Source organism: Agelaius phoeniceus, chromosome 3 (genome assembly GCF_051311805.1).
Source record: "Agelaius phoeniceus isolate bAgePho1 chromosome 3, bAgePho1.hap1, whole genome shotgun sequence".
NCBI lineage: Eukaryota > Metazoa > Chordata > Aves > Passeriformes > Icteridae > Agelaius > Agelaius phoeniceus.
Genome location: NC_135267.1, coordinates 25,116,044 through 25,188,132, shown reverse-complemented (window position 1 = coordinate 25,188,132; position 72,089 = coordinate 25,116,044). Strand labels below are relative to the sequence as shown.

The following is a 72,089-nucleotide window of genomic DNA, read 5'->3' as shown; positions in this document are numbered from 1 at the left end:
ATAAAAGATGAGCCTTTTTTATGCACTCTAGGCCCTGTATTACAGTTTATAATTGGGAAAAATTGAAGAAGCACTTGGTAAAGAAAACAGTCCAGACTAGACTCCAGAACAGACACTTTTTTCCTTCGGTGTTTCTAACTCAATCTTTTAATTTTCAACTCTTTCAGAGCTAATTATATACTAATGCTACCAGCTTTAAGTTACAAATCTAAATCACTAGCACTACAAGGATGACTGACAAATGTGTTCTGGAATGAGTTTTGTGCTTTTCCTTCCTCAAATTCATACACATTTGTCAATGGGAGACAGAAGGGGAAAAAAGCAAGCCAAAGTACATTGTGTCACTGAGGATTATCTTTCATGGAGACAAGAGCTACTCATATGCAGAGTAAGCTTTGGTGATACATATATATTTATATACAGCTAGCTAATAATAGCTCTTGATTTTGGCTTTAATGAAAGGCATTAATTTTAAACTTTCCTTACTAGCATTAGTAAAAATCAGCCCCAGTGAAGCGTTGTTGCTGCTCTGGAAATCAATTGCTCAAAACCTCTTGTTCCTCTTCAGGCTCAAACCCATTGTACATCAGTGTGTAACAGCTCACTGTAAAGTTATGGATAAAGTGATGGATAAATATGGCACATGAAGTGTTGCAGGTCAGATTATTTGTTCTAACCTCAGTTACATGATATGAAAGTGGTGTGCATTTTTTCTGGTGTAAATTTCCATTATCTGTTTCAAAATTAATCAAGGATGTGACCATCATCTGATGTAAATGGCTCAGATGCCTTTCTGTATTCCTAAAACCATACTAATTTTCACATCCTTACAGAGTTCTGCCAGCAAGGACTGTCATTTTCTAGTTGCAGGGGTCCCTAATTCATTCCTCAGCACTAGCCAAACCCAGCTTTCCCCTCCTTGTCCTTCCTCTCTTGACAATTCATTTTAATACATATTTTTGAAACACAATAATCTTATTTTGGATTCTGAGCACAGTAAGATTTGACTCTTTTGTTTTCAGGTACTTTCGTATTGTTCACTTTAGCACTGAGTAGTGAGAATTAGACTGGCAAAGTAGTAATTTTATGTCATCTTGCCAGAAATTACTTGTTCATGAACAGCAGCTCTGCAATCTGAAAACAGCAGTACACAGCATGCTGTGCAGTGGCTGCTTAAAACACTTACCGGGTGCTCAGTGCAAGCCATGTTTAAACCAAACAAATCTGTGCCAAAATTTAGAGTGTGGGAGATTAGGAGTCTTACTTTATTTTGACAATCCTTTGGCATTCTATTTTTTTCTGCTGACTGCAGTTTATACACAGATGTTCTGGGGGGGAAAAAAACACAGAGAAAAGGTACACAGGCAGTGACAATTCACTGTCTCTTCCGATACAAAAACCAGGTGGTAGCAGATGAAAATAGCAGGTGGTAAATAGCAGATCCAGAATGAATAGAAGCCCTCTTTAAATTTGGCTGAAGCTGTCTGACATAATCACAAGTTTGGAGGGAAGACTGACAGACAGACTGCATAAAAATAAATATGAAAAAAAGACACAGTTCTCCCTTGAGAAACAAAGCATGCATTTAAAAGAAAACAGCAGTTTCCCTGGCCCAGGCAGGGCATGCCTGTCTGGCAGGGAGAATTTATGCACAGCCATTGCCCCCTGAGGAGGCCAAGGATGCTCAGACCAGTGAGGAAGATGAGTCCCATCCAAAACTTTACTGCCTCTGCCTGTGGACTCTCTGTGGGCAGAGACCTGGCCAGGGTGGTGTCCCTGAGCCAGTTTATTATTTGCAGAGGGTGTGCTTGGAGCTGGGCTGGAGCAAAGAGCAGTGTGAGAGCACCCAGGTGCAGCTGGAAAATCAGATGCCGTGGTTTTTCCGCAGGGAGTCCGTGTGACAGATGTGCTGACACCAACATGTTTTGTGTGACAGAAGGATGTGAAGAGGCCCACGCTTGGTTAAAGAAAAATAGGGGGAGTCTGTGCATTTTTTGTGATCTCAAAGTTGCTAATAAGCAGGCAAACACTTATTGTGTCTCAGCATAGCTTAGCAGGGTGCACTCCTCAAGAAAATTAGAGGCCTTGACATTCCCCTTCCCAGGTCTGCACACCCACGGGCTGCTAATTACTGACAGGCTGCAAAAGGGCTGGCAAAGAGAACACCTTCAAACTCAGACAGGCACTTCCCACTACTGCCAGCACAGAAATCATCAAGACTCAGGCTGCCCTGTGCTGTAAAGCTTTCCTGCAAGCTTATGCTGAATTTGTTCAATTTTTCCTGGATTTACAGCATTAACTCTTAGATGGTTTAGGACAAATTGTTATACATGGCTCAGTTGCTCAGTTACTCCGTGGACAATTATTGAAAGATGCTGGAAACTTTTTCATGCTTGTTGGAAATGACATTGATGGGGAACTTCACAGTTTCAACAGAAAGCTTTGGAAACACCTCTTCTACCACAGCTTGTTGTGGTACAATAAATAGTAAAGAATCTGAAAATATCAAAAGGGAAATAAAAAATACCAGCAGCCAGCAGCTCAAGTGTTGCCATGCTAATACTTGTAAATTGTAAATAAATAAAATGATGGCTCTCATTTTAGCTAATCACTGTGCTAGTGATGCCAAATTAGCCTAATAAATTGCCAGCAAAACAACTCAAAGCACCCATGCAATGATGCTTTTGTCTCTTCCTCCCAGGCTTTTCACTTGCACAAATTTATTAAATCAAGACATAAAGCATGCATAATAATTCTTGGAAGTCAATTGCTAATTTGCATAGAAAAATCAAACCAATAAATGTATTTTGTATGTGATGCAGGGTTAAGATAGGGCTGCAGTGTGATATTGGATTGGATAGGTTGTATAATGCAAAATTTAAGGACAGAATGATTGAAGGAGCTGCATGGACAATTGAGCCTATGAGTTAGGCTCAAGATGGGCTCAATGAGGCTGTAAGGCAGCTGAAGTATTAGGACTATGCCACAAGACTAATTTCTGTGAATACATGTGGGGGTTTAGGAGCCTAAAAAACCCAAGGTAACAGAAGTAAGTTACAGAGCACTGTTAAGGTTGGGGAGCCAAGCAAAGAGAATTTAGGATTTGCCAAGACTAAGGTCATTGGTGTACAATACATCCCATGGCAGTCCCTCAGGATGTGTTCCTACACCAGTTTTCTATAGGATCCTTATCAGACAGACCATTTTAATCCTGAACAGGAGCCACAGACACAGACAGAGAAACCCTTCAGCCCTTGCTCTGCTGCAGGAGGAGGATGGAGGATACCACTGTGGCCAGACCTTGCTGGATGCTCACCAGTGCCCTTGTCCCATCCTTCCTGCTGTTGCCCAGAACTGCCAAGGGAGGCAAACAACCTCACTCCTCAGTGGCTATCAGCAGCTGAGTGCTCCTCTCCAGGTGCCTGGGATCTGATTTACAGAAGTACCAAGCACTTTGGAAGACAAGCTAAATCAGGCAGAGCTGCACCATGTGAACCAAGGGCAATTCTGCTGCTGATTTCAGCAGGGTAAAACTCAGATCAATTCCTCCATTTCCTTCCAAACCTGCATTTGAGCAGGAACCACAGAGGAATAAGGGAAGAATGAAAAATGGGCACTGAAAAATACGCGTGCAATCCTCTCTCTCCATACAAAGCCATCCTACCTAGCCAGGAGATGGAACCATCTGAGAATGTCTCAATAGAGAGCCATGAGCAAAAAATCAAGGTGGTGTGATTAATTTACCTTAATTTAGGTGTTTAAAAGACTGATGTCTGAGCCACTGTATAATCCCTTAATAATAGAGAGAAATATGTATCTCTGATACTCTAAGCCAAGTGTTGTCTAAGAGACTTGTTGCCTGACATGCTCCTCTCTGTTGACTACAGTGGGACACTCTAGGCCATTTTTGGGCTAGCATCTACTTTGACACAGCAGAAGAACAAAGCAGATGGTGCTGATGTCCCCAGTGTCCACTCCATGTCCAAATGGGGTTTGGTTTGGACTGGATTTATTCTGGCTCCCCTAGATCAGCTATCCTACCTAGGCCAGCTATTCCATCACCAGCAATTTCAAAATTGCTTGAAGGATTCATTTAGATCACTGTGCCTTTCTAGAGATAGAAGGACATTTGATGCACACCTGGAACAGAGGTTTTGGTTCCATTTTCTCTAAAAGGAATTCAGCTAAGCAGAACAACTTCTCCAAGAACTGAACTGGCAACAGACATAAAGATGAGATTTGCTTTAGAACTGCATTATTGCACAGATCCTAAATACTGATGTATATGCATCATACCAACTCAGATATTTAATTTTCAGATAAGTGAATACCAGGCTTAGTGACACAGATAATAAAACCCAATCATATTATTTTAACAAAATCAATCAAAACTATTTACATAGCTTCAATTATCACAGATCCTTTTGAAATGCTGTTTGTTCAACAGATCATGAAATTTGCAGAGAAAAAAATGAAAACACAGAAATGGTATTTTTTCATTAGAAATTAAACAACTACAGGCTATCATTATAGAGTAACTTTTCCTACAAACACAAAAAGCAAACTCCTAATTCAGAGAGTTATAAATAACAGCATCTTAAGCACGATTGGAAAGAAAGGCTCTTGACTGAATGCAGAGAACATTCAAATAGAGATTCAGGGCAATTTCTCTTTCTGCTTTCTGAGATGTAGTGGGAATATGCACAAATTAGTGTGACAGTGAAGTCTATTTCTTCGTATTCACTGCAAATTCTCTGGGGAAATTCTGGCTCTGATCACAAAAGTCCCATTCATCATACTTATCAGGGCATAGATTTGTTCCTAAGCTTCCCTTTCTAAGAATTAATGTCTTTCCAACAGATTCCTTAAAACATTGCAGGACCAGCATCCTTTGAGCAGAAATAACTACAGATTCCTTGCTTAAGCTTTTCAAAATGTCCATTAGTACAGAATATTTAACATCTTACACAGTTGCTCTTACTCACTTGCATGAGTGAGAACATGCAGAGCTTTTCCATTCTCATCAGAGATATCAAAAACATACAAGTTCTCAGATGCTTGGTCTGGTCACTTGGGCTATGCATTCCTGTGCTGAATCTTGTAGGGAAGGTGAATAGTGTATTGTAAAGCCAGAGGAAGGGAAAAATACATTTATGAGTGAAATTTATACTCAAGAAAATACAAATATTTTCCTGAAAATTTTGTTTTCTCTTTATTTGCAGTTACTCCAAGTGATAATAAATTATTAATAAAATGATAGACCACTGCATGGAGACAAGCATGACTTTTTCCTCTAACCACCAAATCACTAATGTAAGCAAAAACAAAAATATTTTTAAATTGCCCACTGTAATGTTGAATTGCAGATAATACAGACTTCTCAGATGTTTGGCCCAGTCACTTCAGTTATGGATTCCTGGGCTAAAGCTTGTAGGGAAGATGACTGTAAAGCCAGAGTAAGTGAAAAAGACATTTATTTATGAGTAGAAAGGAAACCCAAGTAGTGGACTACACAAAGGGCTCAAGTGGCACTGTAGAAGGCAGCTAAGCCTCCAGTGGAAGAAGGAGAGCCCTGGCCAAGCTGGGAAAGGCAGTGGTCGGGGGTTCTGTGACTTAGGACCATTTGCTTTGCTTTGAACCTGGCCCCTTGGTCAGATGTGTCTCGTGACCATCACTGCCACTAATCTGAGTAGATTACTGGCCATGGCCAGTGTTGCCTTCCAGGCCTCAGAGTTCTGCCTGCAGAAGAGGTCTCTGTCCCAGAAACCTTCTTCCCAACAAAGCAGGGCTTAGCTGTCATAGCCAGGCAGGCAATCAAAGGTGACTTGGAAGAACCAGGGTGAGTCATGCTGTTCTGAGGAATCTGATTAATTTTATAGCCCTGAGAGAAGTTCATGCATCGAACAAGCCCCAGCTGTCACATTTTCTCACCTATTTCTGCTCTGAAACAATGGTATTATTCCAACTCAGTTGCAGAGTGTGAATGTAAAGCCTGAAGTGCTGAATTCATCTTTGTGACTTTAATGAGACTATCCGGTGTTTTCCTATTGCATTTTATTTTTCTGTTTTTCTTTAATTCTTTTGTCCTTGGGACTTCAAGATGTCTCTGAGCATTCTCCTAAAAACAATCTCTAAGCAAACCCTGAGGAATATTTCTGTCTGTCTTCCCAGCCATGCAGGCAGCAGACATCTTCACTCAAACCCTGAGCATTTGGAAGATTTCCCAATGCTTCCACTGAGGTGTATGACACCGTCATTGTCCACTCACTGTGGTTAACACAGGCTCAGGTTCCTGCGGTATTTTGACAGTTCTTTTTTTTTGCATACAGAATTTTTCATGAGCTTATGCCTTGGAGTGACTACCTAGAACAGAGGCTAGACAAGACTGAGAGAATAAAGTGGGTATTGATTAAAGGCCTTCAAAAGGTACACCTTGGGTAGTCAAAAGCTTCAAGTGGCTACACCCAAGATGGACAATGGTCACAAGTTTTTCAGACAATTCTGAGTCTGGTTCATTTACATACCAATTACAGCTCCAAGTAATAAAGTCACATACCCCCAGTTTGCTCCTCCTCAACTCCCTTTTGTTTATACTTTTGGGGCCTGGGGCAGTAGGGTGTCCTTGAGTTACAGGCCTAGAGGGATTGTTTTGTCTGCATAAAATGGGAGAACAGTAGCTGACAAGCTATGGAGTTTTAGAATTATACCCTAAAGCAGTACAGAATTTGAAAAATATAAAAGCTAAAATCCTAAAGCATCAGAGCCAATCCATGGTTTAGAACTTCTTGGAATGACAAATAGAGGGGAAATTTTGTAAATCCTGGTGAATTCAATGTTTTGGTTTAGAGTGTGATTCAATAAACTGCTCTGAACAGGAGTGGAGAAGTGAAATATAGCACAGAGGGAAGAAGTCAGGTAATGTGAAGAAGATCAGGAAAACCTCAAGATGCCACTGGCCAACAAGCCAGTGAAGCTAGAGACCCTAGCACAACTTCCTTAAATTCCCAGCTAGATCAGTTGGTCTAAGAAAAGGTGATTACCTCTCCCTCCAGATATTTCTGTGGTTATTTGGAAAATAATAGTTCTAGTCCTTATTAAAATATCTCTTAAAGTCTTTGAAAATCATGTTAAAACAAGAATCATGAAGACTAACCTCTTCTGTGACATAAAAGATCTTTCAGAGCTATTTTATTTTAAAATAATATGGATGTGTTCTGCCATGTCCAAAGCTTTTCACAAGCCTTTTTTTTCAAAGCATAAAACACTTCAGACCCATGTTGCCACTTTTAAATGTGAGCACTTTTAAATGTGACCCTTTTCCCTCCTGTTCCCCCAGTGATGACTGCCTCTCTCCACCACACCAGCACAAGGACACTGCTGACCCCAGAACAACTGTGCAAAGAAGCAGGACTGCACAGTTAGTTAATTGAGGGAGTCCCTTAGGGTGTGGCTGGCTTTTAAAGGCAGGAGCTGAGTTATCCATGCCACCACTTTCCTAGCCTGCATAACTTGAAATTAGCCAGAAGAATTAAACTGCTGGTTGAGAAATCAACATCCATTTATGTATTTCTTGCCACTCTTTGCTTAAAGCATCTCAAACACTCAAGACACTTCATACCTTATCCATACTGCAAAGGTTTAGCTCACTGACTCCTAATGCATGTTTGAAGTACATCTTATATTTGAGGAATGATATATGCTTCTGAAAATCAGACAAGACTTGAGTCCAGCTACCATTTCCAGACAAAGAAATTGAGTACTGGAAGGTGCAGCAGTGGGCCAGGACAGAGGGAGGACAGCTTGGAGCAGAGTGGGACGTGTACCTGAAGCCACGAGAGACAAAAGTGAAACAGGGAAACCTTGAAGTGGAAGTGCTCATTTACAGCAATGAACCAGGGCTGGCATGGGCCAAGTTCTTAATTGCACTTGCACCATCTGCCATGGTTCAGCCCCAGCCAGCAGCCAAGCCCCCCTCAGCCACCCAGCCATCCCCACACCTGCAGGAACAGGGAGAGAACCAGAAGGGTAAAAGGTAGAAAACTCACAAGTTGAGACAAGCACAGTTTAATAGGGAAAGCAACAGGCACTGACTCAAGCAAAGCAAAGCAAGGAATGAATTCCCTCCTTCCCATGGGCAGGTGGGTGTTCAGCCATCCCCAGGAGAGCAGGGCTCCATCACACCTCACAGTGACTTGGGAAGACAAATGGCATCACTCCAAATGTTCACTTCCTCCTTCTTCCTCCTGCTTCATGCCTTGAGCATGATGTTCCATGGTCTCAAATGTCCCTTTGGTCAGTTTGGGTCACCTGTCTGGGCTGTGTCTCCTCCCAGGCTCCCAAGCACCCCCAGCCCCCTCCCCAGCCTGGCAGCATGAAAAGCAGAAAAGGCCGTGGCTCAGTGTAAGCCCTGCCCAGCAATTACAAAAACATCTCTCTATTATCAACCCTGTGTTCAGGACAAATCCAAAACACAGCCCTGTACCAGCCACTGTGGAGAAAGCTGTCTCCACGCCAGTGAAAACGAGCACATCATGCAGCTGAGGTCTCTGCACTCCCGACAAAATAACCCTTGCTCAATGTAGCCCAGCATCTCATGGCTGTGAGGACCAGAGTCTATCTTTTGAGATTTTTTTCCTTTGCATAAATCACCACATTTACTGATGCAAAGGTTCAGGAGCCAAGTCAAACAAAGCACAGAAGCATGTGAAATGTTATTTATGCATTGGTTTAAGCAGCGGCCTTGCATTTTGCATTATACCAGCCGATTTCTTTGCCACCGTGGAGAGGCGAGGTTTGTCCTTTATCTTTGTGCTTCAGCTCTCTGCACATTATTCTTCAGCAAACATTTAAATTCACCATAAATCTACAGGAAATCTTTTTCCCTGTCAGTAGACTTCTTTTCTTTGTTGCTGCTTACTCTCCCTCCATGCAATCATTTACTCAGCTTCCAAATTCCCTTCCAGTGTTCCCAGACTCAATTTGAAACTATTGCAGGAGACAGCAAAAATTAGCTTAGAGAAATAATTTTTTCTGCCAGCTGTCATTCCAGCATTTCCTCCCATCAATTCTCCAGCCTACCTTATTTCTTTTCTTCCTAATAGAATTTTCTGCATTATGATCCCTAAATTGCTCATATTCTTGTTTAGGCTTTAGGGTTCCACTTGCAAGCAACAACAGTTTATGTTTTCTGCTTCTGGCATTTCTGACAGATTAATCACTGTGCAAATGCACTGCTAGAGTAACTCCATGGAAGTCAGTGAGACTCTCCCAATTCTTGGTAGCAGCCCCTTTGCCCTGATATTTCTAATGATTCATTGACAGTAAACCTATTTTTATATAATCCACATTTTAAATTATATACAACCTTCTTATTTATTACAACTATTTAAAATCCTGGGTTCTTCAATTTGGACAGCAACAATAAGCAATTTTACAGCCCAGAGAAATTAATAACACTAGCCACTGAGCTCTGTTGTCAGGCCAGAGACTTCCTGATCTCAACTGATTGCTTGGCACAGTCTCCATATCCATTATTTAACTGGAAATAATATTTTTTTGCTCAGTATGATGGGGTTCTCTGAAATAATTCAATTGGAAGGAAAGTTACCTTGTCAGAAAGTCATCATCTTAACAGTTTTAAAGCAAATTTGTGAGATAAGAAATATTGGTTAGGAAGAAAGAATGTTTGAAGGAGTAATATTTCTTTGGAATAAGTCTGAGACTTGGACTCTGAAAGTGAAAGATTATCAACTGTGCCTATCCCAGGACAGATTGGTAGGTAAATTGCACTAACTTTCATTGGGGTTAAACATGACCACGTATCTGCTTCCAAAACAATGAGAAAAGTTTAGCTTAATCGACTCTGTTTCTAAGGAGTGTTTAATTTTTTGTTTAGCCATTTCTATACAAATAAATGTTTTTATAAACATCAGGAGACACAAATGATTTATTACTGATTGCATTACATGGATATTACCACTATAAAACTTAGTCTACATACCGATTAATATTTCAATTTTTTCTTCCCATCCTAAGCAAATGCCTGCTTTGTGGCAAAACAAAATTAGTGACCCAAATGGAGCCTAGATTACCTTTATCTCAGTGATAATGGGTATTGTTTAGCAGGAGATTCTTTCAAGTATTCACTAATGTCATTCTATAGTATAGTCCTTCATATAACTTACAAGATTAGCAAAACAGCTCTACAGTCACTAGTTAAGAGATAAAAATTTAGTATAACGCTGATATTTACTGAAATCTGTCAGCTCAACCAATCCTGAAGAAAAAAGTGAGCCACTAACAACCTGTGGCAATTCATCACATAACACTGGCACTGACATTGCAGTAATATCTGCTCCAGAATGCTCCAGAATGCTCTAATATTTGCACCCAGAAACTACTACAGTATCTACAGAAATGTGGTATGACTTTTGTAAAAGCCAAGTACTGACTTTTTAATATAGTTATTTATTATAAGACTGAACACATAAGCTCAGAAGCTAAGAACATCAGCATATCTTGCTTTACATGCCCAGCTCCAAGCATGGACATTTGCCAGGCACAGGAGAGGACTTCCCACCTGGATGGATGGCAGTACTTGTGCTGCAGAACAGGCACACACAGTCCACTCAAATTCCCTTTCTCTGGTGAGAACCACCTGCAGACCATGCATACTGAGATCAATGTAAAATTTAAGATAGTCTTGCTGGGATGAGCTTCAGCCTTTTTTTGGGAATTGTTTTGGATTATTAGTCTTCTCAATAATCTGGAGGATATGACCACATCTGGAATAGAAAGACTTTCAAATGCTATTCCTGATTTACCATTGAATGGTAAATCATGAATCAGTCTTGAATCAGTCTTGATAAATTCTATAAATTATAGAATACACAAAGTATTCGTTTGAAAAACAGCACTTTCCTTTTATATAGTGTCTCAGGGTTTGATACCCACTGATGTCTTGTACTAAATGCCTCTGTTTGTCAACATGGGGGTCCAATGTTTTGCTGGTGGGAACCAGAGAGCATTTTCCAGGCTGGACTTCCCAAATTACAAGAAGGCAGGAGTGGCAGGGCAGCTCATAAAGCCAGTCACAGAGGACACTGCTGTCTTACCTCCAGCCTGTCTGCTCCATCCCCCTTGAAGATGGTACTAGCTCCTCAAAGTTTTCAGGCCAGACAAACCCCAGCACAGCTGGATCCCCCAGGCCCCCAGCACACAGAACTCCTTCAGGGAAGTAGGGACATGGTGTGGAATTGAAACCTGCAGCTTGGTGGCTGCTGAGGAACAATCCTAATCAAGGATTAGGATTGCCAAGGACATAGTGCCTGAGTACAAGAGGAGGGAGGAAGGGTAGAATAAGCAAATACTTTACATCCTTCATAGCCAAAGACAGAAAAATGAAATTCTAATTATTGTGTTCTAACAGATGCTCATTTGCAAGAGTGAAATGGAAGGCCATTCCTACTTCCAAAATACTCATTCCTCCAGAAAAATACCTGATGATTTGGAGTAATTTAACATCTACTAAAACAACTGCTTGTGCAATATAAACAGTTTGTAAGTACTTGCTACTTTTTTGAAATATTACTCATCTTGCCCAATACAATGACTGATTTCACATTTGAATTCTACAGTAAAATTCATTCAGTAATGAAGAAAGACAACAAAAAAAAGAAAAAAAAAGAAAAAAAAAAAAGAAAATGCTTGGGGCCAGTTTCTGCTCTAAGTCAACATTGCTGCCTCACTGGCAAGAGACACAGCATTGCTCTGGACTGAGCCCAGTGCTTGTAGCAAAAAATAGAACTCAAATAAAATGTGTTCCCACCTTTAACAAATATGTATCTACAGCTATGCTGAACTTTGCCAAGAGCTTCCCTTGGTGAAATACAGATTTTTCTTCCTATCTTCCAGTAGCAGCAGGGATCTCTAAACCCCACTGTGCTCTGAGAAGAAGACTTCTGGAGTTAGGGCCACAGTATCACCTCTTTGCAATATGGTAATTTATTCAGGGAAAGAACTTTCTTCTTTCCTTTCTTGATGCTTTCCAATCTGTTTTTCCTACTTTGCTGAAATCAACAGTTTTTAGTCACTCATATATGCAGAGCTTAGAACAACATTATTAGTTATATATATTGATAATAGCTATACTTACATGCTGGGGAGCCCTTCACTTAAAATATTTCAAAAATATGCCACTCTTCATAAACCTGTGGAAAATTTATTATTTACGCCAGTGTGTCCAAATACAACTTAATATTGGGTTTTTTCTGCATAGTTCTTTGCAAGGCCAGTTCTGTTGGGCTGAAATCTTCTGCCATTCTTTCAGCAACTACTTTTATTCCCTGTTTTCTTGATCCAAAACTAAGTAAAATATGACAAGGCTGCTCAGCAGCAAGCTGAGGGCCCCTGAAAGGTCATGCTGCTTCATGTAGGTGAATATCCCATCCATGCAAGACAACACTGGTGTGAAAACTGAGCCCAGTCTTCCGGGCCACTTCTTGGACTTCCTAAGTCCTCAGCTACATTCCTGGGATGAACAGGTTTCTGTCAGAGGACAGCTCCAGTCCTGAACAGCAATCCTGCCACAGGGATCCAACACAAGGGGAGAAGTTTGAGGTGCTGGGGAGAAAACCAACAATGGCATGGGAGAAGACACGGGAGGGATAGAAGGACAAAGGGGAGAAGGGAGGCAGGACTACATTGAAAAAGTGCCAAAAACAGACAAAGTCAGCAAGCACAAAAAAAACCCAACAAAAAAACAACCCCCAAAAAACTCCTAAAGAACAGAGGGAGAACACAGAGGGCAGGTGAAAGCAAAACTACAGTGTAAGAGGCTTTTGAAACAAAAGGCTTAAAAGGCAGGAGGAAGCCTTGGGACAGAGGGAAAACACTCCAAGGCAAACCTCTCTCACTCCTGGGTCAGCATAATCTGCGAAGGTTATTTTCTTAATTACCAATGCTTTTTGCCTTGGAGGTTTTATTTTTTCCTAGAATTAAAAGATTACTGCCATGGCAATTTTATTTCAGTATGGATTCTACTTAATTAGATACACACATGTAAAACCATGGATCAGCAAAAGGAAGAAATAACAACCTAATTTATTCACTTACCCATGGAGGGAAAACACCAACATTTTTAATCCTCTTTCTTGGAAGCAGTGAGAAAGATCCTGACTCCCATGCCTTCCTCTTTGGGGATGCCCTGTTGTCTGTCAAGATTTCCTGGACTCAGAAGGAGTTGGTGTAGCAGACTGAACTGCATGGCATGGTGTTTGTGGATTAGTGCACACAGCAAGTAAGTGTGGCCTCTGAAATCTGCTGGGAATTTGCAGCTTGGTTATCTGCACATGTGCAGATAAACCAGGAAAAGAAACTAAATTAAGAATCAGGCAGGGATTGTTAACAGGGAATATACTTTCACAGAAAGTGCAAAGCCATTTAATGCAACTTATTTTAAGAGTACCCTCAGAGACACTCTTCAACATAAAACACGTAACATCTATTTGAACCCAAACTAACTAACACTTCCTTGCCTAGAAGAGTTTACAGACTGAAACAACCACATGCAGTGTAAATGAAGAATGAGATACAATATGGCACAAATTGATGGCAGCTGAACCTCGTTCCAGATTTTCTCCCATGTCTGAGGGTCTTGGAATGCTTGAAGGTCAGACTTACCAGTAAAGATGTAGGTGAAGAAGGCACTTGGTACTTTGGCCTTTTCCATGTTCTTTGTCACCAGATTCCCCAGACAATTAAGCAGCTGTCCCACATTTTCTCAAGTCTTTCTTTTGCTAGGTACCTGTAGAAGCCTTTCTTGATGCCCGTTACATACCTCAGCAGATTCAACTTCAGGTGGACTTTGGTTTTTCTAAGCCAAACCCTCCATGATGCATTCCTTCTGGCTCCCCTATGCCTTGTTCCACCTCATGTATGCTTCCTTTTTATGTCTGAATTTTGTCAGGAGCTGCTTGTTCATCTGTGCAGATCTTCTGTCTTCAGCTAAAGAAGGGGATCCTTGAAAAGCAACCAGCTTTCCTGAACCTCTCTTCTCTCTGGAGCTGTATCCCACTGGATTTCTCCAAGCAGATCTGTGAATAAGCCACAGCCTGCTCTTATCCAGGGCTGTGGTCCTCCTGGCTGCTTTACTCTGTCCTCTCAGGAACCTGAACTGTACCATTTCATGAGCACTGTGGTCAAGACCATCCCCAGAATTCACATGGTCATGATTGTCATGGAAAGGAATTAATTTTGCATTCTTCAGACTGCCAACACAAACTGAGCTTAAGGGACATTCGTTAACCATATTGCATGAAATCCTGTTGCTTCAATAAGAAGTTTGGACATAGGAATTTACTTTAGACTTGCAGGACTGGACTTCAGAATTGCAGATATCTGTTGTCATTTCCACCCAAGCAACACTACATTACTCTGCTGTTGGATCTGCTGTTGAGATCAGCAGACACTACCAAGTATGTATGGACTCATATTTGTGATTGACCTGTATCTCCTGAGGGAAACAGAAAGAGTTTTTACCTCCCTAAGCATTTTAAAGAGCTTCTATAAATATGCAAAGTTTTCTTCAAGAGTTAAAGAGATATTCTGTGCTTTTAAAGAAAGAAATGTTCACATTCAAAACCCAGAATCATGTTTACACCTGAGGAAAAAACATGAGATGTGCATTTTCAAAGCACTGATTTCTAAACATCTAATTTCTACATCTCTGTACTCTCAAGTATGCATTATAGTGAAATGTTTTATGGGTTACTACTTTGTCTTCTGTCACAGCACACTCAGAAGGCTGTCGCATGGGTACACCCCTTTCTAAATTTAGATACATTAATAAACTTCAACAAGTAAAATGGTCTCAAAAGAACTCCAAATTTGACTCCACTGCCCTCGACCTTGTCAGACCTTTCCAGAAAATAAGGCTAAAGGAAGAGTTATATAGGGAGATAAATATCTCAAGGTGTGTAAAGGATGAAGGAAAACAAAGTGATAAAGTGATGCCCTTTCTCAACCACCATTATTGCAATGTTTCTGTATATTCCACTTGCTCTGGAAAGTAATGGCCTTGCTATGTAGGATAATGTATTTTATAAAGAGCAAAATCTGTGTTATACACTTTGTGATCCTCTGACAAATCCAGCTCCAAAAATACTGGCAAATAATACCTTGCACTTGACAACGTGATCACCTTTCCACAATCTGTACATTTGAAATGTGCATTCCCAATTACTGCTAATTAATGGCAAAGTGCAGGCATCTACCTGCAAAAAACATGGATCATACAAAACTATCTGAAATCATGAGCAAATCACACTGTCTTCCTTTGTTAGTCTTACTTTGAAGTAAAATTCTGCACCAAAAACTGTCTCAAACAACCAACAATAGATTTTTCTTTCTGCGTGTTTGCAGCTATGCAGGGGAATAATTGTCAGTATGTCAAACTTATTTTCCCAAATTCTTTGATCGACTTTTCCTAATACGAAATACCTGCTGCAAGAATAGTTTTTATTTGCTTACAAAAAGAACAGCTAGTACTTTGAGAAGGTATTTTAAACAAGACTTTCTTAAGCTGAGAGGAAGAAGTGTTTACCTTGCACAGAGGCTTACAGTGTGGAAGGAAAGTTTAGCAGCAGACCAAGTGTAGCACAGGCAGTGAAGGAGTCCAGTGAGGAGCTCAGTTAGGTCCATGGGATCTCAGAGAATGCTGCAGAGCAAACACTGTGATAGCATCCTAGCAATTCAGTGCACAGCACTATTTGGAAGCTTATGACCCTAAATCAGAAACCCCTTCCTCATCAGCTAATGTTAAGTATTTGGAAAAGATTTATAACATCTGAGCAGATCAAAGTGAGCAGAAAGGAGTCATGGCTCTCCCACTGAATGGATTTCCTTGGCTGTTCCATGGCAGCATGATGCTACAAAATTTTATTGCTAAGTTTTATAACACAAACTCTTGGATATATATAAAGGTTTGGAGGGAGTTTAGAGCAATTTTAGTCATTCTGCTGACTACAGGAAGCACTGAAAATATGTAGGAAATAAAGTAAAGAGCGAAGAGATGATCTGTATTCTGCTCACATTAAAAGACTGCTTTCCAAGCAGGGCAAAACTGCCCCTGCTGGAACCCATGCCAATAAATTACAGGGAAGAGCTGCTATATCTGCTGTATGAGGTGACAAATTTTGGCCTATATCATTTTCAGTTGCAAAATGTTGCTCTCCTTGAAACAAATTTCTTTTGATATGTCAGTTATGCTTGTCATTATGGGGAAATATGTCCACGACAACAAAAAAACTTAAAACATAAAGGGCCAGGTCTATTCCAGATGTAATTTTAATAACAATGTGAGATCAGGATGTTTAGCACTAGCAGGTTCCTGCTCTTTATGAAGCATGAGCATAAGATAGAAGCAATTGTGAGTGGCATATCTGTTCAAAGCAGCACGTAATAAATGACATCCTGCAAAGCAGCTGTTTCAGTAATTCACTATCAGATGACAAAAAGCCCATTGAAAGAATTTTCTGTTCCTCCTGATTGATGTGATTTCTTTAAATTAAAAAAAAAAAAAGAGAGAGAGATAGAGAGAAGGGATGTTTTCTAATCACAGAATTTCTTTATGTTCCAACTGCAGCTTCACAGCAGCAATTTGAAACCCTTGACATGTTATTTCATTTCACTTTGGGGCACAACAGGGTTCAGATAATTCTCACTATGAACAAACTGGTCAAGTTATCTGGCCATTAAGGCAGAAGAAAGAAAATTTCCATGTGGGCACTCTGTAGCTGCTGGCAAGGGATAAAGAAAACGAACTGATTTTGCACTCCTTTTTAATTTTACTAATTATTAGCCTTCATAATTATTTTAGACTGAAACAAGTAGATCTTTGCATGAGCTTTTTGTATATTACTCCAAAGGTCTATTGTGGACTTCCATGAATTTTGAAAAATTAAGGCAGATAATTGCTTAACTGAGAAAACCCCAAAGTTTATGTGTTTTAACAGCTTTCAGCACATTAAAAACTCATGTGATATTTGTTAGAAGCCTGATCCAAAGCCCACTGAAGTCAGTATGAGCCTTTCCATAAATATAGGGGGTTAGATCAGCTCCTTGGTTTAAAAACACAGATTTCAGAAGGAAGATGATTAAATTATACTAGCCTGATCTAGGAAAATTAATCTATTCTTTCTAGAATGTTTTATTGATACTGAGAGGCCATTTAAGATTCACCTCTCTGCTACACCAGTTAATTATGTATGTTGTAAATCCTTGAGCTTATATCTGAATACATCACATAGTCACAAATTCTTCCATGCATTCAAGCAAATTAATTCCATGCCTGGTCATTTTATACTTCAGTTGTTTTGCTGCTTTTTGATGGATTGGAACAGATTAACTTTTCTGAAGGCAATGCCTCAGTTACTCACTGAACCCTTCAGTCCTTTCTGCACACTAGTTAGCCACAGCCTATTTCCTCACCACTGGTTAAAAATCAGGGTATGTTCCACAAGCCCCTGTCTGTGATCTCCCCTGTCTGTGATCTCCTACACACTGCTTAGCACCCTGAGATGCCAAGTTACCAGGAACTGGTGAAAGCTGTAGAGAAGTGTCATGACTTCTTGTTGATCTAGTTGGAATTTCTAACACAAATTTCTTGGGGTTTGGGGGATTTTTTGCATTGCTTATACACCATGAGTGTTGAATACAACATGCATCTGAAACATCAGTACAGGATGATGTCTCATCCATTTACCTAGGTGATTTAGAGCTAGATAATGATTTTTCTGGAACTTTAGGCATGGCACTCCATCCTTCCACAATTTCTTTCTTCAAAGAGTGGAATGGGGAGGGTCTAGGCACTTAAAGATAAAAACTATTTTACAGACTTTAATCTGTGGGGACCCTACAGAAGCCCAATGTATGCATTCAAGGTGCTCTGTGGCTAGAAGACCTCCTCACAACAGTCTCCTTCACTGTGCAGAGCCCCTCTGAGGAGCTGCTGAGGTCCCTAATACTGCAGTCTTCACAGCTTATGGTGCTTCCCAGTTAGATGGTACAGGCCTGGTCTGTGCTCTGTGCTTGGGAAATTTGCTGACAAAAATTCAAGCAAAAATTGTTTGTGTGCATATGCACGTGCACCCTTCCAAATTTCCAAGGTCCCTGATGCAGCCTCCAGCCTGTGAGGGTGATTTGACTTGTGCTTTGAATATCAAAAGACCCTTCTGCCCCTTCCTGCCTATTTCCCTAAGAAATGAATGCTCAATTTGCAATTGTAAGACATCCATGTGCCACATACAAATGTCATTCCCTCTGGTGAGAGCATGTTTAGCTGATCCTCAGGCAGCTTGTCCTGTCTGCATGGAGCAGGCTCCCACAGTACACAACAAAGTGTAGTGAAGGAAGCTGGATCAGGGAGCTTCCTGTGATCATGTGACTGGAACACAGCTTTCTTCTAACTTTGACCTGGGTTATGTGACTCAGTTCAGCACCTTTACATTGTCTGTTGCAATATAAACACAATATTACAGAAGTTGCCCGTGAGAGTTGCACAATGGAGTGTCCCAAGCCTTGCCATGCCCTCAGTTTGTCCTCCTAACATGTTCCTTCTTGTTCTCCTGACTAATCCACTCTGAACACTAGGGCTTTCATCTCAGTTATTTGCCTAAAGCTGAAAACACCAATGATTTACTGTTGCTGACTCCAGAGTTAAATGGCTGTTTCCTGTTATGTGTTCTGGTTGACTAAATGTTATAGCAATATGTTAAGTATTGGCTTTTCCTTATGGAACAACATACTGTTAGAATAGTTTTATTGGTTTTCAATTTTAATTGTTTCAGTTGCTTGAAACTTCTGCACATTTTACTTTTATTATGAGCTAAATGCAAACATCCTGCTCTCAGAAGAGCTGTTTGTTAGCAATCATAGAGTCATAGAATGGTTTGGGTTGGAAGGGACCTCAAAGGGAAGGGACCCCTGAAGCCGCGGCAGGGGAGGTTAATGTTTTTCTCCCAGAGGGTGGTTGGGAATAGGCTCTCAAGGAAGTGGTCACAGCACCAAGCCTGACAGAGTTCCAGAAGCATTTGGAAAATGTTCTCAGGCACAGGGTGTGATCCTTTGTGTGTCCTGTGCAGGGCCAGGAGTTGGACCCGATGACCCTCATGGGTCCCTTCCAACTCAGCTTATTGTCTGATTCTGTGAGTCTGTGAGTACTTTAGTGAACAACTCCTCTAGAAATGTGGCCTTGTCCCTCTGAGATATCCAGGAGGTCAAAGCAACAACAGCAGATCCCATTTTTCTTGGAAGCATCTGGGAAGTAACAGAGTAAAAGACCACTAAACTTGGTAGATGTTAAGGCAAATGTTTTCTTTGCCTGGTCATTTAGCCACCATATCTTTAAAAAATATTATTTTTTCAACGTCTCCTGGTTTTCTTATTTGATTCTTCCTGAATTCTGCTTAATTTTGACTTTTCTTTTTTTTATTTACCAAGTGACCCATATTTCCTTGTTTTTCTAAACAGGTCTTCCAGATTTTTAGGTGGTATTGTTGCTGGCAAAAATTAGGCTGCACTTATTACATGCTTTACTGGTATGAGTTATAAACATACACTGTTTTCCTGGAGACAGAGCACCAAAGTCTCTCCAGGTGCAGCTGCTGGTACAGATGTGGTTAAATTGGAACAGCACTGCCCTCTTTGGAAAAAGCAGTGACTGGAATGAACTAAACCACACTGGATGATCTTTGAACTACAGTCCTTTAAAGTGCTTTCCTTCCTACATTTCACCAGCAAACCTGCAAAGACAGTGGACTTTTTGAGTAGGCTTGGCCTGTGCAGGGTGGGATTCATTGACTTTTCCAGCAACACTAGGCTCTGAGCACTGCAACTTTTCTCTGATATCACAGTTCAGGATTGGGAGGCAGAGCTGGAGGTATAACTACTGATGCAACACTATTAATGAATCTCATCAAAAGGAGATCACAAAATCCATGAGATGCATAAATCTCTAGAGGCTATCTACAGCTAATTTTCTCAGCCATGTTGTTTCTCCAAGCTCCCTGTAATAATGAAACAGCACTTAGACCTTTTAAGCACCATATTGTATAAATTATAGGTGACACACAACCCTCACAGCAAGCCAAGGAAAATGACAGCATTAAATTCCCAACAGCTATCAGGATACATTAACAATTTTAGAAGAAAATTACTTTTAGAAGACAAATTTTAAATGAATAAACATGAATCCACAAGGTTTCAGCAGAGCATGGAATTTCATCCACAAAATTTTGCTTTGGGGTCATATAATTCCATCCAAAGCAAAGCAAAAGCACCACAACACATGCACATGGTCACAGCAGGCTAATCTCAGCTCTGATCACAAATTTGTCAAAACTCAGCTCAGCTCAGAAGGGATTTATGTTGGACTGACACTAAAGAGTTTATCAGCTGCTGTCATAGAAAGCAGCCCCTGCAAACCACAGTAGAGATGAAATAGATGGGGCTGCAGCTTCATCCTGTTTGGCTATAGCATCCCTTCAGCTGCAGCATCCTTCTGTGCACTGCACTTGTCCGTGTCCTGACAAAGCCTTTCAAGTGACCAGCTTTGCTGCAGTAGCATGCAATGGGTCATAAGCATCCTTCTGTTTGGGACTGGAGCCTGCCAGAGGAACAGCAGTAACAACCTGGCACCTGTGAGACAGGTGGAGGCTGTGTGCCAGCAGAGGAGTGGATGTGCTCAGCTCCAGCTGGGATGCTGTGGATTGCTCCTCTGTTTCCCCTCATAGATGGTGGTTGCCTCTGGGCCTCCTTTTGTTGCTGGTGTTGGTGGTTTGGGGAGTTCCACACCACACTTTTAGGGTAAGGTGGCTGGGAGTCACCATCTCCCTCCATCAGTACGGCTCAGTGTGAGGTGCCAAGGCCCAGTTTGGCCTCCCAGAAAAACACTCAGCACCCCCAAGAACTGTCCTAAACACACAACACATGTGTGGTATCAGCACCCACTGGAGCAGCTCCAAGGGTCACTTTGTCATTCTCCTTTGGTGCCACCTTTGGGCTGCAGGAGCGGTTGAATTTCAGGGAGGCACAGATGACACCTACAGCCAGTCTAGATCCCTTAGCTCTCTGCTTTCAGTCTCATTCCATGTCTCTAAATCACACACCTCCAAACTGGTCCCTGCAACAGCTGAAATCTGCTGAATCAGCAGCTCTGGGAGGGGAGAGTTATGAAAAAAAAAGGGTTTCAGAGCTGCCAAATTTTCAAGCAATAGCATGGCACAGAAAGCAGAAGGCATGCAGATAACATATAAAGAGTGAGCTGGAAGACACTGGAGGTCACTGTACAACCCATGAGGAGAGCAAAGGGCATGTAGGCAGCACAGAAAGGTGAAAAGTATCATGACCATTGCAATCAATGCAAATGGGTCCCCAGGGAAAGCATATTTTTGTACAAAGAGCCAGATAAGAAGTGATGTGATTTGCTATTTATGCAGAGGAAGAAACACAGGCTTGGCAGTCAGCACAGACTAAGCAGAGCCCAAGGTCAATTGCTGTGTAATTCATATTCGTATCAAAAAAATTATGGTGCAGAACAGTGCATATCTGCATAAGTAGTGAAAAACTGCATGCCCCATATTGGTGTAAAAATACTCAGAGCTCAATTAATTAAAATCTAGACTAAGAAAATGAGAGCTTGAAATGCTCTCATTGAAAAAGAAGCTGCAAATACAGACCAAGCTGATTATGCAGAAAGCAATGCTGTAGAGAGAGAAACTCAGATTTTAAATGGATGCATAATTTCTTGCATCAGGAGAGCAAGCTAGAAGAGCTTTGAAGCATACATTTCCAAAATAAACTCTCAAAATGGGAGTATAAATGTTTTAAACTTGGGAAAATCAGGTTTCATTAGAGTATAAATGCACATTCTCAACTTCTTATGCAGAGAAATCCCATAGTCCTAAATCGGGCTGAAAAGAAGTAAAAAAGGTAATAAAACACTGTTTCCCCTATCCACTATGTTTTGCAGGGCAAGCCTCTGTTTCCAGGGGTTTTTTTAAAGTCAATTCAATTTTCTGAATTGCCAGAATTTTCTGAATTGCCAATTCAATTTTTTGAATTTTCAGAAAACTGCCCAAATGGAGGCATTTTCTCATTCTGTCACTACTGAGGCAACACCTAGAGTATTAAATAGGGCAGGCAGGGACCTCTTTATGTGCTCAAAGAAAATTAGTAGAGTGCAGATCCCATCCACAAGGCAAAGTGCTCTTCTGCTTTCTGGAAGTAGGGTATCTGTACCCAAAATGCCTAACCAGGAATAGCCCTTTGGTTCTTTAGTTCCAGGTATCTGTCACAGCCTCAGCCTCTGCACTTCCTTCTTTCCCTTTTCTTGAAAGGATTCTTGTCTTGGGATGTTCTCTCCATAAGGATGTCCCACTGTTCCCCAGGGAAGTGGTAACCTCCTCCTCACCCCTCTCATCCCAGATTCATCTGCTCTGTCTTAGAGATATTTGAAATCCATATTAAATCAGTTAGGGTTAACTATGCATCTGAGTTTTTAAAAATAGGATATTAAAATGGAATGTATGTGTGAAATCTAACCTTAGTTAAATTAAATCAGAGACAGGCACTTAAAATCCCTTACTTCTGGATGAGGTTATAGGAAATGGGTCAGTCTCAGTGGTAACATCACTGGATATTAATCTTTGGAATATGGCAAATGGAATATGTGATGCAATCTGCATCAAATACTGTAAGAGAGGTAACAAATTTGGAACTGAGAAACAAACAGCAGTTCTGAGACTTCAGTGAAAGTAAATCCAATGATATGTTTCTATACTGATGGAAAGACCAAGGGATTCTACAGTTAATAGGCATAAATATCTGCAAGATGGACAGTGTATGTCTTCCACTGCTATTAATAGCTTGATGAAGAGAGAATTCTGTCTGGCTCCCAACAACTCCAATGATTTATGAGGATCATTCTAAGGCCTATGAATATAAGGCATCTGAAAGTGAGAACTGAAAAAGCACTAATGAAGCAGTGAGAAACAGATGAATGCTTCTGAAAACGAAAAATGTTGGCAACATCCAGAGACAGAAATGAATGTAAAATGATTTAATAATTAGCTAATGTATTTCTCTCTAATAACTGTTTGTTGACTCATGTAAACAAAATTGCTATAGGATAAGAAGAAACAACATCACATAAATGAAGAACTGATTAAAGAGAGGGAATGTGGTTGAAATGAGCAATTTTCATAGTGAGAGGGATTCTAAATGAAGCACCACAGGGATCTCTGCTCTTGCTTGTGCTGTTCAATATCTCCCTAAATGATCTTGAGAAGAGGATGAAAAGGAGAATTAAAGCATTTGCTGGTGGTAAGCTTTCAGGATAGTTAAAAAACTGTAGAAGGACCTTGTAGAATGATAAAAATGGGCAGGTAAAATTCAGTAAATGTATTTAGAGTATTTTAAACAAACCCAGACTTATAATCAAAGGGATAGGCTCTTATTTGACTGTAATCACTTACAAAGAAAATCTCACAGTTATAGTGGATATTATTAAAACATAATTTCCACCAACACTTCTGGTATAAGTTAGGTGTCAACAACTGTTAGAAAAGGAACAAAGAACAAAGCAAAGCCACTATGAAAGTCTTTCTGCATCCATGTCTTTATTGCAATTTGTGTTGCTCTACTCAACTGAAAACATGAACAGGGAATGATCAAGGGATGATTGCCCTTCTGTATAAGAAAACTGAACACATGCAGGTCCTTCTGCTTGGAGAAGACTGAAGAGGGTATGATGAGCACCTTTAAGATCAAAAGTAGCAAAGAGGATGTGGCTGCAGAGCAGTTGTATTTCTAACTGAAGAGCTGAAAACTTGGGACAAATTCAGCAAGGGAAGGTTTGCTCTAAGAATGAGCTGTGGAACTTCTCTGGCAGCTCCTGGCTTATTTCCTGCCTTATTCCACACAATGATCTTTCTGCATTTTCTTCTACCTCCCACCTCAGTTTCTTGGCCAAAAATCCCCTATATGTGTCCTGGGGACTCCAGCTCACATATCCAGCATAGGGCAGGACAGAAATATTCTAATACATACCCATGACAAGAGCAGCCTCCTTGTACAGATAGGTACCCTCTCCTTTGATTGCACTAAGCAAATTTCTTGAGAATTTGACTTGAAAGCATTTCTAGACTGCCTGAATAGAAATGAATGATCAAGAAAAGGTCCCAAAAGAAAAACTTGTATGTCAAAGTAGCTATCAAAGTATTTCCCTATTCATTCCACTCCAGTCATTCCTTCTGTCATGATGAGCACAGATAGTATATGAACACTGACGTGTTAAAAAAGTCATTTAACATTTTTCCCCGAGAAAACTGTCAGGGAACATTGTCTTTTCCTAGAACTCTCCAAGTGCTGTTGAAGGGTTCAATCTGAAACACAGCTTGGGTAATGAAATCATGCATTGTTTCTGTAGCAACAGTAAGCATTAGAAAACTCAGGGAATTCAGACAATGATGCCTTCTTGGCACTTAACTTGAGAGTGAGTGTCTCAAATAAATTCCTCATTTCAGAAAGATCTCATTTAGAATTACCTCTTCAAACAGCAAACAGCAAGATACCCAGCTGACTGGCTCCAAATTATGTTGGTAAATTAGGTACACATCTGATAACCTTTAAACTACAGCCTATATAGATACCCACATTAGATTAGTATCTGCTTTTTTCTTATTTAAAAAAAGCTACAAAAAACCCTGTGATAAACTAATGAAGAAAATTTAAATTCAATTTAGATATAAGTTAGTATCCAAAACCAGCAATATTTGTATCACACTTGATTTCACTGATAGCCAGGGGTTTGTATATGCTAACCTAGAGGAATCATTAAGGAAATTAGATATTCTTTTAAATGCCTGTAGAATATATGTTTTTACATAAACACAGTACATACTACAGCCTAAATTGATAGTTGCTGTTATTAAATACTTTACTTAGTTTTGTATTGGACAGGAATTTTCATTGACTATCTACACAGCAGGAATCTGTAAAAGTTAATTCTCTCTTCCTTGCCCTTTTGCCATTATGACACACCACAAACACCTCTCCCATTTTTATGACATCCCACAAGGCTGTACTGGACTGCTATGGGTCAGATGTAAAGACAAATATACTGATCAAGACAGAGAGCATATCTATTTCCTATAAACAACTGTATAAAGGTAATGACTTATTCACCACTAAAGATATTCTTTAATCCCTTGGCTTAAGAATTCAGCCATGTTGGACTAGAGAGGACACCCAGGGTCAGTTTCTGCAGTTTGAAGTAGCTACATCATGGAGTTCTTTAGAGGAATTTAACAAGCTGACACAAGACTGTCCCAAGCAGGGGTAAGTTCAGCTGTCCCTCTCACAGGCATTGAAAGCTGTGTGAGTGCCTGCTGTGTGGTCCCAGCTGCTGTGACAGAAGGGCAATCTGCAAGGTTGACTATAATGAGAGCTTAAAAATCTGTTACCTGTATAAAGTTCTACATGTAGATAGCTAAATTAGGCATCATTACTTGCCACTGAATCTTGCCCCAGGTTTCAGTACCCTCAGAGAGTGCTGTTCCCTTCCAGCATTAAGTTCTACCCTCCACACTGCAATTCCTCTTAAGATCCATTTATTTTTCCTCCCCACTCACTGTTTTTCACTACTGGTCCCTGGTTCCTCTCTCTCCTCTCTTCTTCAAATCCCAATCATAGATTTTCTGCCTCTGAAATAATTCCTGCTAACTGCCTTTTCTCCCCTTTCCCAATAACCAAGTGAGTTTCTTGACTCTGGATTCAAATAAGGTAGGTTCTCTATGCATATTGCAGGATAAAACACCTGGGGATCTGTAAGGATGCAGGAAAGGCAGCCCTCCTCCCATTTTCCATCTTTCTCTGGGGGTCTAGGAGGGGAAGGAGGCAAGGCAGCTGCACTGCTCAGTGTACATGGAAACTGCAGAGATTTATGGAAGTCTAAGCTGTGATTAACATTTAATAAGCAGAAGCAAATGGTGAAAACTTAATCAAAGTTGAACATATATTAATGGGAAAATGCAAAGTTCACACCCGGCATAAAGGGTGCTCTTTAGCAGATGTGATGCCTTAACCTCAAATTATAAAGCCATCAGAGCTTCTCAAAGGAAAGTAATCATCTGTTGTTTGCAGAATTATTTTTTCCCCCACATGTCAAAGATATGTTGACTTAAACTGCCCAAAAGCACTAAACACAAGCTGGTGCTGTACAGTGATGAAAGCCAAGGTCTGGGCAGCTTAGCTAACTGGTGGTGCTTCCAAACACTTTATCTATCAGTGCAAGCTTCTAGCTACATATATACACACAAATATTTGTACATATATATATATATATTCGGGACCTTACATTCCTGCCCTGACTAAAGTTGCATTGACCCCACATTGTTGATGCATCACCACATTGCTCCTCCCAACCCTTCCTGCTATTCAGGTGGCAGCACTGCTTCCAAGTGAGCCACACACCCTTGGTCCACTCCCTTCAAGGTGCTCTTGGCAACGTGGGAAGAGATTGCTCTGCATGGCATTTTCCTACTGGGACAAAACACCTTCAGCAGCAGTCAGGATAAGAAGGTTTAAACCAGCTGTTTACTTGGAGAACCCAGAAAATGAAAGGCACATCCACATCCTTTCAGGTGCTAGGCATTTAGTTCAAGGAAGATGAAAATCTACATAACCCACCAAGTACTGCTTTCAGCATATTTGTTCTTGCATTCCCACTTACTTTTGACATGTCATCTCTTCACAGAGTCAGGCTATTTCATCAATTTGCAGGTTCTGCATTCATGTTTCAGAGGTACCAAACTGTAGGTGCTATTTTTTCAGGCAATGACAGAGTATTTGAAAAGGACAGCACATATGGCAGGATATTGAAAACTGGCATCTACATCCCCTCTACATCCAAGGAATTCCCAAAGCAGCCCACATAGTTTGGCTCATCTGACCAGTAAAATGCTCCACTGAGGTCAATGGTGCTATGTCAGCAGTGGCTGTGCTTTTTAGGCACTAATGCAGCAGAGCACTTAAAGATGTGCTCATCCATCTCATTTCTTGATCTGAGGCCAAAGGTAATTTTGTACAGAAGAGTATACTAGAATGTGAATTTATAAAATTGCAGCTAACATCGTTGCTTAGTTTAAAGGTGGGATCAGCTTCAGGTTATTCTGCCTCCAAAATTAGTTCTGTTTTAAGCAAAACACAGACCAGAGTGCTTCAATGATTAGCAATAAATTCTTGAATTGACACTTTCAGATTTGATTTCTGGCTTTGCAGCAGAAAAATCAAGGGATTCTCAGTTATTATGATAAATAGATATGTTGTCTCAAAAGTCACATTGGACCTAGAAAGATTCTATTTTTAAATATGCAAATAGTACTGGACATAGACATTAGTCAGGGTACTTCAGGAAGGATGTATCAATTTATTTAGAGAACTGGGAAAAACTGCCATTAGTTAATTAAGGGATAAGACAATTATAGGCCATGCATGCATGCAAATATTATCTTGGGTAGATCATCAATGTCATATATACAATAGGGCACACGCACACTGAGCTGACAACTCCAAGTCCTGGAATTCTGGTACTTCACAAGTTATAAAGTAATGAAATATAAAATAAATCATTTATGGCACATAACCTTGTTTAAATGCTACAAGCATTCATGGCGTATATCACTGTTAAAAAGTTCCCCATTAAATTGCTAATTATTAAACTCAATTTAGTAGAATTGTGTTGCTTCACACAAGTGCCATAGTAACTCACATAAAAATATGTCTGTAGTTTATCTTCATGGACATAAATGCAATGATGTTTTTTTCCCCCTACTCATTTTTAAAAAAAAATGCAAAGTACCTGTGACCCAGGCACCCCAAGGAATGTCCCTGCAGAGTACATACTGACAGGAGGTATTGTGTTTCCCCATCTGTGGAGCAATAGATGAGTGTATTGAAGCCAGGCACATGCCACAGTAGCTAATTGGAGAGAAAGGTGTCTTATAAAACCTAGTAAGATTCTGCTGAAGGCTGCAAACATAGCAAAATTTTTAAAAGTTCACAGTGCTGTTGCAGAAATTGTCTGCTGCGTAGAAGTCTGGACATTTTGATTGTGTCAGAGTTAAAATCAACCCAGTTTTATTTCTAAGAATACAAGTCTATTGTTAGATAAAATTAGCTCTGCAACTCTGAAATCTTCCTGTGTTCTACCAAAAAAAATAAAAAGAAGCCCAGTTTCATTTAGCATAGCAACGTTTGCAAACTGACACATTGTGAAATTCACAGTGCTTTCCACTGATATTCAAGCAGAAATTCATACTATTAACCTCATGCAACATTTGCATTCTGACAGGCAAGGCTGCGGCTAAATATGTATTTTGTTAGATGTTTGACATTGCACTCAAGTCTATGGTGCAGCTTTAGAGCAATTTGAGAGAAGAGAAAGCTTAATACTCTATGGCAAATTGATGTGGAAAACCCAAAACATTATATGTAAAATAAACCAACCATGAATTTTGGCAAAACCAATATGCCAAGCAACTCCCATCGATTTCCACATGAAGGCAATGGAGAATTTTCAGGACCAAAGTATCTGCCAGGTTTTTATGTCTAGGAATTCAAACAAAAGGAGAAAATCCAGCTTCCTCTTTCAAGGGTGTAAGTCATATATGAAGACCAGGGAAAAATCATAATTTCCAAAATAAAGAACTGTATTCAATCAGCATTACTAAAGACCTCTCTCCTACTGCAGAATCAAGAACTCACCAATGCCAAAACTAGATCAGACATCCAATCCAATATAGCAATTACACAGATTGGTGGTTTGATTTTAATACAACAGCTCCTGTAAGCTGGGTATTCCTGGTATGAGGTATTTAATTAAAAGCCAAAGACCTCAAAGTCAAAAAAACATCTTCCTAATTCATGCTGCTGTGCCTGGGTTTTGGAAGCCAGCATTATTCCAAACTGCCATTTTCCCAGTCAATTTGGTCAATTCCTATTTCAGTGATGAAAAACTTCCCTGTACCTCTGACAATTACTGACTGCATGAGAAGTAGGGGCTTTTAAAGATCACCTTTGTATTATTACAAGATATTCTGAAAGTAGAATTTCAAAAATATTTTGAAAAACCACAGTAACACTGCCTGTGTCATGGAAGTCCCTCAAATTATAGAAATCTTGACTTGATCCCTCATATAGCACCTAGAAGAACCAGAGTAACCAAAAGGAACAGCCCTGAAGAGGACAGATTTAGGCTGATCAAGTAGCTGTTCTAAATTAAACAATTCCCAGTTTATCTTAATTGCACTGGAGACCTCAAACACAGCTTGAAAAATTAAAGATTAGCTCAAGACACTGCATTTTTACTTCACTTTCACTGTATCCTCTGCCTGATGAGCTCCAGTGTACTGTTCTGGGAGCCACCTCACAGAAAGCCATGCTATTTTAATAGGCCTCTGTGACAGAAAGATTTAGGTCCCAGCCCTCCTGAGTTTGAAGTTCCTGCACTAATAATTCAGTAAACCTCTGAAAGGCATTATTCTCCAATACATACCAACATAAAAGGAACTCCTTAGACTTTAAGTTTCTCTGTTTTAAGCAATGCACTTTGCCTTTTCTCTCATTTTTCCCAGCTGCATTTTACAACTGTTACCAATAGGGCTCTTCATCAATTCTGATTAGCATTGCTATTGCTGAGATTTTTTTATTCTAGGCAAGAGCAAAATAGGTTGAAGTCACTGGAAGTTATGCTCAGACAATGAAAGAAGCAGGTCCTCCTCCCCTATTTTTATTTTTACATTACAGGCTTTTATCTGATAAAAAAGTGTATCACCCCTTCAAACATACAAGGCAACTTTAGGTTAAAGAATATGGAAATAAGAACCTCTTATGGTTAAAAAAAATAAGAAAAACAGGGCTGAACCCAGTTAATGTAGTGTCATTCCAAGGCCATTAATACTTCTTCTGCAAATTGTTTCTGAGAGCAGGGTCATCAACTTGTCTGATATTTATGGATTTTCTTCCATTTAAGAGGATTGGCATCTCCTGCTTTGTAGGGCCCATGACAATGGTCTCTACAGAACCTCTCTTTCAAGAGACCTGGTGAGCCCTATGAAACACCATTTTAATCAGATGCTGCTGTTTGTTGTCCTCTTTTTTCTCATGGAAACTGAAAAGCAGGCAGAGGACACAGCTTCCCGAGGGCTCCTTCCTCGACAAGGAGCAATGACTCCCTGAGCATCTGGAGCACCTGCCCAGTGGCCCAGCCATGAGCTCAGGATGCCCTTAAGACCCTCATGCAGGTAGCTGAGCAGCAGCAGCATGAATATCAATTACTTGCTCATGCTTGGTAATGAATTTCTTTTATTTTCAAGTTTCAAGGAAGCAGAGGGAAGGAATACAGGAAAAAAGGCAGATGTAGTCCCCAAGCCCGTGTTGAAGGGACTCTCTTCTGGAAAATAAGGACATTCAGAAACCTGTATTTGACCTTCTACAGGACTGGAAAAGGCCAATGTGACCCTGGGAGCACAGACACCTTTCTGAACTCTTAACAGTCTAAGCAGCCCCCTGCAAATCTTTTATGGAAAGGCAGCCACACAAACCAGTTTTAGCTTGTTCAGGCCTTTTAAATGGAAATAAATTCTTCAACCTCTCTTATCACTGACAGAGCACTTACCAGCCTAAAAGTCTCATAAATGTATAGCTTGTGTTAAATTGCCCTCTACAGGAGACAACACAGAGACAAAAGAATGAAGAGCTGGAAACCAATTGTAACAATTTTTTTAAAGCAGCAAAACTACCACAGTAATGCCATGCTGTTCTTTCAATATATCAGGAGAGAAATCTGATTGTACAATTACCCTCTGTTCCATTTTGCTTCAAGGGCCTAAAGTCCAGTACTACAAAATAAAACTGTGTTGTAGTTTCAAGATGAGGAGGTAGATCTTCACAGATCAACAGTAGAATTCTGTTTTTTCAGACAAGGAACTGCACTCTTCATTTGTAATTTGCTTTAAGGGGAGCAGGATGAGTTTTTTGATTAGAAATGGATTTCTGCTGATCAGAGTTGACTCTGTTGCTTCACGCCCATTCAGTCCTGAGCTTTTCAGAGCTATTTCTCACCATGCTCAGTTGATAGGGTTTTGCAAAAAGAATCCCTAGGGGGAAAAAAAATCCCTAACTGTTGCAGCCCTTTGTTCTTACCACAAGAATTTTATGGGTTCCTTTAATTTTTCCATTTTATAGAAAGTTGTCTTTAAATTTGAAAGAATGTTTATATCCCTTACCTGGACCTTTTCACTCTTACTAAGCCTGCCTATCCATGTCAAAAGGAAACAAATAGTATTATATATCTCAGAGGTAAAATGTGTGGTAAGAACCATGTGGTCTAATTAAAAATAGCAAATCAAAACATTTTAGCCTTCTGTAACACTAATGGTGTGGGAATACAACACAAAAGAACAAGTACTGGGGTGATTGGAGGTAGAAAACACCAAGAAACTAAGAGAATTCAAAAGGCTGGGCATCTGAGGGAAAATTCCTACCTATTGAAAGCTGACTGCTATGAACTTATATCAGAGATGTTACATGTCTCCTTTATTTGGGAAACCACAAAGAGGTATACTGTCACATAAGTTAAACATTGCTATAGTCATAAATTATTACAGGCAGTTAGGAAACCTGTAAATGCTTTCATGCAGTATTGTGCTAAAAAAAATAGGAAACAAGCAGTTCTGGTAGCTATACCTGTAAAGATGTATGAACCAAGGCTACTTTACCAAAATAACAGTGGCAACTTTACTGTAGATTGCAAATGAGAAGACTAAAAAATGAGAGGAAGCTGTAGAACCCAAGGTCTCTGACATGATTCAGCAACATGAGAAATTACATGGCTTACACTGATACCTTTCCCAGGCACCCTCCCTACCCCTCTGATGGATATTGCTGGCCCTAAGGCAGGGTAATATGATGCACTATTAATTAATTTCCAAATTGCTGTAAATTTTCCATATTCAAGTAAGATGATTCCTCTTTCAATGTACCTTAACATAATGAGCTGAAAGCCTGGTGTTCCAGGAAAACCATCATGAATGGATTGGATGTGCTTTGTGCAGGCAAGGGAAATGAACTGGAATTACACTGATCTGGAATTACACTGATCTAAATTTTATGAGTATCATCTGTGTTGACCATTAAAAATGGAAGTTACAAAGTTAATTCCAGTAATTCTTTCTCTGTGTACACAGCAGTCAGCTCCCTCAGTATTCATGGTTGCATCCCCTTAGGGCCCTATGTATGTCCTGTTTGCTTAAGTGTTTGCCATCCTGGTCATTATTCACAAAAGATAAGACATCCTTTTTCCAGACTTCTCCCTCTCTGCAGACAGGGATTAGTTGCAGTTATTTCTGTTGTCCCTCTATTTGGGAACAATGACCTGTTCTAATTTGCCCCCCTCCCACATTTATGTGAGAAGACAAATGTATCATCTTGAAACAAGAATTCCAAGTATAACTCTAGAGCCCATGTTGCATTCTGAAATAAACTTTTTTGCAATTACTTCAGTCTTGAGACCATGGTAACAAAGGGCAGTTGACATCATGGTATAACTTATACCTAAGTATTTACAAATGGTTGAGAGAATACAAACAATGCAGAAAAAGAAATGTAACAAGAATGCAAACACATAAATCTGGTGTGGAAGACACATTATTCATATCACGTATGATGCACGAGAACTGCATAATAATTTAATGAGTGCATTTCTAGAATTGTATATAGTATGTCTCAGCTGCCTCTACAGATTACAGATAGGGACACTGTATTAGTGTGGGGATGAGAAAAATGAGTTAAGGCATTCATTTTACAAAGCACTAAAATAGAACCATAATATCACATCAATGTCAGCTACTGTAAAACATGTATAGTAAAAATGTGATCAATTTAGGCTTACTCATGACTTTGCTGGCAAGCTTTCAAGCTGATTTGAGTAAGAGCATCATATTACAAAAATGGGGCTGAGCTTTATTTGAGACATTTCATCCAACCTTCTCCTTTTAAGAAGATATTTGTTGGTGCCTACCATTCTGCAATATGACCACCCTTCAAAATCTTTCTGTGAGAAAGATTTCAAAATACTGTGTGAGAAGCTGCAGGTTCTTTCAGTGGGATAGAATGGAAGCAGTTCTAGCACAGCAATTCATTCCCATCTTCCATGCTCTCGCCAGGTTCTCAGAGATCATTTAATGAATTAATATTTAGCATTCTATAAATTTTTTCAAATAAGTAACCAAAAGATTGCCATTACATTCACAAAGTGTTAAAAAGTGAAATTTTGGGAGCAAACATGGGGCATCTTGAATAATTGTAAAGAGAGAGAACAGGCTTTGTGAGGTAGAAGGTTGCAGAAAATAAGGCTTCAATCATTCCACTGTCTGTGATGAAGAACCTCATCCTTTGAGTCTAGCCCCTGTCATTTTCTGTCAGCCTTGAAAATACAGATGTAAGAGACACATCTGCCTGTTGATGCAGCACCATGACCACAACAAGGTGATCAAAAAGTACAGCACCACAGAATGGGTGCCCTTGTGTCACCCATGCACCTCTGCCACATCAGGTTCAGCCTTCACCACCTGGGGCTGAGCTTGGTTTCCTTGCTGATCTGACTGGGAACCAATCTTACAAAGTCTTGGCTGATAAATGAACACCTGAAGCATGGCTTGAGCCAGTGCAAGAGCAGTGATGGGAACATGCACTGATAGCTGGGACAACAACATTCTGCAAAGACTGCCTTTAGTCCACCATGAAACTGCAGGACAAATGTACACCAAAACCCCCACCAGTTCCAAGCACTAAAGAGCTGCATTGCTCTCATTTAGGGACTATAGGGAGAGAGTTTGATTCCTGAGCCATGGAGTTTTCCATCAACAGCTATTTCTCATCCTCTGGAAGGAGTCTCTGAATTACAATACCACAGGTCCTGCCTTTCACTGAGCCAAGCACAAGAGTAAGTCTGTCTGCCTGTTTGAAACAAATACAAATTGCTGCACTACTGGGCATGACAATACTATACCTGAAAAGAAAACCACCTACACAAATTAACTGTGTGCCAGTCTTTTCCTGACACCTGTTTAAGGATAATACTATAGTGAGAGGACACTCTAACAGCAACATGAAATGCAATTAAATGAGAAATCAAGATCTGAGGTTTGTTGTAGGTATCATTCCTTTTTTCTGGACGATGGTCCAATCCAGGCAGACTATTTATCATCAGCATGAGAGAACATGTCTTGAAAGGGACAACACCCATTTTTTACTGTGGTACAGTGGGTCTGCTGTAAATCACACAGACTAACAAACCAGCCAGCAGCAGTAGCTCATGGGTACTGGGCATTTTTAGATGGGCAGAGTAAATCTATTGTCAGGGATAAACCACACTTCATCATCTTTCCCCTTCACAGAAGGAATCAGGAAGAGCAATAACAGAATATTCAATTTACAGAAACACCTTTGAAACAGATGTTGAAGGACTGTTAAGATGTTTGCAGAGTATTTTGTAGACAATCTATAGAATCCCATACGAAACAATACATTATAGCTTGAAAACCTACGCAAACACTTAGTTTACACAGATTAAGTGTGAATTACTAAGTGAATTCTTCTCAACTTTAATGCTTCTCAGCTGTGTTTTTCTGGTGACAGAAGCATAAATACTATGCTACATCCTACAGTGTTATGCCAGTGCTACTGGTAGTGTGCCCTTATTTTTGCATATCTTTGCAGTAAAGTGTGATGTGACCTTGAGATAGAGAGATTTTTCCTCTAAGTCTGTACCCCCTGTCAGTCCCAGGAAAACTGGGCTCCCTCCTTGCAGAGGTCTCCTCCACTTGTCTGACTGGAGGTGGGCTGTCTAGCTGTCCTATCATTTCTAGGGTGGTTCTGCACTGATGATGTCCAGAATACTGTGAGAGACTCCCTGCACCTCAGACAGACATTTCACAGCAAAAAAATCTACTTATTTATGTTCTTTGTTACCCCTGCAACCAGTTTTATCCAGATATGCAATTCCTTATCTGGCAGCTATAGAACTGTTCATAGCCATGGGGTCTCCAGTGCCAGGACAGGGCCCTATCTCTTATCATCCCTCGCCTGCATTCCTCTGTGCTGTGTCTCATTTTTCCATTTCTCAAGGCTGATGTTATCACTCCAGGGTTGTATTTCTCTACACTACATCACTGTGTTAGAGCTATAAATACCTCATTCAACATATAGGATAACTGTCTGCTAAAATATCCATACAGAACCACAGTTGTACAACACAAAGACACACAAAAGCAAAAGAAATTAACCACAGCCACCTGGTCAATTAGAAAAACTGCTGTCACAGCTAGACCAAGTGAAACCAAGCTACAAACTTGACAAAAAAAAAGCTCAGACAGAGCAAGTCTAACAAACCACAGTTGCTCTGCCTTGCAGATTCCATACAAAGATCATGGTCTGCTATCTGAGAACAGCAATCCTGTGCTGCAAGGATAAGGCTCTCATTCCTAGATCTGTACATTCTGAATCCTGGGGGTTTTTTATCTTTTTTATCCCCCTTCCTCTGGGGGAAAAAAAAAAATCTTCCTTCTCTAGACAGAACAGATCAAGTCACCACATTTAACTTCTCTGTAAGTAACTCACTTGCTCCATGCCTGCTGGGATCTTACCCAGCAACTCCCACCATTTAGAGAACAATTGCAATGGGATCACCACTTGTCTACTACCACACAGAGGCTTCTAGGGCAAGCCAGTGTGTCTCCAGAGGGAATCCCTTCCTGAGAGGCAGAATGAAAGAGGAGAATCAGATTTGCATTTAGTGTTAATCAGGACAGTTTCACTGAGATTAATGACAATGAACTTATGAGAGATGTGAGAACTATTAAAAATCCTTTTGTTCATGTACAGCAGGAATTTTTACTTGCAATTCTACCTTCTAAAAATTCACTATTTGAATTCTTTGAATCATGCTTCAATTTACAGTCAGACACAAAGGGCAGGTTTCTGGTCTCCTAGTCAGTGCTCAGGAAGTAAATAAGCTCCTGCAGCACCACAGAGTGGGTTCATCCTCATTGCCTTCACATCCAGTGAGCACAAACACAGCACCTCTGAACATCTGAAATCCTTATGGGAATCCCCAGTGCCTTGCACAGATTTAAGGAAGTAAAGAGGAGATGGAGGGGGCATTTTGAATAATACTACACAACTAAGTTCTTTGACATTAGGGATTGGAAACTACAGGTTTTCTATTTTGATTCATGCATTCAAAAAGTCATTAAAAATGTTCTGTTAAAATGGCAACGTGTATGCAAACTTGTGACTGTTTCTGCCTTCAGATGACTCAACCCTTTCCCTCTCATAGTGCCCTGGTTACCACTGTTTTGCCAAAACAGAAATTATCCACTCAGATTAATAATTGTGTCATGTCTAGGCATGTTAATTAACAACTCTGAGCTGCTATTACCTGCTCACTAGCCATCATAGCCCAAACTGCAGTGTTGGGAGTCTTGGTTTGCTTATCTCTGGAGCACTGAGTGAGGATGCAGGAAGGACCATAGATCATGCCCATGAATATTAGAAGTCAAAGTTTAAGTATCCCACTAAACAACTTGATCTCTCGTTAGAATAACGGTATAGAGACCTCAAAACTGTACATCCTTGATGTTGAGACCAGATTGTTTTAAGCTGTAGCCTCACTCTTAAACTGCAGCTTCACAAAGAGATTGTGAGACAAGGCACAGCATTGTAGTCACTGCAGCAAAATACAACTTAGCAATGCAAGCACTTCCATATTTTTGTTTCTGAATGCTGCTTTGGCAACCATGACATTGCACAGCCCTACATTTCAAGAGACCTCTCTGCTCAGCAGCATTTTGGGGATGCTTTGTTTGGAATTTCAGGAGCTTTTCAGAGCCTTTCCTTTGCTGGTGATCACTGGCAGCAGATGGCTAGAGCATTGTGTCTTATTTTTAAGATGCTCACCCAAATTATTCTGTTGTCTCCATTCTGGTATGTCTCAGTGATGTAAGTTTAGACTAAAGGTCAAGCAAAGTCAGTTGAAGGACTTCTGATGTCAGTAGATGCTGAGTTATTATAATTGTAAACTGGAACACTTCTGTGTCTTATCTTTCTGTCCCATTCTCATACCACACAAATAACATGAAGCAAGCTTTTATTTCACTAACAAGAACTACTGTGGCAGATTCTGTCTACAGCCATTGCTTCATGATCTCCCACATAATTCTCACTGATTTTCCTCCTTGCATCACTCCTTTAATTTCTGTACAGCCAGTCAAGTACTGGCTGTAATAATAATACACACATTAATACTCCACATTATTTGTCTACTATTTCAAAACAATCCATCTCAGGCTTTTTCCTTTTGGGTGGTTTCCATGAGGGCAGTTGCTCCATCACTAACTGTGGTAGGTTTCTCCAACCAGGCAGTCACCCAAGAGTCTGTAATTAAATTTGACTCATGTTTTAAAGTGTGGATAAGATTCAGGACATATTGACTTATCTCTCCCAGGATCTACCTTCAGGATGTTTTTAAACTACCATCCACCAAAGCTATAAGGAAACCATTTTTGTTAGTTTACTTGTGAATATGATTTAAACAAATATTTTTGGTGTAAGGCCTTTCACAAGCTCTCTCCTTGGCAATTGTTTCCTGCACTATTTAAACAGATCCAAAACTGAAGTCTGAGTGTACAGAGAAGTTTAACTCTTTATTGCTAGAGTGTAGCTGACCAATGGAGGTTACTGAGCCTACGTTGCCAGGAGTGGCTGCCCCCAGCCAGCACTGGCTTCAGCACATCCCCATGCTGCCTCCAGTGGCCCAGGATCCTCCCTGTGCATTGCAGCATGCCCTATGCACCAGGAGCTGCCTGCACAAAATGCAAAGCTTTCCATATACAGCTCAAAGACAGGGTAGAAAAGCTTCTACACAGCATTTGTGGTTGTAACAGCCATCAGTCAACCACTGCATCAACACATCTCTGGCCAGAGCACCTCATGTTGCTCAGACAAGAGAAAGGACTGGGAAATTGGTTTATCTGTGATGGAGGATGGGATTTACTGGCCTCATAATTCAATCAAAAACAAATAGGAATGGAAAATTAATAATTATCAATAATAAATTGCATAATTAATTACAATAATGTCTCATAGCCAAATTCATAGTCACAATATATTTTCAAATTATACTACTTTTGACAAATTTGTTCTCCTGTCCCAACTTTGCCATGCATATGAATAGGACCATTTATAGGAAAGGGAAAAAACCTACAAGAGAGTCACTAGAATTTCAAATTGATTTCTTCTGTTTTAATAATCATTATCGACCCTCCTTGGGGGAGTAATTTCCTGGTGCTGGCAGAGGAGGCCTTCTGCAGAGCAGCCAGGCTCTTCAATACCATTTATTAACATAGTTAAAAGTCAAATTTTACGACCATCATTTCAGAAACATCCATACTTACAAATCATTCACTATTTCTGAGGAGAAGTTCATGCTTCAAAATGAAATGAGCACATTAACTCAAAAGGATCTGTCACTGCTTCATTTGTTTCAGGCAAAATGCACATTTTTTTAAAACAGGTTTCTTTGAAGAAGCAACTGGTAACTGACAATTCAGTTAGACTCAGTATTTTTCTATGAAGTTACTTTACAAACACTTTGTCTGATTTTAATCTTTTCAAACCACACTTAATAGTCTACTTTATGAAGCAGTAAGGCATGAGCTTATGGGTCTGCTGGGCCATAAAATAAAAAAGTAGTGTCATGAAGATAAAATGCAATGCAAATCTCCACAGCTCACTCTCACGTGCCTTTAATGTCAGCACTCACATAATTCTTATTCTAGTACTTTACACTTCTACTCCCTGAAATTTTCCCCCAGAGTGCTGTACTGGATAGTTCTGTTTCTTGCTTTCAGCATCTCAAATCAAAAATGTTCTGAAAGAGAGACATCAGACCTGCTGGCCAAGGGAAGAGTTGTTTAAGAAATCCGTGGTGAAGCTCATAATGCCCAAAAGAAGCATGAGGGTGAGAAGAAGGGGTAAGAAGCACAGAGGAAGATCACCAAGCTGGAATGTGGACAAGACTCATGTACACAAACCTGCCATCTCCCATGGGGCACTGCCAGGCCTCTCTCCTCCCACCCCACTCCTTATTCCACTGCCTGACATTTTACGTCTTATATGGGAAACAGAGGCTAAAATAGACTTCACAGGGAGGGGACCATCCAGGGACAATGAAAAGTGCATCCCATTTACACAAAATAGCATGGAAATACACCTTGCAGAAAGAATGTGAAGATGCTAAATATGCAGTTAAAATTTGTTTCCCCATGGAAAAGCTTTAAACAATACCAAATAATTCTCTCCAAATGAAGGAACTGTAAGCATTTACTCTGAGATAATTACCACAGTGGACTTTGGGGTTTGTAAATATGAATATTTACATTTAAAGAGTAATTATTTGTGGATTTCATTTGTATTTCAAAATGGATAGAAAGTTCTCCTTTACACGCCTAGCTTTTCCTTTACCGTGCTGAACAACATTAAAAGTTGTTAAAATCTTTCTGAGTGATCAAGTGAGACTCTGACCTCTACAGCCAAGAGGCCCTTGAGTAAGCTTAAAATACATTTTTTCCTGTGTAAGTGACTGGAGTGTGCAAAGCATTGATAGCATAGCATATTAGGCAGACAAAAATGATGGACAAGAAAAGTTTATATGAATGGATCGCCAGCATTCTACTTCAAGACACGAGTGCTGGCAAGAGTAACAACTTTAACTCTCATTACCCTGCTCTGCAGTTGCTCTTGGAGATTATTTTACTGTAGACAAAACAAGTAAACTCTGTTTCCATGAGATAATGTACATAAAACCCCAACAAGTAGTCTATAGTCCCCCAGTTTCAGTGTGAGACTGGTTAAAAGGACATACGAGTTTTGTTTTTACTGCATTGAGATCAGGATTAAATTCAATCTTTTCTCCATACATACATTTAGAGAAAGCATCAAACTAAGACCACATTTCTTAACTATGGCCTGTAAGTGCACGAACTATAAATGCTTATAAATGCATAGCGTTGTGTTATCAAAGCAAGTACAATCGATTAACTGCAAATCTGTCGTTACACTAAAAACTTCTGTGTGCTACAAACCATTGAGGAGTGAGGCGGGAGTGCCCTCTTGTGTTTACAGAGGAACGGTCGTAATGGTCATCCCATTCAAAATCACTGAGTGGGGAAAATTCATCCACTCCTGCGTCAAGCATCTCCAGACCGGCTGCAGGTCAGGTGTACATGTCTGATCAGCATTGCAAAACCAATTGTTTACTTGTTCAAACAAGGTTTCAGCCTTCTGTTTTGTCGTGCAGTATCGTGCAGCACATTTCTCCTCCACCAGCTCTTCTACTGCAACCTTTAGCAATCCCTGGCTTTGCACAGGCCATGACCCTATCCCATGCAGTGTGTGGAGAAACATGGGCAAGAGCCACTGCCTCGCTCCCTACCTGATGTTCCCTCCCAGTGCCTGCAAGGCAAGTCCTGCCTTTGTTGCAGAAATGTAGGTACAAAGCAAGATCAAGTTACTGCAGATCCTAGTGAGGTCTGTAGTAACTCAAAGTAGGGCGACAGCAGAAGAGGGACACATGGAGCTGGACCCATGTGATTCCCAAAAGGAGAGGACATGGATAACCTCTTAGTCTGCTTCTGCCTACAGCCAGTCTGGTAGGCTGGGTGAGGTTTTCAAACGCTATGACACTCCTAGTAGAATAGGTATTAATTATGCTAAAGCTATCTTAGTTTATCCCTTACTCGCATGTAATAGACGAACCCTACAATCAGGCTTTGTCACAAACTCCCACTGCAGTCCATAGAAACTGCTTAAACATGCCAATAAACTGCAGAATCTTCAAGAGAAATGAAAGACAGCAATTAACAGGGCAACTGGCACTACCCAGGGTCATATGGTAATTCTGGCAACTGTGACAGCTCCTGTGGGAATAGTCAGCTGCATTACAGCAAATATTAATGGTTTTCACTGTGCATGCAGCTACCAGGGCATGCAGCTACCAGGGCATGCAGCTTCTTCAGCCCCATCTGGCATCCTAAGTTCCCCTACATAACACCAGGCTGCCCGTGGGCAGTGGGCTGCTTGCCTCATCTGAGAACAGGCAGTGGCCAGACCTTTTTGTATCTTGCACAACACCATCACAGGCTTCCACCTAGGAGTTCCTCTGGAGGAGGCTGAGTCAGCTGCTACTCCCAGGAGGGATGCACTCAGATCTGATCATTGGTGCCTCTGAAAATTCCCCTAGCACTGCTTTTTTGAGAAGGAATAGAGAACCTCCTGATCATCCATTCCTGGCTCCCAAGAGGGCCTAGCTTAGGGATCGTAAAGGATGCTGATGGGAGTACACCCTGAGAGTCTGACAGCAACTGGAGATTAAGGAGGACCAGAGGATTCATGTCAACTCAAGCTTCAGACCACAATTTCTCTGATCTGCAAAGGCCCTAAGGTGTTTAGAAACAGTGTGTGCTCATTACCTCTGGCAGAGCAATTGCTTCATGTCACATGAAGTGCACGAAGAAATCTCGTCTGCCTATGAGCTGCATGTTCCCAGTGCTGACAAGGAGTGGCAGCCTTGTCCCATCCTTTCCCTACACAGCGTATGTAAAACTGGGGACCAAACACAGGATGGTCTTGTCTTACCCTCTCTCTCTTGTTGAGCACACAGAGGGAGTCTGCAAGTTCTGAAATGCTCAGGTCTTTCCCTCTGTTGCCCTGAGAGCCTGGATGAGCTCTTTTGAGTTTTGGTGAATATCCAAGAGAACACAACCAGGCAAAGCAGGTTAGATCATAGGAGGGCCTTCAGCAGAAGCCACCTGGTATGAACACTTCCACAACAAAAGGATGCAGTCTCTCCAGTATCAGGAGGCCTGTTACCTGCTCCAGTCAAGAATATCAGGACAAGTGAAGAATATCAGGACAGGGAATGTGTGCTTGTCTACCTGGTAAAAATTTGCAATGCTATGACTTCTCTCCTAAGAAGTTATCAATATTAGTTTACTTTCTCTTAAAGTTAACAAATTACTTATACAGTTCAAATGGCTTATTTGGGTTTTAATGAATATTATCATTGTTATAGGATTAACTGTGCTGCCTGCCTCTTTCTGTTCTTTACAAATACAGACTTCCACCTTCAAACACTGAACACATTAATCTTATATATCTTAGGGCACAGCTTCACAATTGTGTTGCTCATTAGTAGGACCAGTCAGAAGTTTTACTGCTCTGAATATAAGTTGTTTCTTTAATTTAATTTTATTTAGGCAGAGAAAATTTCTTCTTCAGTAGGAGAGTAAATATCAGTGAACAGTAGAACAACAGACTTCTTAAACATCAAATATTATTTATTTCAATGGTTGAATCCTTGCATTTAGGCATAATTAAATAGGGGATACACTGCATTTTGAAGCAATCAAGAATGAGGTTTCACATCATATTTACAGCTGCCTGAGTATTAGCTGTCAGGGACATCACCCTGCTCAACAATTCCCCAGCCCAGAGTTTTTGTTCCCACCATTTCCTTTCTGTTAAATCTAGTGCTTAGATGGTCACAGCTTAAGTCAGCTCAGGTGGCTGATTTGCTAGAAAACTAAAGCAGAAGAAAAATTAAAAAATGTTTTCTCTTGCACCAGGTAGTTTCTTGTAGCATCCTGCAGTAGTGACAGAGAGGAGGGAAGAACAAGGTGATCCCTTTCCACAGGAGATGCTAAGTTCTACTTAACTGTAAAGTTAAAACACTATAGAAAGTGCTGTTTCATCTCTCCCTGTATGAGAAAACTGAACTGCTGAGAGCAAGACACACTCACAAAACCTGCTAACTTTTAAGAACAAGACAATATGGAAACAAAATTCTACCATAAAAGATTTGAAAATACCTGCAATATTGTGCAAATTTCATAGAAGGAAAGACTTATGCACCATTGTAAGTGAAGACTTGATGCATAATTACATCTGTAGCTAAGGTAGTTACATTTTCCTACATTTTTAATTATTTTTTTAATTGTATCTGTTTTAACATGAATACAATTAGTAAAATAATATGTATGCCTATTTGATTTTCTTATTTTATCAAATGAAACATTCCAAGCAGTGGAAGAAGTGTCTGAGAAATATCCACTTCAAATAGAGTGCCTCTTTCTTACCCAGAAGTCTGTACTTATCATATCCAGATTTAATTCCAAATAATGGAATGTAGTTTTACAACTTCTACTTTGGTATAATAGCTCACATGGTATTTTATTTTAAAAATAACAAAGCAAATATGTGTTGTTTTTCCTGATTCTGTACAGTGTGATTTTAGTATTGTAAGAAATAAGATACAATTTGTAAGAAAGGCTCTGAAAGATGGCAATATTAAGAATAGTTCTGGTAAAAATAATCAAATAGATCAGCAGCCTTGTATTCTCTAAGAGTCAGAAGCAGCCTCTTGTTAAGGAACATGAAGATATATTTCCTATTTAAAAATGGATTTGACATTTAATTTGCCAAGGCTGTATAAATATGACAGAAAACCCTTATTTTCCCTATGCCTTGTTAATTAATGAAGTGATTGCAAGTGATAGCAGTAAATGGCTGGGTCATACAGCTGTGAGAAGAACATTAAATAGCAGTTTGCTCTTCTCCCATCTTGTCACTTCAATGCTTTCATCTCACCCGAATCTGTTCATCTCATCACTTAAGGATGAGAAAAGTCAGTAAGATAAGTAGCAATTATACAGCAATTAAATAAAACACATTATCTTCCAGTAATATGCTGTTTATGTGGAACAATATAGAAGAGATGTAAACACAGAGAAAATGCTTCTCCCAACCACTAACAAAGACTCACACTGAAATTTCCCTTAGGTATTTTTGGGCATGCTGCTGGAGTAGCTCAAGATAATGAATGCTTCTCTTGCACAATAAAATAGTTACAATTATGTACTCCTAGAGACAGCACACAGAATTGCCTTTGTAAATAAAGGAAGAACTATCTGATTTAATTTGAAATTATTAATATTAACTAGTTTTCCTGCCTTAATACACCAACTTTGTCACTTCTTTTAGGTAGCCAAGTGAAGAAGGTTTAAGGGATTTCTTGCATAAAGCTTAGTTATGCTTTACTGGTAATTTTAGCCATATAAACTGATTAGATTACGGCACTAAACCAAGTATGTCAGTATAAGCAATCATTGTACTTTTAGGTTAACTTTGCAGCAGAAACACCAAATATCTGCCACAGCTGTGCTCACCTTCAGAAAGGGGAGATACCCAAAAATGAAGATATTGTTAAAAACAAAAGTAACAGAACACTCAGTACACATTAGATCCTCACAACTGGTATGAAGACAAACAGAAAACACTGTCTTGAAGGCACAAAATCACCATTCAAGGCTTGTAAAAGGGCAATAGGGAGTTTACATTACACATCAGAGTAACACTGTTTAGTCATCAAAACTAACATATATACTTTTCAAATTCATGAATCTGACCCTCATGAGGAAGCCTGTTCAGAGAATATTAGGCCATGTAGTTGCATTAATTTTTTTGCTCTTGTGTTCTGTGTGAAAAATCTGGGGAAATTCCCTGCACCACACCACTTTTGAGGCTTTCATGAGGGAACTTGCTTCCAGCTTCTTGAAGATGCTGCAGTTTCAACACGACCAAATGATGCTTTAGAGGAAGTTAGTGAAACTCAAACTTCTAATTGTGGTGTGTGAGCTCCTTCTTGAAATTGCTCTGGTGCTAAAGAAGGGAAAGTAGCAAACAGAATTATAATGTTTTGAACAGGTTCTACAGAAATCCAGAAAACTAAACCCCACTAAGCTTTACATCTACTCCAGAGAAATAAGCAAAAAGCTTATAAAAATTAGAATTAGTGTGTATCTAGATAATTATGATCTGTAGGGCAAGGGTCAGAACACACTTACCATGAAGACTGTGATAAATTGATCTAGGGCATAGGTTCCCTAAAGCCTCCAAGCAAATGAATTTAAGAAAACTAAGCAGATGTGAGATAAAAGGTAAAAGACAGGAAACAGAAGGTAGAAGCAAATGGTTAATTTTCATGGTGGAAGAAAACCACCACAGGAATCTGCATGACCTACACCGGTGAACTTACTGAATTATCTGAAATAGGTGGTATGCAGAGGGGTAAAAAAAAACTAGCAATCATTTATTTATTGCTGATGTGAAAGTAGCTGCAAGAGCTTAAAAAGGCTGAGTGAGTACAACAGCAAGAGGTGAAATTCGACACAGATCAATATAAAGCACCACTTACCAAGGAAAGCAAACACAACAGCAAATGCAAAACGATGGGCTCCAGCCTTTACTGCTCCGATGTGAGATCCCATGGTTATGACAGACAGCTCTGTGGAAATGTCAGCTCCATGCATAGAACCAGCCAAAAAAGGACATCAGAGTTTAGGAAGTGCTAAGTAACAAAAAAAAAAAGAAAGCAGAGAACATCATGGTGGCTCTGCATAAGCCCATGTCATACCTGCTTCCTGAACTATAGTCTGGGAGTTCCATCTCAAAAAGAAAGCAAAAGAAGTTGAAAGCAGATCAGCGAGAGTACAGTCAAAGGTAGGAACTGATTCCCCTATGAGGAATGATTAAATAAGTGAAGAAGAGATTGGGGGGTGGGTGCTCAATGAGAGAATGACTGTGGAGGGAAAGAGTACCCACTGCTTCTTCTAAAACTGTGCAAAGAGCAAACAGAAAACAGATACAAAGTGAATTAAAGGAGATGCATTTTCTTGTAACACAAATTAAGCTCTGGTATTCCTTGACATTGTAATTGGGGATGCTAAAATTTTATAAAGGCTCTGTGAAAGACTGGACAAATTGATGGGTAGGAAATTAATGGAGGATTGTTATATTCTCATGCATACAAAAATAATAACCCTCTAGGAGGTTTTTAAGCTTTACATTCCCAGAGGCTGGGCAAATACTTGGGGAAGGACATGCTTGTTCTATCCCTACTCCCCTCCCTAGGCATTTACTTTGGGCTGCATTTGGCAGCAGGGTACTAGTGGGTGGGGGAGGGTTTGGTAGACCTTTGATCTGCCCCTGTACAGCTGTTCTAATGTTTTTATGATCTCATTTATTATTAAAAAGAAAAAAAAAATGCTTGTCTTTCTGTGACACTCAAGTGACTAAAAAAATCAGAGAGAGACCTGAAAAGTTTAAATAAAAAATCTGGTATATGCAAAACACTAAAAACATGGTCACATCCATAAGTTAAATTGTTTCCCAACTCAAGCATTTTATGATGCATAATGTGAAATATGGCAAAGTAAGCTCAGGAATTTGCAATGAGTACTATCTGTTCTGAAAAGGAAGAAATTAAAGCTACATACAATAGACTTCCTGCTGGGAAGGTGAGAGGGAAGGGAACCCAGCATCCCAAAGGATGCACTGGTATAAACCCCAAACTAAACCAAGAGACATGAGTCATCAAAACTACAATGTTATTGGAGAAAATCCAGGAAGCCAGATCTAAAAGAGGAACAGAAAGGAAGGGGGGGGGGGAGAGATAGACATAAAGAGAAAAAAGAAGAAAGAAATAATTTAAGACAATAAAAGAGAACTTTGAGAGAGTTGCCTAGACCTGAAAAGCAATGGAGGTAGTCACACCACGAGACTTCCAGGCTGACATACATTTGTGTGGGCCAACACAAGAGTCAATCCAGTACATCCCCATTATCTCACAACCAGCACTTCCTTCTGCCAGTGCTGACACTGTGCATGAATGTGAAGCCTTGTGGTGAGCTAAATTGAGAAGCAACTCATCTATAAACTAACACTTTATGGCAAGCAGGCTTATGGTTCAGACCAGCCTTAGGATCTCTCTGGAGAGTGGCAATAGAGGAACAGTTCTTGCTCTACAGCTTGCACCCTCATCCAGACAGCTGGGATACAACTTAAAGATGTGGAAGCCTGAATGAGGGGGAAGAAATGCAAAAGAAGGAACCCTACTTTGAAAAATAATCTATGTTTGTGGTGTACATTTTTACTTTGGTTTGGTTACCTTTATTCAGACTTGTAATTGTTGCCTACCTACAGTAAAGCCGTGCTTCACTTGACCCACAAGCTTGCCCAGTGCTAGCAGCCTTGGGTGATGCTGAGAAATATGAGACACACTTCTTTGGGGATAAAAGGTTTGCAAAGCAGTGCAGTCAGGCTCTGCTAGTAAACCTGTACACTCCAATCTAACAGAGAGATGAGGAGTTTCCTCTGCCAAGTTCCAAAGCCAGGGTGAAGTAGCCCTGCACAGTGTGAGGCTCCCCACACTGGGTGCTCACCCATGATTCCCCTGCAAAGCTCACACAACAGAGCATCCTGCAGCCCTGGACAGCCCTCACTCCACTCACCATTTATAGGCTTCTTATTATCAAATGCAAACTAAAATTGTACTCATTTATACTTATTGTAATGTAGTCTGGGCTTAATTGTGTTTTTTCCCCAGTAAGAAATTCCAGTCTTGGTTAGTCTTTGAGACTAACATGCAGTAAAAGCCCTTGACAGGCACTGGTAGAAATATGGAATTATTTAGCATTTAGTAAAGGAATGGTAAGGAGCTGCCTTCTTTCTTTAGGGCTAATTGAGTAGAGATTAATGGCTGTGATTACTTCGCTTGTCTTTAACTCTGATGTCACTAGGGAAGAGTGGCTCAACATTTTCTGTGCCACGTGGCAAACACCAGTTTTGAGGCCTTTTGCATAGGTCAGATGGAAAGACAACAACAGCATAAATTGGTTGCTTGTCTGTGCCCAAGTTGGGCTGCTGAGCACGCCCTGAAGCATTAGCAGCTCTACAGCTTCTCACTCTCACTCCTGCAGAAACAGCTGTGGTGGGAGGCACTCAGAGAAAGAGGCAGCATTGCAGACCTCTCTCCTCATGCCTGTACAGCAGAAAAGGGGCCAACTGCAGCTCACACCCAAGATTTCAGACAGGTAAAATAGGATGTATAAGAAGAAAAGCAGAGAGAAGAGTGTCATCTGCTGCCATGGAGTGCAGAAGAAAACTTGCTTAAAATTTGTCAGCTGTTTTGTTTTCCTGGTAGTATAAGTCTCAATGATTTTAGGAATAAAATTGCCAAGTATTTTCACACCTTACAACTCACTATTCTAGATTTCACTTATCTGTTTCCAACAGTTAAACCCTCCTAAAAAGAGTCCATATGTGGAACACTGGTTTTTGTCATATTGTTAATAACTTGTCAAAACACCAAACTTATTTTTCAGTTTTTCTTCATCCTTCCTTGTTTTTCCCTTATTTCCTCAATTAAGTTGATCAATATACTAAACCTTCCAATAAACAGGCAGACAAAAAAAACCTATTTATAAACAGCTAGTGAAACCCTCCATAGATGAGAATTTAGGATGTGGTTTCCCATTAGTTTAAACATCATCTATGCTGTAGTGTTCCTATTATCCCCACTGTAGCCCAGACAACTTTCACTAATACTTTCTTTCAATAACTTTTCCACAGCAGTACAGGAGACAGATTCAGATGGAGACTAAGTCACTTTACAAGGTGCAGCTATACAATTTCCAGTGGCTAAACTGTGGTGGAACAGGACGAATCATAAAATGGTTTGGGCTGGAAGGAGTATTAAAGATAATCCAGAAATAATAAAGAAATCCCCCTGCCAAGCCTTCCACTAGACCGGGTTGCTTGCAGCCCCATCCAACCCAGCCTTGAACACTTCCAGGGATGGGGCATCCACAGCTTCTCTAGGTAATCTCTTCCAGTTTCCCACCACTTTCACAGTACAGAAGTTCTTCCTAAAGTCCACTATTAGGTTCACTGTGGAACAATATCGTTAGACTATATGTGTAGAGGGAAAAACTGCAGAAAGCTCAATTTTTTTGCCAGCTGTGGGTAGGAGGAGATTTTTCAGCTCTTACAACTTGTAATGTTATACAGGGATATAGTATCACAAGCTACTTCCAAAAAGTAGAAATGGGTGTTTCTGTGGTTAATGTTTCAGAAACATCTAATTAAGGTCCAAGGAAAGTTGAGCCATAGCTTCGCAAGGTTAACCAGTTGGGTGCTCCAGGGAACAGGAAAAGAAAATAGATATAAGAAACAAGTATTCACTCTGGGGGCAGCTCGGAAGCTGCCTGGTGGAAAAGGACCTGGGGGTGCTGGCAGCTGAACATGAGCCAGCTGTGTCCAGGTGGGCAGGAAAGCCAGTGGCACCTGGCCTGGATCAGCAATGGTGTGGCCAGAAGGGCCAGGCAGGGATTGTCCCCTGTACTCTGCAATGGTGAGGCCGCACCTTGAGGGCTGTGCCCAGTGCTGGGCCCCTCACTACAAGAAGGACAAAAGTCCAGAGAAGGGCAACAAAGCTGGTGAAAGGTCTGGAGCACAAAACCCTGTGGGGAGTGATTGAGAGTTGGGGGTGTTGAGCCAGGAGAAAAGGAGACTCGGAGGTGAGTGACCTTCTCACTCTCTACAACTCCCCGAAAGAAAAGTGTAGCAAAGTGGGGGTTGGTCTCTTCTCCCAGGGTATCAGCAGCAGGATAAGAGGACACAGTCAGTCATAAGCTCTGCCAGGGGAGGTTTAAGCTGGATATTAGGAGGAATTTCTTCACAGAAGGATCAGACATTGGAATGGGCTGCCCAGGGAGGTGGTGGAATCACCATCCTTGGAGGTGTTTAAGGAGAGACTGGATGCGGCACTCAGTGCCATAGTCTGGTTGACGTGATGGTGTTTGGACACAGGTTGGATTCGATGATCTCAGATCTTTTCCAACCTTATTGACGCTGTGATTCCTCGGGAAACACGTTCTTTAAGTGTGGGAGATGGAGCTGCAGCAGGTCGGTTCCTGCCCTCCCTTTAGAAACTCGCATAAAGCCGCTCAGCGTTTTACACATGAGCTCGAAAGGCAAACCGAGCAAGCAGCACCGTGCCCGAGAGCCGGCCCCGCTCGACCCTCCCACGGCGGCCCCGCCGTGCCCAGCGAAGCGGAAGCGCGCGCTGGCCCCTCAGCGTCCGGCCCGCGCGGACACACGTCAGCGCCCGCCCCTCCGCGCGCCCCGCGAGCCGAGCGCGCTCTCGCGCCAGCTCCGCGAGGCATCTCCGCCCCTCGGCCCGCGCGGCAGGGGGCGTGGCCAGCCTCGTTCCCACCCTGCAGCGTACATATAAAGCTGGCGAACGCAGCGTGCACCCCCTCTTTCCCCGCGGAGCGCCGGCAGTGGCGGCGTACGGTAAGGCAGCGCGGGATGCGGTGTCTGCCGCTGCCGGGGGGAGGGGAATGGCTTCTTCCTTTTGCTTGGACGTTCGGGAGGATCGCTCGCAGTGCCGGTCGCGTAGTGCTTGAGGCTGGAGTCGACAGCCTCAAGTGAAGTGAGTGAGAAGCTCTCGCCCTTGGAGGCTCGAATAGAGCTATGCGAAAGGCGACCATAATCCAGCTATGGGGTGGCCGCCCCTGCTGAGAGCCGCGGAGTTGCGAGGGGGCTTAGAGAGGACTACATATCTCAGCATGCCCCGCGGGAGGCTCCCTGCCGGAAGCCGCGTCCCGAGGCGCGGGGCAGGCTGGGAGCGGTAGGCGGCGGTGACCCGCGTGGCGCCGCCGGGCCCGCGCCATTTTGATCCCCACCCGTAGCGGCCGGGGTCGGTGCGGCGGTGCCGCCCGGCCGTGCTCTCAGCTGGGCTGCCCCTAGCACTGCGACAGCCTTCAGGGTTCGTGTGTAAAATGCAGGATAAGGCAGAACCACCTTGTTCATGTGGCAGAGGGTTGGTGCACATGCTTATGTTACCCGTACATCTTTTTTGGAGGGTTCAGCTACTGGCATCGTGGCATTGCTCCACAGCAGAAGACTTAAAAAAGTATGTGCGAAACTCACATAGCGTCTCAAGGAAAAAAGACTTGTGGTGATGTTTGCAGGGGGCCCAGGACAAGAGAAGAGATGAGAATCTTGACTCCATGTTTCAGAAAGCTGATATTTTATTCTATAATATATATTAAAAGAAAACTATATACTAAAAGTATACTAGAAGAATAGAAGAAAGAAGAATAGAAGAAAGGATTTCATCAGAAGACTAACAAAGAAAGAAAAAGAATGATAATAAAATCCTGTGACTGACCAGACAGTCCAAGACAACTAGACTGTGATTGACCATTAATTAAAAAACTACATAAAACCAATCAAAAATACACCTGTCACATTCCACAGCAGGAGATAATTACTGGTTTTTTTTTCTTCTGAGGCTTCTCAGCTTCTCAGGAGAAAGATCCTAGAAAAAGTATTTTTCAGAAAATAAATCCATGACAAAGACTCACAACATTTAAGTGATACCTGATGTAAATCATGAGATTGTGTTCTAGCTAATTATATTTTCTTTATATTTTTAAGACAATGGCATTGCTTAATAAAGAGATTTGTTATAAAAGTAAGCCACTACCACCCCAGAGTGCTGACAGAAGCCTATTGTGTGCTTAAGATGCCTTTTTGTCCTCTCTCTGAAATGCTAATGTCATTGAACCCATAGTACTTCAAAAAGAAGGGGAAATACCACTAAATATATCTACAATTCCAGGCTCTTAACCTGCAAGCAAAGATTAGGATGTGGGTGGATTTACATTGGAAGTTGTCAGGTGCATTCATTGTGTGTTTAATTAGCTTGTCTGGCAGTCTGAGTCACACCTTAGATTACTGAACAGTAAATTTTTAGAACTTAAACCATTAATAACCCTTGATTATTGAGTTTATTACACTCAGTAAGCATAAAGTTTATTGCATGCAAGAAGTGGAAACTTAACTTCAGGCTTTCTATAGCTTTAATTGTTTTGTAATAGGGAACAAAATGTGTGATAGGTTATCCTTTATGGCCCAATGCATTTACTTGGCCTGTATAGTCCAGAGAGATATTTTTAATAAGCACATTCAAGTGATAATGTATTGTCACAAATTTCTTAAGCTGCTTGAGTTGGTGGATTTTGATAATTGCTACATGGTTAAAACAATTCTCTAAACCAACTTAAATCAGTTCTTCAAAGTGATTCAGACCTTTCCTTAAAAGGTCTTTGGACTGAGGTTTAACAGTGGGTATGTGCAGTTATTTCTACAATGCTTTTCATATACGATTTCACGTGGGTGTAACTTTAAACTCCTTTGTTGCTTAAAACTGCATTTCTTGCTGCTTTTCTCCTGCAAGCTTGTGATTTAGTACTTAACATGGTGCTCCTAGAGATTGTGTTCATGATTGTTGCCTCATAATGTGTGTGACTTACTGGCCTGGTAACACGAGTCTGCTGATTTCAAGTTGTAAGGCTGTCCATGTTTGTTTTTAGGTGTGATGGAGAGGAGATTTTCATTGGTCCCAAGTACATTGTACATTAAGGTAACAGCTCTGGAATTTTTAATGTTGCTCTAGAAATTTATTTTTGTTTTTGACCAAGTCAATAAATACTTGTGTTTCGAAACTTAGTTTCTGTATTTTATGTCTCTGAAAGTATGGGAAGTGCCAGAGAGTTGTCAGTTTTGTATGGCTACTAAGCGAGACAAAAAGAAAAAACTACATTGCATTTTCATAACTGCCATCAAAGTAATAAGTAATTTGATAATTTCTGGGTGTGGTGCTCTTTAAGTGAAAGTCAGTCTGTAGGTCAGTTCTTAGTTGAACTTCTTTTGCTTACAGAATTTTACCTTGTCAGGTATTTCACCTGTTCCAGAAGAGTATTAAATTGTGTTTCATGAAAATGTCAGTTTTTAGTGCTTGGTGATCATGTTTCTGACATAGTAATGTGAGAGATGATGCTGGACCACAGCAAGAGATGTTTTCTACTTTAAAATGTAATTTTGCTTATTTTTAATTTTAGCACATCATGGAAGGACCATCACAAGTAGAAGAATATTTGGTACACACAAGTGGATTTTCCTGAAAGCTGTGTATGTTCTAAATGATCACTGGGGACAAATAACAACAAATGGATTAGAAAAAGATGCATAGGATTAAGTTAGTAGTTATGTCATTAGCTTTAAAATTGAGGCATCAGTAATTTTGGGCGTCTGACACAGTCTAGAACTGTGTGGGCTGGGGCTTTGGGAATAGATATTTATGTTGGAGGAGCTGGTAAATGTCTGTCCTGAAGTGTTCATACTAAATTTAAAGTTTACCTTAGTGTAGCTTTTAATTGTGAATTTGAACTTTATTGGGAAATAAGTATGAAATAGTGTTTAGTCAAAGAAAGCAGGACATCGGGGTGCTTATTAATGTAAATAAACAAATGCTCCCCTTTTTTGATAAAAATGTCTATTCACTTTTTAAATGTATAGTAGTTATCCTCACTACTTTAAAAGAAAGAAAAAACTCCAGGATCTGTATTCATTTAAATTTACTCAAATGCTTTTAACCAGTTGTTACAAAAGTAGAAATGGGTTGTTCTTACTGGCTTATATTATACATGAACTTATTGTAATTTGGGGTTTTACTCAAATTTCTAGACTGGCGTGAGCAGTTTCTAGCATTGACAATGTGGCACATCCTGAAGAAAGCTTTCCTTGTAACAGGAAATAAAACAGAGGTAAGATTTATTGATTAAACAGCAGACATTTTTGTTTATGATAGTTTATTCCCTTTTCAGTACATTTGCAGTGAAAGAGCGGAAGATTCTCTTGTGGAATGTATGAGTGTTGTTAGAGTTCCTGTCCCTGATACTTGTGGATAACGGTGAATCATGCTAAAACTGCCAAACCTGGTACATTGATGAACAACTTCATAAGGGTTTGGCTACTGAGGTCAAACCACTTACCATTTTTCAATCACAAATCATCGAGTTGGTGTTGGTTTAATGCTGTTGCTGTGTACAAGTGAGGTGCCAGCATGCACCAGGCTGTGAATAAGAATGTTGGTGCAATATATAAACCCACTTCAGGTCTGTGTTGACACAAGTAAGCACTGTTGCAGAAGTTTGCCTCTTTAAAGAGCAGAGAGGAGGAAATGTTAGACTTCAAGTATTCTGCCTTATAGTGGGTAAATAACAAGCACTAGTAAGGTGCGGTCAGGAAATGTTAATGGTGTTTGAAAGCTAGTGGTGATGTTTGCACTTCAGTCCTCTTGGGACCGTTAATTTTGGGCTCACTCAGATTGTGAGCATTTAGGAGAAGTCATGTTAATGACAGAGGTGGAATTTGATGGTAAATTGTAGTGAATTCTAAATATAGCTGTTTCAGCTCGAGTGATAAATTACTTCACAAGGGCTGGTATAATGTACTTGAAGCAGGCAAAAAGAATGCTCACAAATGCTTACTGTGCTTTAAGAATAATAGCAGTGGTTTCTCCAAGAACTTACTTTCCACCTAAGTATCTGAACATTTTTCAGTGAAATTCACTTTACTGCACACCAGTACTTCTGAACAACAGGTTTTGTTATAGTATGTGAAGTTCAAATGTATGAGTGAAACTTCTCATGCAGCAGTGCTGCTTATAAGATGCTGTATTGTTTAGACAGTTAGAAAGCAAGTACTTTAGCAAGTAAAAAGGGGAATGACTTCGATGGCTGACCTAGAGAAAAGTTGGAAGTAGCAAACCTTGTTAGTAGTGTTAACTAAGCAGTGCATTTTATGTCTGCAGAGATGCTTGAATGCTGCATCTGAATAGAAGATAGGAATTCCAGTAAATATTATTTTTGATCCTGATAGGCAAATTACCAGTATCAGATATCCTGATAATCGAGTGTAATTCCCCCTTCCTATCATAGTTCATACCGAGGTTGAGCAATAGCTGGGCAAGAGAAGCAAAACAAATCTTACCGTGACATGACTACACTTCTGATTGAAGGTTCAGAGAACTTGCAGTGTGCTGATACTAATGCAGCACATGTTTAATAATGCAGTTTGGGCTGTACAAGAGGCTAAATAGATGGCAAGTTGTATTTTGAGTGATGAAAGAAAACTTCTCTGAATTATTAAATGTCTTTTTTACAGGAAAAGCCTGTTTTATAGAAAACAAGTAGGAACAAGTGCTTTTGGCTTATTCAGGTATGTAACTGAAAATCTTCTAAAAAGAGAATCTTTCTGGTTCTAAGTCTAAGTAACTGTGTTTACAGTTCAGATATTTTTGCATAGTGATAGTTACAAACATAATTGATCAATTGATATAGTAAGTTGTAGTTGGCATTTACAAAACACTTGTTTGCCAAGCACAGTGTGAGCTGATAGCTGTGCTGACCCTTGGTTACCTTTCAAACCTACATGAAAAGTTTTAAACAAACGTACATTATTACTGAAATACAACAAAATGTTAGAGATTGTAATACAAAAGCTAAACAATCAGAAACCTTATGGAATATTTCCTACTAAATTTTTTGTTTATGTACTGATTTTGTCTCATCTGTGATGATCCTATCCCGAACCTGAATTCCTGTTGAAAAACTTTATACGGATCCGGATTCTGAGACGAGACCAAAATACTTTATTTAAACTTTCTGAGAAGTATTAGTCTTTGTGGGTTTAGGTTTTTTGTTGGTTTGTTTTTGTTTCTTCAGAATTAACAACATCTTAATACAAACTGTTGTGTGCTTACTTGCAAATTAAAATTTCTACCTTGGATGAACCATTTTACTTAAATCTTGTTCTCCTTTTTCAGTGATGAATTGGAGCACTTTGTTAGAACTGCCTGACAAATATGGATCATGTAACCAGAAGGAAGTGTAACACCTGAAGAGATATTGTGGCTTGGAATGAGATGCCATGCTTTTAAAATCCTGCTAAAACAGTTGCCATTTTGTTCAGTAGATACTGTCTCTGCATATTTAAAACACCGTCTTTCCAAAATACTGAGCTGTCTTCTGTAGGAAGTGTAGCAGTAATATTAGGGAAAGGAGTTCATGGAAAACCCCTTGATTTTTTTACCCTTTTTAAAATATCAAATGGGTACACAGTCTTGCAGATATTAGAGATCTGTGATAACTTGGGAGTGGAGCTCACAGGCATGCCCTGTAAAGACAGGGTGAAAGCAAAGAAAAAGGCAATGTCTACAGCTTGCATCACTGTATCTAGTGAGGGAGTGAGGAGTTGAGGTTTTATGGACTGCCCTTTCAGCAGGAGAAGACTACAACCACAACAGTGGAACTGCCTTTTGAGGAATATACTGGCAACAGTACCGCTTGCTCTCTGGGGGAAGGAGGTTGGTAGTGGGAGAAGAGAGATACATACATTGGAACTTGGGCTTTTGTCTTGGTTTGAAAAGACAGGTGTCTGCTAAGGAGGGCAGGAGTCTCCCTTGAAATGGAAATTAAGGGGCTTTCAGGCAAAGATATGGGAGTAGGAATAAGAGTTCTTTATTAGGAAAAATTAAAAATGTAGATGCAGTAATACAGACCAATGCTGAACAGCTGCAGCACCTAGCTAGCCAAAGGCATCTCTGGGGTGAAAAACGCCACGGCTGCCGCCTTTGGTCCAGATGAAGCCAGGCAGGACACACCCCGAAACATTCGGGGCTTAATATTTAATATAGTGGCGCCCAATGTGGGCGTTTTTCACCCCAGAGATGCCTTTGGCTAGCTAGGTGCTGCAGCTGGGCGCTCAGAACAAGTCCAGGCAAAATAGGAACTCAGTTTACCTTTGGTGGAAAAGGTTCAGGCGGTGAAGAGAAAAGGAGCGGGTTCTGCCGTGTAGCTTAGATCCAGAGTTTATCGTAGCATGGTAGACCTGAATGTGGTATCAGCTCCAGCCAGACAGGCAGAGACAGAACCACGGCAGAGACCCCGACCACATGGTCTCGTGTCCTTTTTAAGCCCCGGGGACAGGGGGAGGGGACGGACAGGTGAGGGCCAACCAGGTGTGAGCAGGGGAAGGGTCAGGGGATGTGGACACTAGGACAAACCAATGAGCCCAGACCTGGGGGGCATCTGCCAATCACACGACGCCTTGCTGGAAGGTGCCAGGCAGGAGGGCACAGGGGGAGGGGGAAAGGTTGGCATCCTTGAGGGGGATGGGATAGGTGAGACAGGAAATAGCGACACTGCAACACTGAACGAGTCAGAATACAGCCTGACAACCTTGTTTGGTCAGGGTGTTGGCAGCAGTCTGATTAAATGGTGGCTGCAGTGCTCCTGGAGTAGCAAGTGTGGTTCTGTTGGAGCAGTGATCCTGTAGAAGGCTACTGTTTTCCTCCGAAGGTCCAGTGGTGGTGTAGATGGGCATGGTCTTCCTCTGGGAATCCAGTGGGGAAGAAAGCTGCTCCTCTGGGAATCCAGTGGGAGAAGGCTGACTGCGGTGTTCCAAATCTCAGATTATATCCAGGTAGAAATGCTTGGCTCCTCCCTCTGGGTGGAGCATCTTGCAATGGGATGATGTCATTTTATCAGTCATGCAGTGAGACCCAAAGGCCCATTAACAGATAATGTCTTCCTGGAGGGAGGATTGGTTGTGGAAGAGATAAAGAAAACTGCCCAGTTAACAGAACATAACTGTCCCAGGTCTAACAGATGGCAAATAGAATACACACCCTCAGCTACATCTTCTAACCTAAGATGGCTTTGAAAAGTCACTTGACAAGAGCTGGTGCTGTAATGACAGTAGCAGCAGATTTGCTCTTTTCAGCAAGCTGTCCCTTCCACAGAGAATTACAGGTTCATAATTTGGTCACCAAGTAAATGTAAAGACAACTCATGGTGTACATCAGGTGAATTTGGCCTTGAAGCATGACTTTCAAGCCTCATTGAAAGGAATTCTTTATAATAGCAGAAAAATGACAATAGCATAATTAAAAATTCATAGACCTATTACTGGATCATTTTGAAATTGTCAAAAATATATAGACCCTATAGCTCATGGGGTTTACCTGGTCATCAATGACAAATTCTATGTAAAATCCATTTTCTGTCAAAGTAGTATGAAGTATAAACACTACCAGGAACAGCATATAAAGCATTGGAAATGTCAAAACTAACTATCCATCATGCTACTGAAGTGGATGCTAAGGATCTGACTGAACTCCAGGAGTGCATTGGTTCGCTGAGCATCTCTTATGGTTTGCTTATTAAGCACCGACCAGCTACTTTGGCTAAAGGCTGCTCCTTTTGAGCAAGGAATAGTAAATCAGTCTATTGAATATCAAAATCTGCAGAAATAAACTAGAAAACAGCTTTCTCTTCATTGCTTTCAATATTGTTTCTGTTAAGAAATGTTACTGAGAATGGTGCGTTTTTTCATGTGCCATGCTTTGTACATGCTTTTGAATAAAGATGAGGATGTTAAAGTCATGGCTGTTGGATGTCAGCTGTGGATCACACCATGGTGTTCCTTGGCTGCTTGTACTTCTCAAGAGCTATGGAGGCAGTGTGGCCTTGTGCTGACTGGTGCAGCATGTACTGGGCACACAAAGCTTCGTGTTGTGCTTGAGTGACTCCAGGACACAAACTACTGACTGCATACTCAAGAAGTCAGAAGGTAAGATTAGTGTCAATCTTCTGCCCACTGCAGATCTACAAAAAGCGGGTGCTGTTAACAGCCATCTAGTAGAGCTGCTTGACTGGTAAGTCTAGAAGTTGTCAGTCCTAGCTAGTCTCTTCTCAATGTTAAGATGTTGAAGAGCAGAGAGATGGTTGATAGCATAGCAATATTTGCTAAGTACTTTGTTAGGTATTCAAAGGCATATATGACTTCGTTACAGGATCAGAAGAGTGGCGTGTTTTTGAGAATAAAGGTGTCTTTATCCATTAGGCTGATGCTAATACAGAATGCTAACCTTTAAAGAGAATGCTATATGTATGTGCAGTAAACTTGGTGAAAGTGAGTTTATCTTGTGATGTTGGGGATGAAATAAAAGACTGAGGGTTCAGGGTTGTGGGTGGCACTTCAGGTACCCAAAGTACTTCATGATAGACTTGCTCTAAAACATGTATGTTCTAAAACATTTGTTGGGGATGGTCTGGGAGGTAGGTTTGGTAGCAATAGAGTGCCAGGAAAGTTACTGCATATCAGTGTGGTGGAGGTGTGTCTCAGAATGTTAAGTCATGAAAAAGATTAGGCTCTCAGCATATAAAAGAAGGTAGATGTGGCCAATGGTAAGGTGTATTGAATATTGAGCTGTAGAACTTTCTCAAAGAACAATCCTGTACTTCAGAGCTATGGAAAATTGGTAGCCAATTAAAAAATGTATTAGTAGTATAGGTTGTCAAGTGTTTACAGTTACAAAATTACTATTTTAATCATGACATGTTCCAGACGATTTTATAATCAATTTTAAGATGGAAAAGATGGCTTTTTTTGCCTTGTGGGAAAGGGTTAATATGTTTTCAAACCAGGAGTGGATTTAGTTCTGGTACATTTTATGGAGTGATGTTTAATACAAGTGAGATAAGGAGATACAGTGTTTGAGAGTTACTGTGACACATTTGGAACATGTGGCATGAGATTTCTCTGCAAAAGCATTTCATGAAACTTCAGGTTTACAAAACAGATTGTTAAATTCAAAGCTTTTAAGATTGTGCAGTAAACAGCATGAAAGCATTTTGCTGCTTTTGTGCTTTAGTCCAGTGAAGTCCTGCACTATCATTAGTGGAGCACTGGAAGTGTCACATGGCTGTTAGACTGTGGTTCAAGTAATCGGTGGTTAAACAAACTGTTCTGGAATGTTGCCGTTTATCAGTTTAGTAACTGGGCAAAACCAGCAGAGACTTAGTAATTAAATAAATGTTGAGCTTACAAGCAAGAGAAGTTCCTTGCAACCACATGGCAGATTCAAAAGTAGCTCTGCATAAATGCTTTGCTACGTTTGAAGTAACGAGGTCCTTATTAAGGTGGGAGGTTTTGTTTTGCTGAAGAACTTGTCTTACTGGTGAAGGCTGTGATCTATAATCAAGAGTTGCAAGTGAGTGAAACTAAGCTAGCAGTGGTTATCTTGCCACAGCACCTACACTGCTATGTGACTGCCAGTGCTGGTGTGATACCTGCTTGAAGTATCAGATCCCAGTGAACAGGAATTTCAGAATAAGCTGTGCTGTCTGGCTGCCATCCTGTAGAAGAGCATGACTGGTTGCAGCTATATAGTGTGCTGGTGTTGGGGTTGCTACCATCTTTCCTGCAGGAAAGCTCTTGACTATAAATTTGCCATATGAAGTTTGGGGTATGTGTTCTGCCATAAAAATTAAAAACCAGAAATGAGTTGATAAAGAAAAGCATTCCATAGGACATTCAAACATGGACACAGCAGAATCAGCAAGTGTTTGACTTTGCCCAAAGAGAAAGGTATTCTTTATACTGAAGAGTGTTCAGTCCTAACTTTGGTGGCTTTTCTTCACACTCCCTCCCTTTGTCCCAGAGGACAATCTTTGAGCTATCTTCTGGAGTATGAATGAATTTAACAGAAAAATAGTAATTTCAGATGAGTGGAGTACACGTAGAGGCTTTATATGCTATGTAAATGTGTGTCTGATGATGTGCATTCTTTATTTTTGGTGTTACAACTGGTTTTACAAGCATTTTTGCTTGTCTGCCCTTGTATTTCCCTCAGAGGATATAAACTGGAAAAGTACAATTAGAATGATGAATTCTACTTCCTCTCAAACATCATGTGGCTTTTTAGTTGATAGTCCAGTTGAGCTATCAGGGCTATAAGACAGTACTTCTCTGCCATTGTCTCAAACTTCCTGCAGGCTCTGGAGGACAAAGTGGTGTTTGATGCTCAGAAGAATGGCTGTATTGAGTGGGACAAAGTCTGCCTCGTTCAGTATTCTGTCTGAGGATGACCAGTATAAGAAACAGGAGAAGTATACAGAGCGTTTCCAGCAGTTTTCTTGGGAATTTTCTGAGATTTTCATTTGTGTTTGAATACTACTTTGCAATTATGACCTATCTCCATTTAAAAAGATTTGAAACATGAATGATATGTGGGCTCTAAAATCGATGAAGTAGTGGGTATGTTAATAAGTGTAGGGATGGTAGGATTGGGAGGGGGCTGAAGTAAAAGCTTGTTTTTCCCCCCTTTCTGAAGCTGATGTCACTTTCAATTCTCATGTTACTGAAAACAGTAGTAAGTGACATTCATTGAAGGCCCCTGTGCTAGGACAGCCTTGCTGTTTAACTGAGCTGTGTTGGGTGGGAAAACATGAAGTACTTATGTGTGCTCTTACCCCTGAGCTATACTTCAGGCTTCTCACCAGCCCAATAAACACTATCTTTTTCCCTGAAACTGGAATTCTCTATAACTGAAGGAGCACTCTCCCAGCATCAATTGTACTAGTTTTATTGTGGCAGGTGAAGAATGATTAATATCTGTCCCAAAATGAAGTTCAGTCTTTTTTTGTGGAAAGAAAAAGATGAATGGACTGTAATAAAGCAAATGCTTAGACCTTTGAAATTGGTAAGTTGATTGGAAAGTAAAGGTATTTTTAAATAGTCTTAAGATCACTGAAGAAGAACATACAGCTATTGCTATATCTGGGTTTCATCTCACCTTGACTAAATAGGAAATTATTTGCTCTAGGCTTACCTTGGTCTCTTTCAGAGGGAGGACTATTGCAAATACTAGGGTCCTGTGAAAAACATTTGAGACTTAAACTCTTGTGTGTCTCGAGGTTTAAGCCCAGCCAGAAACTAAGTACCACATCCTACCTGCCCTCATAGGATGGAGAGGAGAATATGAGGAAAGGTAAAAGCAATAGGTTGAAATGAGAACAGAATTGAAATTAAATATAACAATTGTACCATAAAGGAAGACAACAAAGAGAAAGCCCAAGATAAGCAAGTGATGATATACAATACAATTGGTGATCACCTGCTAACATACCCAGCCTGGGTGATGGATCCATGCCTCCTGGCCAGCTTCCCCCAGTTTATGTACTGGGCATGAAATGCTAGTATAAAATATCCTCTTGGCCAGTTCAGGTCAGCTGTCCTAGCCTTGCTCCCTCATGGCTTCTTGAGCCCCTCCTGACTTGCATAGACTTCTGGTTGTTGCTAAGTAGTGCTACCCCAACATCCAACCGTTATCAACTCTAGTCTCATACTGAATCCAAACCATGGCACTGAGAAGAGCCAGCTACTAAGAAGAAAACTAACTAACCCAGCTGAAACCTTGATGGTGTGTTAGCTCTGTCTAGTAGTTAGGTCATTTTCTGCAGCAAAAAATACAAGTGAAATTGCTGTCTTGTTTCATGCACTCCACCAGAAAAATACAATATTGAAACATGGTGAGGGGCAGTTCTTAATGTCATTTTGACTTCATAACTAAAACAGTTCAGGATATGATTATTCATTCCCCAGAGTATATTAGAATAAGCATTTTCTGAAAGTAGTTGGACTATGTAGTTTCTGATCCTGATAATTTTATTAAATTGCCTATTTGCTACTGTAAATAGAAAGAGAAGTTTGGTTTGTGGGAATTAGTGCTCCTTTCCCTCTTCCTGTTTCGCAGATTATAAACCACACAATATAAAAAATTTAACAGCAGGAACAGGAGTTACCTCTAAAATATCTTGAAATAGCAATTTATAATAGATACTATTTCAGTGCTGAGTGCTTCCTCAAAAAATCTGCATGGCAGGGAATAGTGTCTAGGCTTTTGAAAATGTTTCTGAAGTAGTACTCTTATACTTGTCTGAACTGGCTTGTCTTCATTTACATGTACTTCAACTTAATTTCTGTTGCTAGTAAGAAGTTGTTCAGTATAGTTTCTGCTAATTTGACATACAAGATTTAAAGCTGCTGAAAGCCTTTTTTGCATGTAAAAATACCTTAATATGGTGATCCTCTGGCAGGGGTTGGCTGAAAGGTGTTTTGCCGTGGTTTTAAATGCTATGAGAATTTGTTGGGAAATTCTATGAGTACTTTCTCCTGAGAGTATTATGTACTTTCTAGATTTATAATTCAAAAAGTAACACTGAACAATTGTAGCAACTGCTTGTATATTTTCTATAAAAGTGCAGTCCCTTTATGAGCCATGGTGGATATGAGAAAATCTAAAGCTTTTACCTTACAAATATGAACAATTATGATTTGCTAGGAGCTGCAGATGTGAAGAGACCTGTGGTGTAAGGACCATTGACTTGCTGATGGCTATTGCCTGACAGCACTAACTTTTAAGGGAAAATAGCCACCTAGCTTTGGTTTTTGGTTGAAGAAACTTGACAGTGACCAGGATGGTTCACTATATTGAAACTCTCTCACCTACCTGTAAGAGAAGAAGAGGAATTCTGTTATTCTCAGTAGTGCTCCTGGAGATGCTGTCTCTTGGTTTTATCTGCTGTTTTTTCCTAAGGGCTACTTGGAGTTCTCTAGTTGTGATTTTTTCACTGAGGTGAGACTAGGGAATCCTGAAGTATTGTTGACTATTAACTAGTAAAATATATTTAAAATCACAAAAGAAGTATGCATATTTGGTCTTTCCTGAAGTTACATCTTTTATATAAAGCCTGAACTTCTAGAGATACTCTGCTCTATCTCCCACCATAAAATTTCTTATTCTGGGCCAAGGTTGGGACCTTGGTGTCCAAAACTTTTATATTGCACACAGTTTTGTCCCAGTCTCTTAAAGATACTATTCCTCCTCTTCTATACTAGTCCTGTATTGATTTCCTTTTAATAGTTATGTATTAAACATTAAAACCCACAAAATTCCCTAAGACTACTACATAAGCATTCAGTATTAATCCCAGAAGGCATGTAAGAATATATGAAACTTCCGTGAAGGGAAAAAAGAAAGATCTCTGGGACTTGAGGATATAGTAATGAAATTGAAATATGTGATGAGTTTTAAAAACAAGACCAGCTCCTGTTGTTGAGGTGATTGGACAGCTGGGATTTGCTCTTCAGAAATCAGAGACAGAGCCTGCAGATAAGTCACTTATGGGGCAAATTGCAGATCTATCAGCAAGGACAGCTAGCAGGGCTTCAGGTTGTTTCAGATATGGAAGGGAAATCCTTTCTCTACTTCTGTGTTCATACTGAGCTCTCTGCTGGAAAGCTTCAGGCTATAAAGTAGGTGTTAGGAAAAAAGAGTGGAAGGTGATAAAATAAAAACCTTTCCCTACTCACAATTAATGTAATAGGGCTAAAACTCAACTGTATTTTGTATAATATTCTCTAAAAAGCCATAACCATTTTTCAGAAATATCTCAATTCTGCAGAAATAGGCTTGGTTGAACTCACTCTTCTCTCCTTGACTATTTTGAAATTTGGCTGGGAAACAGGCACCTCGAATTCATTTAAAAGGCAGAAATTAATGTCTGTGAAGATGACAGCCTTTTCTATAGCAGCAGCAAAAAGGACTATCAGCAGAATTGGCATCTGGCCCTGGAAGCAAAACATTCTGAGCTTCTGCTCAAGCTTCCAAAAGAAGCATGATAATAAGGTTTTAAAAAATTCCTGGGCTGTCTTGATTTCATATACAGTCTAATCCTACTGCTCAACTTTGGTGATTAAGATAAATAATATAGAAAATACTGTCTTGGGCCAAGCAACAGTAAGTTATGAAGTGTTTCTTTTCTGCGGTTCACTGAGATAGTCTCCCCTTTTGCTGGGATTTAACCTTAACATGAATGTAGTCATTGTTGGGGTGCACAGACTCACTGCTTGCTAAAACATCTGACTAGCAGTTGGGATGTCAGAGGCTCAGAGGGAAAGCTGATGTGTTACCAGCACTACTAGCAGCCTAAGGGTGGAAGAAACCATTTGTGTCACCTTGGCTGAGCTATAGAAAGCTGGTGAACTTCTAAGCTGGGAATGTCTCACGTTTGGGTTTTGTTGGGTTGTTCTTTGTTTTGGTGTAGATTGGGGGTTTTTGTGCATAGCTTACATAAGTTTCAACTTTAATAGCCTTCCCTTCTTAATTCTGGTTCTAATTTTTTTCCATTGTGCACTGAGCCTGGAGCAGTTTGAAATATTTTCAGACTAAAAAAAAATTATTCTGCACTTTCCTCACTGCCTCTTTTGGCTGCCACAGTCTGTATCAATACTGTTGATCTGAAATTTGTTAACGGTTTTCATGCATCAAGTTTACTAACCAGGACTGGTCTTTTAATAGATTTTTAAAGGGATAAATGTTGGTACTAAATTACGAACCTTTGCCTTTTAGTGTACGCAAGATCATCTCTTGGGTAAGAATTATTTTATAATTTTTCTTCTGAGACACATAAGATGTAGATGTGGCAGTAAAATCTACAAATGCCTGACCTGGAAGGGTATGAAAGAATTTAGAAACTTATGCAGTTAACTGTCATCAGTGATTTTAACTGTTTTTTTATGGACATGCTCATTCAGCTATTTTTATTGATTCTGCTGTAACTAAGAATTGATGTATTGGCAGTAAAAATGCATATTCTCACACAGTTGCATTGTCTCCTCTTGCTGCTCAGTATGTGCCTCCAAACTGCTCTCCATTGGTACATAACTCGAGTTGGAAAACACAAGAGCTATTAGAAGTGTTTTGGTTAATTTAAATGTTGTGTCAATAAACAAGTTCATAGATTTATTAGCCAGGTATTTGCCCAGTCATAAACTGGGTTTTTTTTTTTAATTGACCCTAATACATTTAAGTTTTCAAAATGAAACTTCCCTGTAAATGTTCTTACTGCTATTTTAAGATCTGAACTTTAAAAAAGAAAAAACAACCTTTTACATTTTTTACAGGATCCAAACTAACTGCAAATTTTTTAAAAAGCAGATTAAAAGCACAATATTCTTTATCTGTCCCCTGCAGATCACAGAATAGCAATTTTTTTTTTAGTTACCAGTTGCCATGAAAAGTTAAAACTTTGTTTCTCTAAATATCTAAACCTGTGCTTCTAGCAGCACAATACAGCTGCATTAGTTGTACCAGGTTTGAGCACAGGTTTTGTTGCCTGCACTGCCCTGTGCAAAACTATGAAGAGATTCCTGGTTAAGGCTGCACAAGCTGGAAAAGGAAAAGTTATAAACATGTGCTGAACCTCTACATTAGGTTAGGATCTAATTCTAGTATCACTCAAGGCCCATGTAGAAGTAGAAAGTAGATCTTCCAAAAGAAGATTATTGAAAAGCAGCAAGCACAGTCTGAGGTACTGACAGAGTCAGAGTTCTTTGTCCCTGTGCTCTGGTCTGATATTTGTGCTGTAAATGAGAATTCCCATAGGGCAGCATTCTCCATGTATCTTTAAGAAATAAAATAAAAAATCATTTGTACAGGAAAGGTTGTATTGTCTGCTCTTGGGATCTGCAGAAATGCTGCATTTTGGTAGTCACTTCTGCCTTGCACCTGGCAAGGGTCATAAATGTGTGTGTGTGTGAGCTTGTTCTATTCTTACAAGGACCTTTAAGACACAAGGTTATTTGGGCTCACCCATCCTTGAAAGGATTTTTAGGTTCTTTGGTTACATGCTAAGTAGCCTGGAACACTTGACCTGAAAGCTGTGTATTGCAGCTGCTGCATCAGACACTTTCCTGAGTAATCAGCCATGGAATTACTAGCCAACTAAAAAGGGCTGGGACATAAGCCCAATTTCTAGCTACTGATCATCCATACCATAAAGGGTTAATGCAGTCTGACAGCTAAAGCCTGGGCAGCAGTTTAATATTTGGGCATGGATTAGAAGTTAAGGTGGGTGAGAGCTGTGGGAATGCAAGCTGTGCTCTCCATATTTGCCTTACAGCTGGAGAGCAGCCCATGACCTGTCCCATCTCCTGTATGGCTGTGGCCATTGTGTCTGTGGTGTGCTGTGCTCCCCTCTCCTGGGAAGGATGCCCAGAGCTGCAGAAGAACATTCTGTGACCCAGTGACATGCTGTCTGCCTTCAGAGATGGGCTTAGTGCAGTAAGTAACTTACACGGGGTTAAGTGGATCCCAAAGGTCTCTTTCCTTCAGCTGCCTTTTACAAGGGTGCCAAGTACTGGAATTCTTATGGCTGCTGGGCAGTGCAGGGATGTAAGGGCCAGGCTAGAAGTGTGTCTGGGGTGAAGGAAGGGCTAAATACAGCAGTAAGTTCTCTATTGACACTTTCATTTGTGGCTGTATTCGGTGAGCTGCAGCTTCAGCACTTGGCTACCTCACACTGCGCAAGTGGACAGGACAGCACCGCTGTCCTGAGATGACTCGGAGATGTTTTGAAGATGGATGCTGATGAGGAATGCTCTCTGCAGTTCTCTTACATGAGTCCTTCTCATATGGCAGAATGCACTAGGACACAGAGGAAACTTCTTCCTCCAACCTTTCCATGATAATTTGAGGAAAATATGGCAGTATATGGGGTAATTATCCTGTCACTTCTTTGCTGAATATCTTGTCTCCTCTTTCCATGGAGCTTTGCCAGGCACTGACCTAATGGTAGCATTCCACTAAGAGCTTTAAAGCATCAGATGCTTAGGATAACAGGAATAGAAAAGGCAGCAGTTGTATCCTAACTCTTGCCCTTGTACCCACAGCAACAGTAAAGCAATATTTTTTGGTCAGATTGGGAAGCCTTTTTCCATGGTTTCTTCACCCTTGATAAACTTTTGGGTTATTTGTATAGGAAGCTTGTGATTTATAGGTCTATAGTGGAAAGAGGAGTATGTGATTAGAGGGAATCTGGAGGAACATTTGTATGTATGCTTTTCCAGGAAGTGGAAAGGATTTGGGAAGAAAGGAACAGATTAGTGATTGCATGTTCTCCTTGCTGCAATGACAAGGTATTTCAGTTGTTAGACTGAAGAGCAGAATATTCAGTTTCCAGTGGTGGATATTAGCTAACAGAAAAATACAAAGATAGGGCAAGCATAGATATGATAGTATGTTCTGGTATGCTCCCCCAGTTTATGCAATTCCTCTACTAATTTCTGTTGCAAAATTTAAATTGGGATGATATCTCTATCTCTGCATTTAGCAATTTTAGGTGGGTGTTTCTTGCATTAATTAGATATTTTGGAGGTTTATGGAAATACCTACAGCTTCATGTGCCAATGCAATCCCGCAGCTTTAGCTCCATGTGTGTAAAAGGAGGGGTTTTTGTTTGGCTATCTGCCTGTCTGATTTAATGTTTCCTAGTTCTTCTGCTGGAAGAATGAGTGAGCAGTTATCCTCTAGTCTTCCCCATGCCACTTCTGACTTGTAGGCCTGCATTATGTTTCCTCATCTGTCTCATCTGTACTGAAGGTATAGGTTCTAAATATCTTAGCACTGCTTTTTTGCCAGTAAGCATGTGCCATTTGTAGTTCTTTGTTGTGAGGCTGGGCCTATTTTCTGAGTGACAATAGTCAGTTTGGGATGGCTTTCAGTTGGCATTTCCATAATACATGTGGAAGTGACTTCACTGTCTTCTGAGCATGCAAAAATAGAGTGCTCTCCTCTTCCAGTCCTCTTTCAATACTTGCACGTTAGCCTACAGCATACTGCAAATACATTGAATTCTACAGTGATTGCTCTGAACCCCCAGCTGGTAAACAACTGTTAAAACCTTCTAATTTAAGTTAGAAAAAAACTTAAGGTAATAAGAGAATGTGAACTAAACTACCTTCTGCTGCTTCTCTTGTGCCTCTTTCTTACAAAGTCAGCTCTGGAGTTGTTGTTTTGGAGGTGGATGTACCTGTTGTTTGGGGATGATGTTGGCTGAGAAGAGGCAGAGGCAACACCAGTGACTGATAGTGGAAAAAAATACTTATAACATAGATACTTTACAGAAATGAGCAGTTCGATATCTTTTCTTTCATAGGCAGTGGTGCTGCCTATGAAAGAAAAGAGTACAGACATAAAACAAGACTGAGAGAAGAATTTAACACCTTCAGTCTATACATAAAATTCAACAGCAGAAGAATTCCTGGGAAAGCCTCATTCTTCCTCATTGCCAGGCTTGTTCTCTGCCTGCAACTATCTGGGCAAATATTTAGCAGAATGCAGGTGATTTCAGCCTCAAAAGCCTCGAAATGCATCATGTCAAGCTGGTAGGATCAGACTCCTCTTCCATCTTGCAGAACTAGAAGAATTAAAAATTAGTTAAAATTTAGTTACTTTGGGTTTTTGACTGGGTGAGGAGGGGGGGAGGAGGAAAGAAGCATCAATTCATGGACAGAACTGGATCCAGGTAAAGAACTGTATCACAGAATCTGTCTGCTCCAGCAGCCCCACCACATGCTCAGGTCCATGTCCAGACAGGTTTTGGATGTCTTGGAGGATGGAGACTCTCCAACCTCCCTGGGCAACTGATTCCAGTGCCTGGTTACTCTCACAGTGAAGAAGTGTTTCCTGATGTTCAGAATATTTCAGTTTGTGCCCATTGCCTCTGGTGCTGTGAATCATACTCAATTTGCAAATGCTTTGTTTGCTCCTTTTGTTTTCCTGACTTAGAAGAAGTGGGGTGTTTGAAGAATCAGCAGGATCAAAGTTAACTTTAGAAATAGTTTAAATATAAGGGGGATTAACCCTGATTTTAAGAAATGCTACCCTGCCTAGATTTGAAAAAGTTTGAATATGCACAAAGGATATAACTGGAAAGAATGTTAAAAGAAAATATTACCATTAGTTATATTAGTAAAGTTTCTTTGCTGAAATCATATGACAATTTTAGATGGTAAACTACTTTTTATAGAATGGAAGGACTCTCAAATCTGCATATTAAAGACTGAGACAGTCATATATGAAAAGCATTTTTTCTGAATAAAGTTTCATATATGTGATTCATCTCCTTTTCATTAGTTTCTGACTTGCATTTTTCTCCTTAGAGACACAGGCCTTGCATTTTATAATGCAACCTATCTTTTAAGACAGAGAATTTGACTGATAAAAGGGAGAAATAGCATAAACTTTTAATTGAACAGGTATTTCCCCAAATAGCTTTATTTTACCAAGGATCTCACAGGGCAAACAGGCCACTAGCCAGCTGTGCACTACCTTGAATAAAATACAGACAGCAATCCTTTCCTGAAGTATCTTTATAGTATATAGATATATTAATAACTTGGCAGCCTTACCAACCAGGCTAAGGGCAGGGAATGGCTTGAAAAGCACACTGGTGAGAAACCCCAGGAGTGGCTCATTAATTTCAGAATTCTGCTGTGGCAGACACAGCACAAGGGGCTTGTTTTGTTATTACAAGTGATGACATTTGCTACATGACCAGAGTGATCCACCCTCTAGGGCTGTAGCTGGTGCATTTCATAGCTCAAGTTCAGTGAATTCTACAGACAAGCCTCAATTTCTAATGAGTACACACTTTGGAAAGGTGAGGCATCATAGAAACTGAAGGTAAGATTCCTGTTGAGTTTCCTAGATTTTTTGTTCTTTGTTTAGGATATGATTGTTTAACGGCATATAAATTGCTCTAAAGCAAAAAATAGTCTCTTTGTCTATTTGTCAAATTAAATTTAGTTTTTGCTGCTTTATTTGTGCTACTCTGTAGTTGGTCTTGTTGTAATCACTGGTTTTACATGGATTTGCTGGGAGGAACAGATGTCCAGCTGTGGCTTCAGGGTGATTCTGCAATGGCTATAACTGGAACAGAAGCAGGCAGGGTTTGCATATACCTGGAAAATTTAGGAATCAACACAACTTTCATTATGGTGAGAAGCTGTCAAACTTCCAGGTATGAGCAGAGAAGTTCTTCATGTAAATCTAAGTCACCAGGTAAGTACCTGCAGATGTTCCTGGCAAGGGTATTTTTACAATCAATGTTTTACATGGTTAAAAAGAAACACCCCCACTGGTTTCATAGATGTTTTCACAGAATTACAGAATATTCTGAGTTGGAAGGGACCCACAAGGATCATTGAGTCCAACTCTTAAGTGAATGCAGGGATTAAGCCTGTGGCTTGGTCTCATTAGCATGATGCTCTACCCAATTGAGCTCATCTCAGGGTTTTCCTGGGCATGCCACTTTTGGCTTTGATATTAGGGCTAATAATGGCACTATACTTGAAGGAATGGCATGTCAGACACTGTGCTTCCTGCTTTCTATGAAAAATTTCAAAGGATCAAATAAACTACAACTCTGGGTCAGCTGTGATTTTAAGTAAGGGTGCAAATCTGTTAATTGCATTAATCCTAGTCTTTTTATTGGTTTTGTTTCCATTTTATGGGGGAAAAAGTTAAATGCTTAAAAAAGTTTTCCTCTAAAAATGGGCCTGAAAGCAGGAGTTACTTTCTCAAGAGTTTGCCACCCTTAGTCAGATTGACTGGCTGAGAATTATAATAAAACACAAGAAGTTCCACCTCAACACGAAGAATAATTTCTTTACATTGAGGGTGGCAGAGCCCTGGAACAGGCTGCCCAGGGAGGTTGTGGATCTCCCTCTCTGGAGAATTCCAAACCCACCTGGACATGTTCCTGAGTAACCTGCTCCAGGTGACCCAACTCCTGGCAGGGGATTGCACTGGATAATATCCAGAGGCCCCTTCCAACCCCAATGCTGTGATTTTTCACTATTTTCATTAGTTCCAGACAACAAATGCATTTGTGAAATTTAGGTAATATTCTGGGCCACATCTGTACTATAAACATAACACTGAAACACCTTCTGTAAACATCTGAAAACAACATGCTTTGGTGCAAATCCTCCAAAACTGGAAAAATTGGAAATGTGAAAAAATGCTCCCCAGGGTTGTTTTTGAGAATATTACTTTCACTGCCCAGCTGACAGCTATGCTCTTGGAAAAAGTTATTAACTTTTGAATGGAAAAAAGAATATGTATTTTTATGAAGGATATGTTTAAAAACACTACTCAGGTTTCCACTAGGAAAGTTAGCTTTTGTTTTACTAAATTTCTTTCAGGAGGTTTCATTTTTGTAAAAGTGGAGCAAAGTCAGAATAAAAATTACCTTTTATCAAATTTTTGAACTAAAAATTAGCTGGACTACTTGATAATGTACATCTGCCTTGTATTTGTTGCTATTTCCGACAAATTTGAGTGGTCCAGCTTTTAATGGTGTCTTATTGAATGGAATAGCTGATCTGTTTTGTTTCCTTGTATCACTGAATACCAGCTGTATGTTTCACATACTTATACGCCAGCATGTGAGCGTTTGTTGACACTGAACTAA

The 72,089-nt window shown here is 40.3% G+C and overlaps 1 long non-coding RNA gene and 1 other non-coding gene across 3 annotated transcripts; both read left to right on the top strand.

Annotated features, from left to right (window-relative positions):
- Positions 1–50,226: 50,226 nt before the first annotated feature.
- Positions 50,227–58,370, top strand: LOC129118525 (uncharacterized). 2 transcript variants are annotated; one of them, XR_013181275.1, is made up of 7 exons: positions 50,227–50,367; positions 52,455–52,504; positions 52,983–53,052; positions 53,608–53,687; positions 55,090–55,143; positions 55,751–56,465; positions 56,668–58,370. It is a non-coding gene; the product is annotated as an uncharacterized LOC129118525 (long non-coding RNA). The 2 variants fall into 2 exon arrangements; XR_008533979.2 differs by having other exon boundaries at positions 55,751–58,370.
- On the top strand, positions 55,493–55,562 carry LOC129119050 (small nucleolar RNA SNORD50). The gene has a single exon (XR_008534062.1). It is a non-coding gene; the product is annotated as a small nucleolar RNA SNORD50 (small nucleolar RNA).
- Positions 58,371–72,089: the final 13,719 nt, after the last annotated feature.